The sequence below is a fragment of the Gastrolobium bilobum genome, unplaced genomic scaffold (genome assembly GCF_033153095.1).
Source record: "Gastrolobium bilobum isolate Gb01-03AN ecotype WA unplaced genomic scaffold, APGP_CSIRO_Gbil_v1 utg1570, whole genome shotgun sequence".
Taxonomy (NCBI): domain Eukaryota; kingdom Viridiplantae; phylum Streptophyta; class Magnoliopsida; order Fabales; family Fabaceae; genus Gastrolobium; species Gastrolobium bilobum.
The window spans coordinates 30,324-86,031 of record NW_026897563.1 but is presented as its reverse complement, the minus strand read 5'-3'; the positions used below and the strand labels follow the sequence as shown (position 1 = coordinate 86,031).

At 33.1% G+C, this 55,708-nt stretch overlaps 4 protein-coding genes, 1 non-coding gene and 1 pseudogene across 6 annotated transcripts; 3 read left to right on the top strand and 3 right to left on the bottom strand.

Annotated features, from left to right (window-relative positions):
* Positions 1–2,144: 2,144 nt before the first annotated feature.
* On the bottom strand, positions 2,145–8,415 carry LOC133308115 (probable protein phosphatase 2C 9). Its single transcript, XM_061508713.1, has 6 exons — positions 8,153–8,415; positions 7,841–7,950; positions 5,097–5,336; positions 4,489–4,765; positions 3,182–3,336; positions 2,145–2,575 (listed from the first exon to the last, which is right to left on the bottom strand). Exons 2-6 carry the CDS (start codon positions 7,874–7,876, stop codon positions 2,441–2,443), a joined length of 843 nt encoding a protein of 280 aa, XP_061364697.1. The 5' UTR covers positions 7,877–7,950; positions 8,153–8,415; the 3' UTR covers positions 2,145–2,440.
* A 2,172-nt stretch (positions 8,416–10,587) lies between these two features.
* LOC133308116 (tobamovirus multiplication protein 1-like) lies at positions 10,588–14,335 on the top strand. The gene is made up of 11 exons (XM_061508714.1): positions 10,588–10,752; positions 11,537–11,627; positions 11,707–11,759; positions 12,488–12,580; positions 12,678–12,749; positions 12,846–12,918; positions 13,364–13,409; positions 13,481–13,544; positions 13,706–13,759; positions 13,844–13,921; positions 14,243–14,335. The coding sequence occupies exons 1-11, from the start codon at positions 10,588–10,590 to the stop codon at positions 14,333–14,335; spliced, it is 882 nt and encodes a 293-aa protein (XP_061364698.1).
* A 3,766-nt stretch (positions 14,336–18,101) lies between these two features.
* LOC133308105 (calmodulin-binding transcription activator 2-like) lies at positions 18,102–29,634 on the bottom strand. 2 transcript variants are annotated; one of them, XM_061508698.1, is made up of 13 exons: positions 29,451–29,634; positions 27,484–27,603; positions 26,800–26,915; positions 25,947–26,035; positions 25,600–25,642; positions 24,643–24,820; positions 24,369–24,494; positions 23,917–24,224; positions 22,242–22,775; positions 20,279–20,970; positions 19,431–20,013; positions 18,570–18,893; positions 18,102–18,495 (listed from the first exon to the last, which is right to left on the bottom strand). In XM_061508698.1, the coding sequence occupies exons 1-13, from the start codon at positions 29,488–29,490 to the stop codon at positions 18,379–18,381; spliced, it is 3,270 nt and encodes a 1,089-aa protein (XP_061364682.1). In that variant the 5' UTR covers positions 29,491–29,634; the 3' UTR covers positions 18,102–18,378. The 2 variants fall into 2 exon arrangements, with proteins under 2 accessions (XP_061364682.1, XP_061364683.1); XM_061508699.1 differs by having other exon boundaries at positions 18,102–18,492.
* Positions 29,635–42,226: 12,592 nt separating this feature from the next.
* Positions 42,227–44,221, top strand: LOC133308101 (alternative oxidase 3, mitochondrial). The gene is made up of 4 exons (XM_061508693.1): positions 42,227–42,690; positions 42,794–42,922; positions 43,449–43,937; positions 44,048–44,221. The coding sequence occupies exons 1-4, from the start codon at positions 42,376–42,378 to the stop codon at positions 44,105–44,107; spliced, it is 993 nt and encodes a 330-aa protein (XP_061364677.1). The 5' UTR covers positions 42,227–42,375; the 3' UTR covers positions 44,108–44,221.
* A 1,519-nt stretch (positions 44,222–45,740) lies between these two features.
* On the top strand, positions 45,741–51,865 carry LOC133308103 (alternative oxidase 3, mitochondrial-like; annotated as a pseudogene).
* LOC133308117 (small nucleolar RNA R71) lies at positions 49,174–49,279 on the bottom strand. The gene has a single exon (XR_009751130.1). It is a non-coding gene; the product is annotated as a small nucleolar RNA R71 (small nucleolar RNA).
* Positions 51,866–55,708: the final 3,843 nt, after the last annotated feature.

Below are 55,708 nucleotides of genomic sequence, written 5' to 3'. Positions count from 1 at the left end.
TGCAATTATTAAAATTCATAAAAGGCCTTAAAACCCCTCTAAATGACAATTATGATGACTTATGGTGACTCAAGTGCATCAAGTTATATTAATAACAGGTAACAGGCTTGGTCGGGCTGATACATTTAAACACAGACTTAACATTTTAAGACCAAAGCTCGGCTCGGCCCGTTAACCTCCCTAAATATTCCTATCTTATGTTACTCTAATTTGACAATTGGAATTCTTTAGTGGAGTTTTCTAGTAATAGAATTTAATTTCAAATTGAACATGTGCATATGTCTTTTAGTATAATTTGTGTTTAAGTTATTTAGTAGTGATATTGTAGTTGACTCTGGATAACCTTATAATTTCACTCTTGTTGATAATGAATAGTTTGGATGGACTCTTAAACTAATACCGTAATTTTTACTTCTCTCGTTAAGAATGTTTTCTTGCATAATTGTTGAAAAAGTTATTGTGCTTGTGTTCAACCACTTATAACAGAAAAAAAAATTGATGTTATTTTTTTTTCCCAACACTTAGACCTAAATAGAGGTGTTTGCGAGTCGAGTTGAGCCGAACTTTGGTCTTAAAAGGTTAAGACTGTATTTAAATATGTCATGCCTAGTTTATTACCTATTATGAATATATGTGACCTGACTTATTTACAAAAAATAAAACTGTGGTTTAACCTGTTAAAAAAAATAAGACAACAAAAATTTATCCAAACAGAATATATAATAAACAGCACTAATCATTCCACAAAAATTCATAAATTCAATATATATTTAAAAAGCATAATATAGAACAAAATCATTTAAAAAATCTGTTTAACCAATGAAATGGGTTGAAAAGTGAGAGGGAGCTATTATGAGTAGTATAAAAAATATAAAATAAAAATAAAAATTAATATATTAGGCCAGCTTGAGAGACTTTAAAACCGAGCTTTTAAATTGGAGTCTGAGTTCATTTTATTAAACGAGCTTTATATAAGTCCAAATCTGATTCCAATAACCAATTTTAAACATGTAAACTCAGACCTTTATGAGCCAAGCCAAAGGCCAGTGGTTCATTTAGCACCCATAAACGTAGGTCTTGCAATCTTCATTTATTAAAAAGGGAGTATCCACATCATTGTTGATTTTATCACCTGGAATACGAAAGTAATTTAACCATTTTCTTACATAGGTTTTATAATTCTCAAGTTACATGAGAATTGAAATCTTATGTTGTAGAGACAAAAAATATGTAAGACCTATATGTTAGAAAAAATTATGTATAGGACTCACGTCAGGACAGAAACCGAATGATGTGTAGAAAAATTTCAATTCTCATGTTGAATGAGAATTATAAAACCCTTCTTACATGTGCTGAAATTAAGACGGCCTATTATAAATTCACACAACACTCAGTTTAAGTTTCTCTCTAAATACTTTCTTCCGTCGCAGTAGTCTCTGGTCAAACCTGGGGATCGTTTGAGTTAACAAACCTACTATGGTCTATTGCACGTTAATTGCCAAAGGAAAAGTAGACATGACAAGAGAAGTATCATGCGACCAAATTACTGCTTGAAACTTAGAAAAGTAATCTAATTTAGTAAAATTATAAAAAGATACATTATTAATTCAAAAAAATAAAGATGTGTTAAAAAATGACAAGCGTAACCTCGTCAGAAAGACTAGAAAAAAAGATTCAGCGAGACTCAAAAAAAGTTGTCCAATTTAATATGCAGAGGTGCATTTTATGCTTTTTTTCATTTTTTTTAAAATTAATGTGATAAGATACATTTACTTGTATATGTTTAAATCTTTAATAGGCATATTTAGGAATAAAATAAAGTAATTAAAATAGAACTAAATGAGGAAATCTCTTCAATAATTGATAGCACAGACCCACAATAGCATATAAGAAGCGCTAGTTAACTTAATCATCCCAAGTCCTCCAAGAATGTACCGTTTACCAATCATCCAGATTTAATTCAAGTAGTTGAACAAGTGAAGATTTAAATAGGATGTGAAAAAAAAAAAAAAAAAAAAAAAAAAGGAAAATGAGAACCAAAAATTCATCAAAACAATTTGCTATCCTCACTTGAATTATAGCCGGAGATTAAGCAACTCAAGCTAGTGTCTTTTAAGTATATATCATACACTGTTTAAAACAAATGCATAAATCCCATGTTCAATATATAAACTGTGGCCATCTTCACACTGCTCCATGACACACAATGCATATTACAAAGAAAAATTATGGCATGAATCTACAAAAACGAAGAAATCGAGAAATACTAAACAGCACGACCTAAATTCAAGAACTTCAAATTTTATATTTTTACACATGAAGAAGGGAAGGGGCAAAACCTATTTTCCATAAATTTCCAAATTGTGAAGGGAAGGTCTTGATATGCAGAATATATATACCATGAACTTTTAGATAGTATTTATGTTTTCCTTTTTCATCCCTAGAAACGAACTACAACGCAGGAAATATCATCCTTACTGTCTCTGTTCAATGCCTCAGTAGCTAGTTGTTTCGCTGCCCTTTCTGGATCCTTTGTCCTTCTTGCAATATCAACAGCCTCTTGATTTGCCATTACCTGGAGTAAAAAGTGATAATTGAAGTACATGAAATAGTTATTTCTTAAAGGCAACATCAGTTAACGTTATCATTTTTGTCCTCCAACTATATCTTGTGTCACTTTTGTTCTCTAAATCTTTTCTAAATCCATCAAATTCGTTCCAACCACTAACACCATTAAAAAAAATGCTAACGGACCTTATAAAGATGGCATCTCAAGTGAGGATAAGTGCACGGGTTCAACCCAGAAAACATATTCTTTGCAAATATGCAAGAGTGAGGCTGTGTATAAGGATTATCCTCCCCCTTACCCTCGCTAGTCAAGGTTTAATGGGGAGTGATGGTTTCGAATGAATGATTGTGACAAATTGGGGGGAAATATTTGGGATGATAAGAAATCCTACATGATGTAATACCAATAGCGCACTTGTCCACACATAAGATGCCACCGTTAGCATTTCGAATGAAGTTACTTGGGACAAATTTGTTGAATTATGGAAAGATTTGGAACAAAAATGAAATAAAATTTAGTTGTTGGACCAAATTATTACTACCTACGGTAAAGAAATCAAAAGCGTATTTTTGCATTTATGAAATAATAGACAAAGAGAGATTGATGGAAAACCTTCCATAGACCATCACTAGCGAGTATCAAAAGCTCAATATCTGAATTAATATCAGCATACTGAATGTCAGGATCAGATCGCAAGTGTGTTTTGAGATTTTTGTCTCCAAACGCTCGAGAAACTGCAAGCTGCCCATTCACTCTTGCAACATCTCCTGATATAACCCACAAATGAAGAAATTATTAAATGACAGAAAACACTCAAACGAGAAGGAATCAGAGTATTTTTGCATATACATATAAGGCTGGAATCAATTGACATTGGTGCAAGACTTACACACTTACACCACTCCAACTTTTTATAGCATGTAATTTTTATCGATCTAACATTTGAATTATTACTGTCGATCATCTTGATTATTTGTGTCAAATTTCAAAAAAAATTGAACATCGATAAAAATGTAACATTGGAACTAAAAAACTTGGATTTCCATTTGGTTCATCACTTATCAATACAATTCTAGAGACTACTTTGACAAATGTTTCAGCACAACCTATGTGGCACTTGAGACACTTGTTCGAGAAACAAAAACTCCACAAAAGTAAATTGATTGGTTACATAAATATATAAATTTAGACACCTATCAATGATTTGTATTATCTTCTCGTTATCACGTCATGTTTCATGTAAAGAGGGAGCCAAGCAGAGCATGATAACAAGCTCCGATAAAACACGAGATTTAAACACCAAACACCTAGAAAAAAAAAATATTTTTCTATAAAACCACCTACAAGTATTAAATACTAAACATGTCAACATGTCCTAGCATTTCAATAGTCACAAGCAAGGTTTCAAACTTAAATGGCACTAGCCAAAATAATGTTACACGCTAGCTTAGATACCATATGGCAGTATATTTTTTAGCTATCTAATATGATTCAATCATCTTTTTTATCGGAATGGTGGCACTTTATCAAACAAGATGGATAATTGCTTTCATCGAAATTCAGATTTCTTAGGGTATGTAACCAATACATTTTGGATACTAAGGGGAGGACAAGAAACATTCTTTTATTACACAAGGAGTGCAACTTATTTTACTAATATAACCATTAAAACTTGGATGACCTTTTAACATTCATTCAAGTTCAACCCATCCTTTACTTTTCTAACTAATATAAATCATGCATATAGCATAATAAAAAAACACGCACACATATTGTAATTTGAAAATGAGAATGAAAAAAAATACCAAGAATAGTAATCCCCAGCACAAGACGTTAATGATATCTCATAGTCTGAAAAGATAAATCAGCATTGAACATCTAAAGGAACAACTCATAGAGCTCAAGGTTAATTGAAGAACCTGGCATGTTTGAGACAAAGCCACCTTTACCCTCAATGCTGCCCCGTTCAGTATTGGGTTCATGATCAGTACTCATCTGTTCAGCCACCCCTCCCCTTGACAGAACTGCTCGTGAATCTCCAACATTGGCTACCCATAATTTCTGGTTATTTATGAGAATTGCAGTCACTGCAGTTGATCCTCCTCGCCCCAAATCCGGACTGTGAGAAAGAATTGCCTGATCTGTTGTCTCATAAGCTTTAGAAATGGACATGAATGGATCATTCCAGAAGTCCTCCTGGATAACCAATCATAAATGAAATTACAGCAAAAGACAATACAAAGATTTGACAAGTAAATTAGGGCAAAATAACTATTACCTATCCTTGCAAAGTTCTTTTGCAAGCACAGAGGTTTTCCAATTGCATCAAGACATTAAACTAAAATGGATTATCTTTTTATATGATTGATAACAAGATATTGTTTGCCAAAAAGTACGGGAAGTTGGGAATTTATCATACTATATGCAACATAAAATAGAAAGGAAGAAAAACCCTGTTCCAGAGAAATCAATTGCGATTAAAGTAATAACCAATACATGATATATTTAGTTTGATTCAACAACTCACTTCCTTCAAGATATTAGAAAAGAGATGCTTTTGTAAATAGGCTGGTACACTGTCTCCAAGGTGTCCGTCGTATATAGCAAAAAGTCCTAGCTCTTGCCCTTTGAACTGGACGAATTTTGCTACGTGATAGTCCTCCATCGGGTGGTTTGCTTTCCCTTTAACAAGGCTAAAGCCATACTTGACAGGGGACTCATGGCTCTTGCCCTTTCCAGAGTTACATGAAGAACGCCCTCCAACCACCTAAAAATAGAGAATTTAAAATACAATAACAGAAGAGTTTATAGGTCTTGTTTAACCTATTTCAACAATATATATTAAAGGGGAAAAATTTATACATCTGTGATTTCCAAAGGGAATACAAGTATGAAGATACCACTAAGCCACATCAGAAATAAATAAGAGAAACACACTCCATAGTCCATACTCAATAACATCGATAAACATCCCACTGCAATAAACATTATCATTAGCGTCCCATCACCGGAGTTGCAAATTTAATCAATGCCAGAGAAACTGCAATAAACCCATCATTGGCATCCCACTGCAATAAACACTATCTATTGATCAAGCTAATTCAGCCAGATCAAAATTTTCTGATTCTAACCATCTACTACTCTTCTGGATATGCATCCTTCCATCTATCTACTGCTCTTCTGACTGCACATTATTCCAGTAATCATTTTGCAGTGTCTTTCCAGTAGTGTTTGGATGCCTCAATTCACTATGTCATCGCTTCAGAAATATGGTTTATTGCATCCAATATATTTTATTTGTAACGAGCTGAAAGTTTAATAAGCTTTAGCTTGTGGAAAAGTGTTAAATCATTAGGCCTATTAGAGTCTGTCTGGTATTGAGGAAGATCTTCTATTTTTGTTTTCAATTTTAATATTCTGGGAATGATTTTCCTTTTCAAATTTTTAAATTTTTGAAAACATGTTTGGAAGATATAGTTTTTATTATAATTACAAAGATGACACTGCATTTTGAACTTCTTGTTTCTTCTTTCTAAAATTTTGAGAAGGAAAAGATGGAAACAACTATTTGTTGTTTTTAGATTTTGCTCAATTTTAAAGAACCATTCCCATGAAAACACCATAAAACATGTTTTTGACATGGTCTCTGTTATTATTAAGAATGAAAACATTTTTATTAAAAATACAAACAGAAAATAGGCAAACCAAACACCTTCTTGGTGTCTTGGGATTATTATGCTATTATTAGTTTTATTGGGCAAAGCTTGTACTAGTTTTACTACACTAGTACTTGACTAAATTATTAGATATCATAATAATAAATCAATCTCATATCAATATATCACTTGGAGTCTCTTCTCTCTTTTCCACCTGACCCTTATAATTTTAGGTTTTCAAACATGGAATCAGAGCATCTATGACTAGATTAATCCTTGCCGACCCTAATCTTTATATAACAACAAAAGTCTTTTCCCACAGGTGAGGTTGGCTACATGGATCAAACGATACCCATGTGTTATGTCAAAAACCAAGTTTTAAGAAAGGCCTTTTAGAACTTAGAATATTTTAATAGTTCCTCTTAGATTTTTCCTAGGTCTCCCTCCACCGTTATTGTTGGGCTATCCTCCGTCTAAGCAATTCTTCTTACTAGAGCTTCTATTGGTCTCCTCTTCACATAGTTAGGCTAGATTATGTCATATTCTCCTTAATAGGTAGTACCCCTACTTTCTCTCTATTATATCATTCTTAATCCAATCGTTTCTTGTAAGTTTGCTCATCTACCACAACATTCTCATCTCTACAATACTTAACTTGTGCTCTTGTTGGCACTTTACCACCCAACACTCGATATCATAAAACATCGTTGGTCTTATAGCTATTCACTAAATTTTCCATTAAGCATGATAGACAACTTCGAATCACAAATAACACTAGAATTTTTCCATTTCGTCTACCCAAACTAAATCCCATGATTTATGTTTCCCCTTATTTCTCCGTCATATTGTGTGATAGATACAAGATAGATACCTAAACTTTTAGTATGATATGATCTCCAATGTTCACAACCATGCGTCTGACTGATCTTACATTCCATCTACTCTATTTTACTTCATAATCAGAAATCACGTGATTCCAAAGCTTCTCTCCGCAACTTTTATTCCCTCTCTTGACTGTCCCACTTGGACTATATCATATTCATATAGCATTCATTGAGCCTTTGGCTCCTAGTTATACTCAATAAGTACATTCAGAACCAAGGTAAGAAGTTAAGGGCTCATAGTTGACCCTTTGGTGTAATCCTCTATTGCCCCACTTTTCTTTATAGCACATGATAAAACGCGCATGTGGATTGACCACACTTCAACTTCAAAACCTTCTTGCATAAGGAGGAATATTAGATATTAAAAAAAAAAATTAAAAAAAACCATTGCTAGGCCTCTATTTAAAAAAGCTTAAACTTTTAGAAGAGTTGGTCCTTGACAGCCATAAATAAACAAAAATTCAATTTTGTTCTCACCAAATAAGCTTAGGAAAATAAAACTTGGGAAGGTCCCGAGTCCATTCACTACACCACTCGAACTTTATTCTCAACTCTCAAAGTAGACATACGCCATATGATATCTAACCAGGTCATATGCCTCCTAGGCCCTTCTAAAATCCAAAGAAAATATCTGAAACGTTAAGTAATATAGTATATGCACGGAGATTGATTACTCCAAAGACAAAAGGAGAGGAAAAAGAAAATATTAGAAAGGGGCCAGAATTGCTCACCTGACTGAAAGAACTGAAACAACAGAGATTATCCATATTATCCACCCCACCTCAACTTTTCCTTCTATCACTCAACATCTAACTCTTCTGCTAATCTTCAAAATACAAAACTGCAAACAAAAAACTCAAAGTCAGAGAAAGTCCACAACTTTTCAAAAAAAATTCCAACAACTGTGAATTGGCAGCAAAAACCACCGATCAATCAAACAAGCAATTCCATATCATCCAGGACAACACCCTGAAAAAATTAATTAAAAAAGGGGAAATTTACAACAACCAAATAATCAACTGGGAATCCAAAAATACCCTTACCGATCAAAAAATATCAACTTTTCCAGAGAAAATGATAGGGAAGATCTGCAAAGGAACTGGGTCGACTTTGATTCTTCGAAGAGAGAGGGAATTGACACACAATCAACAAGAACGCGGAAAATATATTATACCCAACAACAACAAAAAAGACTCTCTTTTTTTCTTATATAATAAGAAGGAATACGGGATGGTTGAAAGACTAAGATAACCGTCCGGTTTTGTTTCAGAAAGTCTTTGTGTTGTTTTGTTTGGAATGGAATGGGGGCCAAAAGGCACTGGCTGCCCTTGTTGACTTTTGCAGTTTCTATGTATTGTTGTTTTATTGCTGACACTGTTTTTTGATTATTACAGCTGTTTTTGTTTTGAGGTTTCACTTCAGATAGTTCCTATATACCCAACCAACGAGGAAATGCATTGGTTAATGGTTGGGTTTCTCACCCCCGTCCGTGGGAAGGAAATGTGGGGTCCACTCTAGGGTCGGCCAAAGTTTTCCACATATGAAAATGCTGTTTCTTACAGCACTTGCAATTCCCTTATTGCCCTTACGTAAAATCTCGTGAATACTCCGACACATACCAATTAAAATTTATAAAGAAAAAAATATATATCATTTTAAAGGATATAAAGTTATGTTATTTTCAGTGAAAAAAAGAGATAAATAAAAAAAAAGTGGACACAAAAAGTAAAGGTGTGGATCTCACATCTTTAAAAGTGAAATGATATAATTTAGGTCATTTAAAAGGATAAATATTTTTCTATTTATAAAATATGAATTACCTAAAATATACTTTACCTACAGTATGAGTCTTACTTTATCAATATCTTAAAACGCGACTTCATTAATTATATGTACTCCATTCCTTTATTTACTACTAAAATCGTATTAGTCTCGCTTTATACACTGCATAAGCACGAAAATTTAATCGTGACCCTTAACTCTTGTCCCAAAAGGGTAAAAAAGAAAATTTTGCATAGGCCTTTGTTTTTTTTTAAAGTGCAGTGAAAGATTGTGCTTAAGCAAGCAGTAAAAATAAAGATTAATGTTTAGCTGGCAAAGACTTCAGTTCGAATTTTTTAAGATTGGAGCATGATAAAATGATGACATTATGACAACATTAGGAAAAATTCTAAGAAACTTCAAGCAAAATTCGGCTTTTTTTTTTAATTTGAAATCTTACATCAGGTTCACCACAAGAGCCAATGGTGAAAATTGAATGGCCAAATTACATTAATAGAAGCCATTAAAATTACTCCATAGTTTGAATAATCTGCATGAAATTATAGCTTTGATTTATTATTTGAAAAAGTATCTATCATTTTAAAACACATAAAGTTGTGTCATTTTAAGTGAGAAAAAGAGATAAATCACGGGAGAAAAAATAGGTGGGAAAAATTTTAAAAATGTGAATCCCACTTTTTTATGAGTGTGAAAGAATATAAGGTGTGTCATTTAAAATGACACATCTTTTTTTCTTATTATTTATATAAAAATATTACGTTAGTATAGTAATTTGATAAAGATCGCTCACGTGACCCCAGAAGCGCACTCCCTACTCCCTAGGTCCCCAACACGCATTTCATCCAAAGCTGTTGAATTTCATATATATTTTTGGTACAAGTTTGAATTTCATATTTAAGTTCAAAATAAAAAAACAAAAAGGACAGCTCAACCAGATTGGTTTTTTGGTCGTTCTTTTATACCATCACTTAATACTTGATTGATTTACTAAGCTTCTTTTATAGATTTTCTTTCCATTTTTTTTTTCAAATTATACTTTGATATAAGTTCTTATAAGAAGTATTTTTTTTTTTGGTAGTTTATAATAAGTAAGTTTAAATAGTACTATTGGACTTTTATAATATTCAAGATGAACTTAAAAAATAATAAATGTACGTAGGGTTATTTTCAGTATTCAAATAAAGATTATTTTCACGCGATGTAAGAAACCTTATAAGAAGAAATTATTTATTAGTTAATCTCCCCGCATGATGAATATCAAAATTAAAATTTATGAGATGGAAAGGGTCAACTTATTAGCAAGTAGGTGTGCACTGATTGATCGGAGGAATATGATAAAGTCAAGTCAAAACACAAAAACCCATTAAGGACACAAACCAAAAGTTGTTGATGGCATCAATCATCGTCATCGTCATCATCGTTGTAATAATCCCTTCAATGTTCAAACAAAGCAAAGCATGTCCACTGCGAAATAAACGAATATGCCACGATGTCACACGTGTATAACAAGACAATTACGTGTACGAGGTGGGTTAACGCCACGTGTCCACCCACAAACTTCCAATGTTTCCCCTCTGTCTGTTCTTTGCTGTGTTTCTGATGAACACAGAGGAAATTACCTTGTTGCTGTTGCTGCTTTTTCTTCTTCCTTTTCCTCAATATTCTTCATCGTTGTTCCTTTGCATTTCTAGCTCGAATGGAGTTTGCACTCAGGACAAAGAGATTTGGGTTTGGAGAAGGAGGGGTTGAGGTTGGGGCTGCAAATCATTGGTGGGACGAGATTGATGAATCAGATCAATGGCAGAGAGGCATTTACTATGCCCTATGTGCTGCTTATGCCTTGGTTTCCTTTGTTGCCCTGGTAGGATTTTCTTTCATTTTCCGGGAAAATTTTGGCTTTCTTGTAGAGCTTTCTCTGAAAGCTGGGAGTGGAAAACTGGACAAGTTTTTTCAAAATGGCCTTGGATAGGCATTGTTTTGCAATCCCTTTTTCTTTTTGGTTTTGGACTGACCTTATACTATACAATGGGTATCCCATCACGTCAAATCTCAATGAGGTTTAAACTTGTAACCACTGACAGCTTTTGATGATCAAACAATGATGTTTCTCCATGAAAATCATTATTTTGCAATCCTATGAACCAGTTTAGCGGAGAAAACATAGGCTTTTCTTGTAAACCATGATCCTTAGCAGCATTAGGGGCATTTAGGACATGGATTATTTTTGGATTCTCGGGAAAGTGGTATTGGGAATTCTATTTATCCACGTTTGTCATAAGGTTTTTGAAAAAAATTATGAGAATCTGAATTTATGGAGATTCTGATTTGTGGACGAACTGTATAGTAAAATGACATCCAAGAATACCACCAACAGGAGGGTGTGTGGTATTCTTAGAGTCCGGGTGTTGGAAAAATTTGACATTCTCAATAATATTTAACAATTAACCAAACATAAAATTAGTAAACTTGAGTTAATATTTTCAGTAATATTTGCCGGACAAAAAAAAAAGTTTTCCTCTACCAAATGTCCCCTAACAAGGCGTTTGGATGTGAATTTATTGAACATAGTAGAATGTGTTCTTTGTGTGTGTTTCCATGCCAAATAATCTCAAAGGAATCAATAATCATAATCTGTATGTTCTCAGGTGCAATTGGTGCGCATTCAAATGAGGGTACCTGAATATGGGTGGACAACGCAGAAGGTTTTCCACTTGATGAATTTTCTTGTCAATGGATGTAAGAGTTGTGAATTATCTATAAACAGCTCTGTTAGCCTTTTTTTTTTTTTTTTGCTGAACCCATATTACATTTGCAGTGAGGGCTGTCCTTTTCGGTTTATACCATAGTGTTTTCACAATTAAACCAAAGGTATTTTCCTATTCTTAAATCTCATCTTCTGGAATTCAGGCATTAGTTACTGCTTCTTCTTTTCTTGCATTGGTAGCTGAGGGAAGTATGATGAAAATACAGCATATCAAGTCTCTTCCTAAGCTAGGATATTGGGTCTTGTAAATATTGGAGTGGATTATGGATTATGAAAAATAGTTTACCTTCATCATGTTAAGATTTTCTTAATCTGTTTGTAAAACTCATGACTCTAGAGTTGTTGGTCAACTTCATTTTGTTACCCTAGTTTATGAGTTGTCCACTTTCCACTATGATTTATAAAATTAAGCATTCCAAAAAAACAAAAGTTCTAATGGCGCAAATTCCATAACCTGAGTAATAAAAAAATAAGTGCCCTTTTATATAACCTTCATTTTTCGGTCATTTGTTTCCGGGGCAGGATATACTTATCATCAATTAAGTTTACCACTTCTTATCACCAAAGCTTAACAGTTGATTTCGGTCAATCTGATGGTTTTAATTTATTGAAAATTAATAATTAAATAATAAATGTCATCCGATAAATTATAACGGTGAGATTGACAGAAATCAACGATTAAGATTTAATGGTAAGAAATAGTAAACTTAATTAGTAGTAAGTGGATCTCTCCCCTTTGTTTTCAACCTTTTTCTTTTTTCCCTTTGTTAATTCAGCTTACAACTACCTTATTTCCAATCATGTTCTGACCTATTATCATATCATGTTACAGGCACTGGAGCAAGTGCTAATGGAGGTTCCTAGTCTTCTGTTTTTCTCTACGTATGCATTACTTGTCTTGTTCTGGGCTGAGATATATCACCAGGTATATTTACTTTCTTTCGGGAGAACTACAATATCAGTCATTTTTTATTAATTTTCTGTAAACTATATTTTGTTCTTGTGCCTCAAATGAATTTTAGGCAAGAAGTGAGCCCATACAGAAACTTAGGCCTGCATATTTTATTGCCAATGGATTTATTTACTTCATACAGGTTTGATCTCCTTGTCCACCATTCTAGTCCTTAAAATAACAAGTTTTCTTAATTTGATGTTTTTTTTTTTAATCTTCTCACCCCTGATAATATTAGGTCTGCCTCTGGATTTACATGAGTGTAAGCAGAACAACCACTGGCATGGAAGCTGCTAAACTCTTCCTTGCAGGTTATTTCTCTCATCAAAAATCATATTTCATCTTGCCCTCGTACATTTCATGTGACTCTGTACTGTTTAAAAGATTAAGTGCCTATTCGAATTCTCTCTTTTGTAAGCTAGAAGCTATTTATAAACATAAGCTAAATCAAACAGGTTTTGAGAAAAGCTCTTTTTTTTATAATGAAGAAAAAAGTTAAAAACTCCTAGGAGGAGCTAAATTTTATATAATTTCCATTCAGCTTTTAGCTTTTTTTTAAGAGCTTTTTTTTAGCTTTAGCTTATAAGTATCTTTTAGCTTAAAAAAAGAAAGAATCCAAACAGAGTCTAAAACATCTATAAATGATCTTAAAATTAAAATCTAGAGTGAATGTGTACAATGAAGTATTTACTACTCGGAAACTTACCATATGTAGCTGTTTAGTATTCTGAACTTTGTTTTAATGTTCGTTTGCAGTTATATCATTCTGTGCTGCTCTTGGATTTTTGCTGTATGGTGGAAGGTAAGCTATCATCTTTCGGATGGCAACATTCTTTTATGTCATTGAACACTAACCTGCTTATAAAAACATAGGTTGTTTTTCCTGTTGAGGCGCTTCCCCATTGAATCCAGAGGTCGTCAAAAGAAGCTTTATGAGGTTTGTATATAAGTATGAGTTGCTTTCTGTCTTACAACCTCAGAAAAGAAATATATCCTTATAATGTCAAATTCAGACCATGCTCCAAGTATCACCAAAAAAAAAATGTCTGAGGACTTTGTTGATAAAAACAGTGCTAAAAGTTGTTGGTGTCTTGGCAGGTTGGCTCAGTTACAAGTATTTGTTGCACTTGTTTCCTGATAAGATGTGCTTTGGTGAGTTCCTTCCTGTTTAAAACTATTGTATATATTTGAAATCATTGTTCTCTGACAATATATTCGTTGTCAACTTCAATGTAGCTTGCAATTTCTGCATTTGATGAGGAGGCAGATCTTGATGTCTTGGACCATCCCATTCTTAACCTAGTATATTTTTTGGTAAGTTTTCAACATCTTACTTTCCTTTTGTAAGCCTCGGGTGGAAAAGCGGATAATGTTTGGTTATATCATGTGACAGCACAATAAAATGCTCCCCTAAGACAATGACTACTTTATTTGGTTTAAGAAAATATGAATTGGTTTACTAAATAGAAAGCAATTGCCAGCTATTTAGTTTCAGAAAACAGGAGATTGTGCCATCTTGAATTTCATGTGGGAAGCAAATAAAAAGATCAACATTTTTCATATTGCTATTGCTTGAAAATCAATTGCCTTCTAGTCTTTAATGGTTCTCTTTTTCTTGATTATTCTGCACTGCAGTTGGTAGAGATTGTTCCATCCGCGTTGGTGCTTTTCATTCTGCGAAAGCTGCCCCCAAGACGAGTTTCTGATCAGTATCACCCCATTAGATGAGCTGTGTATTCGAAATTCTATCAGCATCCAACAATATGTTTCTTTTTCTTTTTTTTCATAGATCTTTTCCACTTGTCTGGGCTGGTCCTTAATCGTTTAATTACTTTTCTGTATATTCATAATTTTATTTATTGAATTAATACCAATTGTTCTCTAGAAGAATATTGATTTTCTCTTCTTGTTTGCAAGAAAAAAAAATATGTTCTTGTGAAGAAGAAAATTAGACGGGAAAAAAAAAAGTCGAACCAAATCTTGTGCTTAGCCTAGCAACACTATTCTATTTTTAAAATAAATAAAAAAAAAAAAAAAAAAAAAAAAAACCTTTTAAACAAGAAATATTTCGGGTATATTAACACTACTCTTTTGGTTCCGATCCCTAAAGTCTCTCTTCCTTCAATTATTACTCAATTTAGACCAATTTCTCTATGTTGGTAGTTTATAAAATTATTAGCAAGATAATTGTGGCTCACCTTCAATGTCTTATGAAGCGGATCATCTCTCATTTCCAAGCTAGCTTTGTGCATGGACGTCAAATTTATGATAACATTATTATTGCTTAGGAGCTCATCTACCGTATGCACAAGATGAAATACAAATGCCGCTTCTTTGTTATAAAGGTTGATCTTGAAAAGACATATGATCGTCTTAGTTGGGCCTTCCTTAGACTTGTTCTTGATGAGATTGGTTTGCCTGCTTAATTTTGCTCTAATACTATGGAAGCAATAACCTCTACTTTGATTAATATCCTGTGGAATGGTGGTTTTACAATAGATTTTAATCCCTCACTGGGACTTCGCTATGGTGATCTATTGTCCCTTTATCTTTTCGTTTTGGCCATGGAGAAATTGACATATATAATCACTACAGCAGTTTCGAGTAACTTGTGGAAGCCTATTTTTGCAGGTAGCAATGGTCCTGATAATTCCCATTTATTGTTTGTGGACGACCTTCTCTTAGCCGCAGTTCTTAAATCCATTGGTCTCTTTGATGAGATTTCTGGTCTCAAGCTTAGTGTCCAAAAAATTTCTATTTTTCAAAAAATACTCCTGATCCTATAGCTGAAGCTCTGACCTCTGTGTTAATTTAAGCGTGCTAGAAATATTGGTCGTTATCTTGGGGCTTGGATGATTCATGGTAGAGCTACGAAGCATCATTTTGTTCATATTATTAATAAAATTTCTTCCAAACTTGGAAGTTGTAATGGCTCACGTTATCTCAAGTTGGAAAAATTACTCTTGCGAGGTCGGTAATTGCTTCCATTCCTTATTTTCATATGTCGTATGAGAAGTTACCGATTGGTATTTGCCAGGAGATTGAAGAATTATCTAGATTCTTCATTTGGGGTGACTCTCATTTGCATCGCAATCCCATACTTGGTTGGGATATTCTTCAACGTCCAAAAGAAAAAGGTGGCCTAGGATTAAGAAAATTGGCCTTGATGATGATTTGGCGTCTCTACTTTGAGGATCAATCTCTTTGGCGTCGGGTACTTCGTGCCCTCTATTGTGATAATGGTGCTATTTCCTTCATGTCTACTTCCAGGTGCTCGCGCCTATGGAATAATTTTTGTCATCTGTGGGAGAAAATTAATTTCCATATTACATGGACAAATGGTAATTGGAGAACTATTCATTTTTGGTCTGATCACTGGCTGTTCAAGGATGTTTCGCTTAGTGATCTCACCTTGTATGTCCTTGTAATTAATCAGTCCAAGTTGATTATTGATTACGTTTCTAAGTCTGGGATTGGCGGGTTGATATTCTGAAGAATAGGTTATCCCAGAACATGATTCCTCACCTTCGAAGTATTCTTCCCCCCACTACATTGGACCCTCCTGACCAAAAACATTGGTCCTTACCTACAGGGGAGTTGATTTCTGTTAAAGCATTGTATTCGCTGCTTATTGGGGCTCATGCCTTAGATCATCTTGGTTGGGATGATTGGTGTTGGTCTAAGATCTGAAAATGGTGTGGCTCTCACTGCATGAAACTCCTGCCGTGGAAGTTAGTTCATGGTAAATTTTTGGCTAATTTTTGAATAGTTTCTTGGTCCCACAATAATAGCCTATGTCATGTCTGTAACCATGAGGATGAATCGATTTTGCATGCTTTTTGGAACTGTGTAGTGGTTCGTGAGCTTTGGTGCGAATTTATTCTATTGGACAAACAAGATGAAATTTTTTCGGGAGACTTGTATTCTTGGTTGAGTGACTTCTGATTTTTGGATAAGTTGCAGGTTCAGAATTTGGGAAATATTTATGATACTACTACTGTATCATTCACTAAGTGCATCTATCCAATAAAAAATGAGGAATGACTATCATGTTTGTACGGAAAGAAGAGAAAAATATTTTTTTTATCCAAGTGTCACTTGTTGAATGACAGATGTACAGAAGATTTGACTATATTATTTGTTGTTATTTATCATGTTTGCCTTTGGAGAAACGTCATTGCTCATTCTCATGCGGTTGCACCTTCTTTACCGCATTCTTCAGCTAGCATTATTAGTTAGTGTGCGGTCAATTTGAACAGTTTTGAGTCTGAATTTTCTCGTCCTTTGGATATCTTTGTTCGTTGAGAGTCTCCTTCCTTTGGTTTTCTTCACTGTCGGATGAGTCTATTTTTGCATATCCTCCTCATTCTTTGAAGCTTCTTCTCCAGATGGACATTGCTGGCGTTTATCATCCTACGCGAAGAAAGGACTAGCCTGTGCTTTTTCTTTTGTCTTTCTTTCTATTCATGTATCAAAAAAAGAAATTTTCTTTTCGCAGGTTATGTTACTAATTTCGGCTCAAGGAATTATATCATGCTAACGGAATTTAGTTGAACTTTCGCTCTTGTAAATTATAGAATTTCTCATTAATAAGAATATGTTATTCACAAACTAGTGCGTTTGTTTTTTTTTTTTTGTAAACTTTGTTTTTTATTTTTAAGAAACAATGCGAAAACAATAATATTTTATAACTATAAATAAAAACATATAACTAAATAATATAGATTTAAGTATTTAACCAATGTTATTAAACCTGTCTTGAATTAGCTAGTATGAATCGGAACCTGGTAAATCCGTGATTTAATCAGTTCGATTCAAGTAATAAACTGATCATGTGAGGGACTCGATTAAAACTCATGCTCTTACAATATTAAAGTATAAAAACCTGTGACCCAAGTTAAAAAAAAAAAAAAAAATCAATGGTCATGGTTTTTTTTAAAATAAAAAAAAAACGATATGGTGCAACTAGTTTGTCTAATCGGTTTGATGGTTTCGCACTACATCGGTTCTGCGTATTTCCTCAATAGGAAGTGCAAAAGGGGTTCCTAGGCATTGATAGTTCAATAATGAAGGCTGTGGTGCAACTACGGAGGGAGAGACGTGTTGGGATGTTAGACGATGGAGGTGCCGTTGCCATGTGGCAAAAAATAGGCAAAGGTGTTGTGTGTGAATTGAGTTATGTTTTTGGCGCTTTCTTCTACGTTCTGCTGGATGATAGAGATTTTGAGGTTTGAAAATAGAGGAATTACAGGGGTTCGGGGTGGAACATGGCAAACGGTGCAGTAATGCCACATGGATATATATGACATGCCACATGGATAAGCAGTAACATGTAGCAAGTGTGAGCTGAGTTCACCTAATCACTTAATAGGGCTTTTATAACGATAGGGACTAAAATAGACACATTTTATAAAAAGTTAGACCAAAACTAAAATAAAAAAGGAACTAAAACCACAAGGACTAAAAGCGTAATTAAGCCAAATAAAAGCATATATACTGTCATGTAAAAATCACCGTATATAAAATCAAACCATGCTAGACTGCAATATTTGCATTGTCAAACCTGAATACGTTCTAGCTTTTGTAATCTATGTATACCCAGCCTAGGATCCAAACTAGTTTTTGGTATAAAACAGGACCACCTAGGATCCAAGTAGTCCAGATTAGGCATATATACAGCGATACATGATGTTAGGACCTTTCCAACGCCGAATAAAACCGACTGGCCATCTATTTACAGGGGGGAGAATAGGAGTAGCCACCGCAGAGGATCAATCGAATGCAATAGGTGCGAAATTTTCATCATCTAAAAGCATGTCAATATCAATCAAATCCTCTACACCATCAACTGTCTCTTCCGAATTTATCAAATTCAAATTGGATCCCTGCTAGATATCAGAAGAACATATCATTAAGCCAAATATTCATGAGTTTAGACATCAGCCATTATGTTAGAAAATACCTTGGTTTGACGGAAGTCCTCTACTACATTTAGCACCCGCCGGTATTGAGCCCGTGCCTCTGGATATTGAACCATGGACTTCACCCTTGAAAGGGCCTTTTGGAACTTTTCTTCACTTTGTTTCCTTCCTTCCTTGAGAAAATCATAATCATCCTCTTTCAAAGGATCGCTTGCTTGCATGGGGACCTTATCAAGCGCATCTGGTCGAAATCCACGTAAACCCCTGCCCTTACGTCTCCAGCGTAATATCACCTTCTCCAGGATTCCCACAGACCAAATGACTGATTTATACTTCTTCCTTACCTGGTGACCTCTTACATGGGCCTTAACACAATGGAATTCAAGTCAGTGGAAGCATCTTTTAAATGTACAGGGGCACACAAAAAAAGAAAGATACACACGTGGAGAAAGAGAGAAAAAAGAGAGCTCAGTCTCCAGCCTTCTACAGCAACCATACTGTAAATACTTTAGAAAGAGACGGAAAAAACATCACCAAGAAAATGAATGGAAGGGTGATCCCAATACGAAGAAATTTTTAACCCCAGATTTCCTTACAACTAGAATGGAATGCGTTGTTAATGTTAACACTCAACGTTATCGACATGTAGGTGCAAGTTATATAAAGGGCAAAAAGAGATTGAAAAGTATTTAACGAAAAAGCATTTTAGCATTCCTCCCTCAGTTTTCATCAATTGAACACTCCAATGCAATATCATCAGTTTGCACATAACAACTCCCAAATAGGAGAATAGTTGATGGGATGATTCAATGAGAAATTAGCGTCTAAGTAATTATCCAGTTTACTGAAAAGAATCATAATATCAAAAATGAAACCACAAGTTAAGAAGCAGAACAATGAACCTGGATTTTAACAATTTTTTGACGAATGATCAAGAATTCTTTTCTCTTCTTCCAACCACGAAACTTTTTCTGTATTTCTATTGCAGCAGAATTCACTAAACCCGCTCCTTGTCCAGAGTTGCATGTCTTAAAAGCTAGAAGGGAAAGAGCTTGCTGATCTGACAACCCAAACTCATTATGTTCACACTGAGCTAATTGCTTCCTCTGAAATGACTGCATTCTGAATACTTGATGTATACGATCAGCAGCTTGTGTAGCATTACGGACAGCATTCAGAGAATCCTTAAGGCAGATAGCATCTGGTATATCACCAAAATGAACAGGTGTCACAAATCGCTCTGAAACTGTCTGCACTGCCTTCATTCCTGAAGTTTCTTTCCCACTGTCTTTACTCAGATCATCCATTGTGAGTGATTCAAGGTGACTAGTTAATAATGACTCCGCAAGAAAACCAGAAATTCCTTTGTGGCCATTGCTAGAAGCAAGATCTGCCGGTGTTCTACCTGAAAGAAATGCTGGACATGGATCTGTCAATGCTCCAGTAGCTGCACCCATGGAGACAAGGACAGCAACTGTTCGCTCTCTGAGCAGGGGACAAATAAGAACACAAGGAACGTGTCACATTGAATGAACATGATATATCTGAGTGCAGTTTTGAAAAGGAATACTCTTGACTAATTCTGAAAGCTAGCACCTAATGGCTACATATGTAATCAAATCCGAAATTCCAAAACTTAGGAAAAGAGGAGATAATTAGGGTGGCGAAGAAAGTTTCAACCAGATTGTTGTTGCATCATATGAAAAATCAACTCAAAAATAAAAAAAATATATATGAAATGCGTCCTCACCTGCCACAGGATGCAGCCCAGTGTAGAGCCGTCCATCCATTCACATCACGGAAGTTGATATTAACACCAGCAGATATAATTGGTGTTATGGCCCAATCATAACCAAGAGCAGCAACTAAATGTAACACACCTTGCCCATCCTTACCTAATACATTTGGCCCTTTACCGCTTTCAGTTACTTTGTGAAGAAGCCATGAGAACAGCTTCTCTTTAACCTGCCTGTGAAACATTTGCGCCTTCAACTTATGTTTTGATATATTCATCGCTACAGTTGGCTCTTCCTTACTCGAATACTCCTCTTCCTCTTTCAGTGAAATAAGCTTAAAAATTAAGTTTCTTTTCTCCGTATCCTCCTCAAACACTTGATCTGAAGGGTGCGCCGAGTTTAAAGAAAGTAACTCCTCCAGTCCCAAATGCAGCAGCATTTCAGTTGAACTGTCAAAAAAATCTGCAATATCTACATTTCTAGCAAAACCCTCTCTGTACTCAAATTCCCGAACTTCACTACAAGCAAACCTATTGGAACATGTTACATAGAAAGGGACCCGTCCAATCTGATGAGGTGGAGCTTTACAGCACAGAATTCCATTAGCTAAAACCTCAGCAGGAACTTCCACTTCCCCAAACATACAGGACCAGTTACATGTTACCACCTCCAGTTTACTCTTCAAAAATGTTCCAATAATCAGCACCTACATGATTTTGAATCGGATAAAATGTCAGTCAAATTACAGCTGGCTTCTCTTCATTTCATGTTGGAGCAGAGATCCATAAAAAAAGGAGTAAAACGATTAATCACGTATAAAATACTAAAGCAAAAAAGCACATCATGAATACTGTAACAGCCTTACTAGGAGAGTGTACACTTGCAGTAAAATCTGGAGAATTTAAGAAAGAATATAACAAGATATTATAGATTTCATACAACCATGCCTAGATATAAGTCCTTGGTCTGCAGTCATCATCAAATAAAACCTCGTTTACATTCACTGATGAAGGACAGTAGAGCCTTTTTCCCCAAGTATGTTCAGTAAAGATTTGCTGCAGAAATTTATTACTAATCTATATACAAAAGTGATTTGTGAGGTCTTACTCTTTCGGACACTAAGATTTTTAATCCAATTTACCTAACTTTAGCTGAAAAATAATGACTTGATATAAAAATAACAATTATTTTACGACCTAAAAAATTTAGTATGGACGATATAATTCCATTATCTTCCTCTACTTCCTTCTCACTTGAACACCAAAAAAATAAAAATGACAAAGAAAATATTGTTATTTTATTTAAGAGATAATAAAATCAACATCAACAATACTTTTATCCCAAACTAGTTGAGGTCTACCGTAAATAAACCCAAATAAAAGTAAGAAAAAATCGAGGGAAAATAAATAAATAAATCAACATCAACATCAACAAATTAAAAATTAAAAATTAAAAAATACAAAAAAAAATAGAATAAAAATAAAGATAAATAAGAGAGAAAAGTAAATAAGATGAAAAGAATTAAATAAAGAAAGAAATGAAAGGAAATACAGAGATAAAAAGTACTAAAAAGGGACCACTGTGAGCCTAGGAAGAAATGTGGGTCTACCCCTCCACAGTGCTAATACTTTTCCTCCAATTAGCACAACAAATAACTTTTAATATAAAATTTATTTTTAATGTTACAAAAGATATATAAATGAAAAAAAAAGCTTAAATTTATGGAAACCATCTTTTTAAATAGATGGCAAAAGAAAAAAAATACTAATCTAAGTGAAAACTCCATGTACCATACATATTTAATTACTTATTCCCAGCACATAGGAGGTAAAAAAAACTACAAAACCATAAATGTTTGGCTAAAAAATATAGCATAATTTTGTGAATCTCAAATCAAAGTATAAGTTGATAGTTTATCTTAATTCTGTTTTCACTTTTCTCACTTTTTTATGTACGTATTATCTACAAGATAAGTACCTCAATTTCTGATTCAGCATAAGCCCATTTAGGTGAAAAATCATTTATGCTAAAGAGCTGGTCTTGAGATAGGGACAGGTTCAAAGAGGTATCATCTATTACATGCCCAGATTCATCTGTGCTCCATGAAATACCCGGAGAAGACTGCATATGCAGGTCATCCACCCCGACAAGTTCTTTAGTAATCCACCTAGAGAAGCTATCAACCTTCTTCAGGCTCTCCTCTCCATCCAATAATGCACGCTTCACGATCAAGGTATTGTTGATACTTTCTTCACCAGGATCTTCATACTCAGAATTGAATTTCAGTGCATGTTGAGATTGTGCATCTGTATGCTTCTTTGAGAAGATCTGCTGCAGAGGCTGCTCTTTTGGCTCATCATCAAAAGCGAACATGTCAGGAGCAAGTTCTGGACTTGTATTATTAGTTTCATCCCCCAGTAAACCAGTGCAATAATCAGATCCAAATTCCAAACTCAATGAATGGGTTAAGCTCCATTTAGGTGAGTCTCCTGTATTGTCTTCAAAAGGAATCTGGATCAACAATTCAAATAAAATGAAAATAGTTATATATTATGTTACAGCCCTGGATTGTTATTCAAACAGTTGCAAAAAAGGAAGCACGACACAAGATAAATGAATACAACACACTGATTATTTAATTTTATAATACACAATACAAGAGCTATTCCTCCCATGGAGCATTCTCCTCCTCTGAGAATTTCTCTCAGCCTTCATTTCTAACATAAACCATCTTTAACCTCCCCTAATTGAGGATTTGTAAGTTAAAGCATTCCCATAAGAGAAACCACTACAGGTTAAAATAGCAAGGCTGAAGAACATATATAAAAATAGACCAAGCTAATACATAGTCTCTGCCCCCCACCAAGGTATTTAGCAATAGTTCAAGCTACTAAACCACTACATAATTTTTTTTTAAACAATTTCTACAATGTATTCTAGCATTTGTAATAAAAAGAGAAGATAAACCCTACTATGTGGTCTAGCATTTCTACAATTTCAGAAACAACTCGAAACCATTTAGTACTAACATGCAGATCAGTAACAAGAAGTAATGAATATGCTTCACCTCGATTCATCATTCTATCATATTAAAAATAACTACTACGCATGGACCAATGACTAACTGCCATGGAAAGGAAATAACTGTACTGCCAGGTCACTTCAACAACGCAATAAATCACAAGAGCCTTCAGAACCCCTAAATGATGGCTCTTACATTCCAGAGTTCATTCCTTGTAGTTGTACTTTATAAATTCAACATCTTGAATCTCTCAATATTCTTTAATATCAAGCAATAACTCCCACAAATTCCCACCTAGCTAGTTTCCCCATCCTTCAGCAACTATTCCTTTTTTCAAAGATAAAAGATTAGGTGAACCATACACTTCATCAAGCATCAATCCCATTAACAATGATGCGTTGATCTTCAAGGATAGAACATTACAAAACAACCAAACAGCATGCACTTAAACTTTAACAATTTAATGTTCCAGGGGCAGCAAATTCCATTTCTCCCCCATCCTACAAGATGGCACAATTGCTCCTAATAGAACCTCACAAATGCTACTCACCTATGTCCTGAGAACTGGGCTGTAAGCAAGCAAGCAAGACGATGCTAGTGGATGATATAGTAAGCAGTAAAAGCAAGTACCTGCCAATTTGACAGGAGAGACTGAGAACCCTCTGCCTCCTCGACAAGGGTATTTTTACTCCCTAAAATGTTTCCCATAACTGTATGTTCCTGCTCAAGGATATTTCCCATTGAACTGGATGGAATGGAAGGAGATGATACAAGAGGAGGATCAGTTTGCAATCCTGCAGATTGCTCCATGACATCCCAGGATGCCATGCCATGTGCTCTCTGATGCTCAAAGTATGTAGTAGCGCTTGCTCTAGATTTATCCCCCTGAACAAGAGGAATATAATCTGTTCCAGAAATTGAGAACTGTCCATGACCACCTGAAAATATGTTCAAATACAACAAAATTCAAATGTTAAATCCCACAAATAGCTTATGAACTGAGATTTAGCTTAATATTAGATGTTAAATAGAAGTCACAAAATAATCATCTAAGAAGGAAAAAAAAAAAAAGATGAGGTAACCTGAAAAGGGATGCATAAGATATGAACTATTTGAAGGAGCGTCAATCTTATCCATTGGACGACCATTCCCCATATTTTGTGACTCACGGAACGAATATAATCCTGAACTTGCTTGGTGAATATCCTCTGGGAAAAAAAATTGATCAAACAATTTAGGGGTGACCAAATGGGCAAACTCTTGTGTAACATGTTGATTCAGAGCCTTGGCATATTGATTCAGATCACAAGGAGTAAGCAAAATTTAACATCCATGAAATAAATATATCAGAATTACCTGAATCAGCATCTTCACATAAAGAAGTCAAAGTGCTAGTTGGGCTCATGGAATCTGTACTTCCTGAAGGCACATTCCTATAATTTGTGGGAAAGCCAGATGATGAAGAACTGCCCTCTTGGGAATCTGATCTAATGTCATCAATATCTGTACCTCCACCAATATTTGTCTTGTTAATCTGAAAGATAAAGAACCCACAAAACATCTATTAATATGTCATCAAACAAGCGAGTCAATACTAGCTTCACAAGCTTTCTGCCTTATTTTGAGAATAATATTATAGAAATGGACTTCAGGAACTTTTCAAAATATTGTGCAACTTATTCAGTATCATCAATTGGGATTTTTAAATGATCAAAAATCAAGGAACTTTCCTTGGCAGAAAGAGAATAACATAATTTAGCAGCAGAAGAGAAATATTGTATGTCAGCATATCATGGATGCTATAACGCTAAAAAAGAAAGCTTATTCCTCAATCCTCAGAGCAAGAAATTGAGAAGGAAACCAGATGGAAGATAAATTATCCTTCACATTACAGTTGATGGTTTACGGGGAGGAAAATAGTACGCGTACTCTATTCCCTCCCACCAATTTAGAGGGAAGCTTTAAGGATGAAAAAGCTCAGAATAGACTTGACTTGAGCCACTAGATGCCATACTTTCTCCGGTTGATAGTACACCAGCAACAAACCAAGCAACGACAGCTCTAGTAAGGTGTAACAAATGAGATTCGCGATTCTATTTAGCAATACTTATCTTTTAACTTTCCAGCACTCTATACATCAAGCAAGCCCAAAAAAGAAATAAAATTTCTTTTGGAAAAGATAAATTAACACGCTATTAACAATATTTTTCTGAATTCTATTTCTAAACTGACACATGGAAAACCAAAAACTGATAAAAAAAAAATACCACCAGCAAGAACAACAGTCTAAAATAAAGAAAACAACCAAAATACCTTAACATTCAAGTAGTGGACAAATACTATATGCATCATATCCCTGCAGAAAAAAATAATAATAAGAAAATCATATTCTGATTAATTTTAAGAAAAAAATTATTTCAGTAGAACTTTATTCAAAACTAAAATTATGCTAAGAAACAGAAAAATAGTTAAAACTCCAACAATATATAGTTACTAAAAATAGCTACAAATTGACTCCAAATGTGATTACAAATGCACAAACAAAGAACTTACTTAGAAACTCAGATAGCAACTGCCATGTGAAATATTGATGCACTTTAAAATTAAAGACATTAATTATTAACAAAATATTAAAAAGTAAATTAGTTCATTATACTCACTGTTCAAGCATCCAATAGCTTCGCCTCTGAAAATTCTCGTTTTCTTCTCCATGGGCATAGTAGCAGTGTAACACATCAACACTTCCCACCTAAATTGCTTGAAGGATGTCACAACATCAGCAAATAATTATTTAAGAGTTATAAAGACTTATCTTCCAATTAGAGAAAACTAACTGAAATCAATTGAGCTATCTTATATATATATATATATATATATATATATAGACACACACACACACACACACACACATTAGAATAACAAGATTCGCAACAATTCAAATCGCACGATTTGGCAAGCCAACAATTTGTATAATGTGATGAATCAAAGATGGCTTTGAATTGTGCAATATATATATATGAATCGATTCGATTCCGTATCACTAACACGAATTGCACAATTCAATGATTCTCAAAAAGAAATTAAAAAGCCACATAAGTTTAAATTGTTAAAAGAAAAGGAACTAAAGGAGCACTACTGAATGCAGCCTATTCGATTATTCTATTGCCTTATTTTACTCACTCATCCTATATATCATCACTATGTTTTTGTTCTTCTAAAACATTGGTTTCATGTGGTTATTAATTATGACTTAATGACTTATAATTTTGCTTTCTAAGCCTTAGGGTTAAATAGTTTTGTCAATTCCTATTTCCTAGTTTGAAGTTATTGCATTGAGCATTATAGATCATTAATATGATACATTTCAAGCCATTTTTCATTGTGTCTCTAAATCTTATGATTCAATACGATTTACGATTACAATTCAAAAATTAACTTGGCTATTCATAATTTGAATTGTGAGTTGATAACTATTAACCATAAACTCAAAGCAAAAGTAAAGTTCAAGCTTACCTTCAACTTTTCATGAGCTTCCTTCACAGTCTTTCCATCCTTTTTCTTTCTCCAATTATGTCCATCCTTTCTAAAGTACCTCAAAACCTTCCGATCAAAAAGAAAAAGTGAACCACCTGCAATCGTCAAATACATGTCAAGAAGCAAAGCCTTTATGAAAATGAAGTAATAATGAAAGCCAAAAGATGTATTCAAGTTAAACTATGAAGCAAGGTTTTAGCATGAACGACAACAGAACAACTAATAGTACCCTAGAAACTACTGAAAAGGTTAAGCAATAAGAATATATAAGGTGCACTTTTGTTGCTAAATTTCATGAAAAAAATTATTTATGGAATAACCCAAACGTACTCATATTCTTTGAAGAGAACTGAAATATATACGATCTGTTGAGTGGGAACATGTTAAGTTCAGATAATGAACAATTAAAAAACTCTAAGCAGAATTAAAATGAACTATTATATGAATTCAGCTGAATTTCAGGAAGGCAAGACAGCCATCTCCAACCTCCACAATTGGCATATAAAAGGTTGCCAAACAACTTCACAAAAATCAATTGCTACAAACAATTCATGGAGGATAAGTGATTTTAAGCTTCCCAAGCAATTCAGTCTAACCATATATGTACAAGACTCAAATAGGTGGTAATAATAAATCAATAAGTAACATATGCAGAAACCATACTCGGTGGCCTGTTCGGCGGTTCCGATGTGATTTGAAACTTCTGATAATTACGAAGAATTTCACATATTTCTGCAGGGCGCAACCATCTATGCTGGGCTTCAAATTGTAATTGCTGAATATCTGCACATTGATAAAAAAAAATAACATGGCGTTCAGTTAAATATTTTATTACTGTATCATCAGTGCAATGATCCAAGCAAACTTCAAGAATTGAACTACAGCCATACAAATAAATGTATCAATAAGAAAAAATTTAGTTATTACTACCACACATGCAAAAGAAATTTGATTTATCCATGTAACTATGGTTTATTGGCTTTAGGAGATGTGATATACAGAAATGCTGCTAACTAACATTTTGATGATTGTTATGTTACCATATTCTTTTGCATAGATGGCATACTTTTTGAAGGATCTAGCATCCACAAGATCAACGCTAAACAACAACTACCAAAATAATTTGCAATGAAGAATTTGGTAACTTCAAAGAAAATTCTTGGGATGAGAACTGTTCAGAATAAAGTGGCTAGTAATTGAAGCTTTTAAAAGCTGGCAACATTGAAAAAGTGTTGAGAAAATTTAGAATGTACGATTCAAAACTGATTAGCACTCCTTTGGCTAGCCACTTCAGGCTATCTAAGGAACCAACCACTCCCCGTTAAACCCGACTAGCGAGTGTGGGGTGGAGGTAATCCTTGTACGCAGCCTTAACCTTACATAATTGCAAAGAGGTTGTTTCCTAGATTCGAACTCATGACCTTGTTTCCTGATGCAGCTAATTAGAAATGCAACATCGGGAGAAGAGCATGATTTTGTGTCTCAAGTTTCCTGATGCTTCAGCAGTTGGTAGCCTAAAGCATGCAATGGTTTCTACCAGACCTAACATAGCTTATGGAGTAGTGAGCAGGTTCACAGCTAATTAGAAATGCAACATCGGGAGACTGTCAAATGGATCCTTGGTATCTGAGAAGTAACAACTAACACGTCATTGTCACTTTGTTTAAAAAAGGGTACTCTGCAAGGTTTTATTGAACCCTACTTAAAATTTGGAAATATTGATAATAGAAGAAGCACTACTGGCTATCATTACACCTTGGATGGAAGTCCTGTTAGTTGAGCATCGCAACTACAAAAAATTGTAGCTCTTTCAATCACAAAAGCAGAGGGTGTTGCTATCAGTAAAGCAAGCAGAGATATGCGCTACCTAAAAAAAAATTCCTTGAGGAAATGTGTAAAAAGCAATTAAGTGGCATTCTTTTCTGAAATAGTCAAAGGGAATTCATCTGTCAAGGCAATTTATTTCTCGCTGTGCATAACTCTCATTGCATAGTGAAAATGCAGTGAGACCATAGACGTAGGAGAATTTCTTTGAACTACATAAATTTGTTACTACAGAGAAAGTAGAGCCGTATGTAGTTTGTTTTATCATTTGGAATCCAGCCAGCTAGAAAACTGCTACAAGTCCACTTAATGCGGCTCAACTTTCTAAGAGGCCATAGATTTTAAATTTGCAACAGACACATATTAGTTTTTTCGCCCATTACCATATAGTATCATATTTCTTGATAGCAATAATTAATATCTTTATTCATCAGAGGAACACATTCTATTCAAAGCGAACCAATACCAATAGTCCGAACCGTTCACACTTCCTAGACAGATTCAACTAAAATCATCAAACACTCTTCTTCACTTTCACCCAATAAACCTAATTGAGCTAACAAGGTCATTCAAATCCTATTCTCATAAAAACAAAAAAAAAAAACAAAAAAACAAAAAAACAAAAAAACAAAATTCCAAACTTCTAGAAACAATAATAGAAATTTCACGAAGTTCCGTAACGCGAAATCTTCCCGAAAAGGATCTAAACATTCTATAAGTCTAAAATTAAATATTAATTTAATTCCTATAAAAAAATAAAAGAAGGAAGAAGAATATCAATGAATGAATCGTTAGAAAAATCTGACCTAATCGAGGACCTAATCCGTAAGAAGCACGCTCCGCCATGGCGAAGACTGAAGAATCAGAGAGAGATCCACGCGGAGAGGGGGAAACGAGTGTATGAATATGTCAATGACATACAGATTTTTCTTTCTTGCTGTCTCTCTTCGCTTTTCGCTCTTTCCAGTCAGCTTCTTTGCTTTCACACAGTGACGTGACAAAATGAATTACCCAACTAGCTACCACCTACATATATATATATAAGTACAATTTTTATTTTTATTTTTATTTTCATTGTCATTTTCATTTTCATTCATATGCAATAAAGTTTTCTTTTAGAAAATTGAATTATTGATATTCCCTAAATGCCTTTAGAGCCAATCGTGTTTGGACACGTGGTGGGTAGTTGGATACCCGGATCCACGAACCATCATTTTTTCGGACCACGTGCATCTATTCAGCCTTGTTGAAAAATATTATAGAAAGTGTCCAATTCGTACCGCCTCCACCTCTACCAGACCCTGAACAGATTCTGACAAGGTAATGTCTGCTATGCGTGAACCTTATAAACAAAGGAAACACTCATTAAAATGTCACTATTTACTGTATCTATTGTGTCATCTCGTTAGACAGCGAACTTGATTGCAATATATAAAATTATGCATTTGATTTCCGAAAAAAATAAAAAAAATTATGCATTTCAATCAAGTTCATTATCTCAAATAGCAAATTTGATACTTAATGTCCATTAGAAACATGACACATTAGCAAACTGAGTTTGTTACAATGTCCAATAAACTTATCCACATATTAAGAAATAATGATATTTGGATAAAAAAATTGATAAACAACGATATTTTGGTATGTGTTCCATAATAAAGGTTACGAATCACAATTTTTTAATATAATAATAACATTTCTTATATATATATGGTAGGGGAAAGTGAGAGGAAAACACTATCTAAGACAATATCAGGGGAAGGTTATTCCCATCAAGTCATAATTCAGTCTCTCCTCAAAGACAATATACTAATCATGTGTTTGATTTTATTTTTATTTTTTTCAAATTTGAAATTATGGTTTAGGCAAAAATTATAAGAGATGGTTTTTTCTGGCTCACGTTAAAATTAAGGCTTTTTAAAAAAAAATATATATGCTATAAATCTCTTATAGTATGTTATTTTGTACAACCTCTTATTGCATGTGTAAGTAAAGAAAAAAGGTGATTGCAAAAAATAGGGAAATGTAATGAAAGAAATAAATAATGAATAAAATGTGATGGATATTATTACATAATTTTCAATAATTTCATTTTTTGTCAATAAGTATTAATCTAATAATAAAATAATATTTTCTTACTTTTTTAGATTTTTCAATTCAAACATGCTTTCTATGGCTACCCAACGGAGGGACAAAGGTCCCGGTCGGACCTCCCTAATGGTAATTACACTGATTTTAAGAAAATTATTAAATAGTCATGATTATTTAAAATGTACAATTATATGTGATTAATCATTATTTTTTTAAATATTAATTCTTACTGACTTTGATTAGTGAAAAATTAATAAATAAGGACAAAATTTAAAAGCAACAATTAGATGACAAAAAAAATCTAAACAACAAATAAAAAGAGACCAACAGTAATATTTGATTAGAAATTAAGTACCTACTATAAGATGCTATTTCTACATTTTAGCGTTCATTCTTTCATCTAGGTCCAATGATAGATTGATGAAATCAAAAAGGAAAAAAGAAATAATAGATTAAATTCAAATTGCATAAAATGATTTTTCAATATATATTTTCCGTACAATTGCATAAAATTAATTAGGCTTGAGAGGTAACTAAATAGAAAATTAATGAATGTTTTTCAATTATTCAACTGTGCTTATTCCATATTGTTACACATTGAAATCAAAACTTACAACAAATGATACTATTTAATGATGTCATAAATGCTTTAAAAAACTGTGGGCAGGGCTAAAAAAAATAGCTATATCATCATAAAATACACTCGTGAAACTTAATAAATAGAGTAATTAATAAACATGACATGTATTTAATATTTTAGAAGTATGAAATTTATTTAATACTTGTATTTAATAATTAGAGTATTATTAAGAAGATTAATTATGAGGATTTAAAATTATTTTTAAAAGGTTTCGGGACAAATTATTATTACATCTCTTTAAACATCCAACAAATATTTCTTCTTGTTTTTAAATATCTTCAAGGTTTTTATTAGTAAAAATTATCCGAATTATCTATAGGGCTTGTTTGGATAGATTTTAAAAAAAAGGTATGTTTTACTTTTCTTTAGAATATTTTTCAAAAAGCTGAAGCAATTTTATATTTGTAATACTTAAAAAACACTTCTAACTAAAAAAATTATTAGAGATTGAGATTGAAATTAAAAAATATTTTTTAAGTATAAAATACTAAAAAGAATATGAAAACAAATCATTGAAGCAAAATTTGATGGTGACGCTAGAGGTGGTTTTGATAGCGATGATGATGATGATAATCGTGGCAACAACGATAATGATAATAATGATGAAGGTAATGGCGGTGGTGGTGGCAATTGTAACGACTTGAACTTAGAACAAAAAAATTATTCTTTGACTTATGTTTTTTAAGAAAATAAGAATTTTTAGCTTAAAAAATAATATATATATATATATATATATATATATATAATTTTAATTTTTTATTACTTTTATAATAAAAAAAGTAACCTTCAAATACTCAGTACTTATGATCATAATAATTTTTGGAGAAAAAAATCTATCCAAATAAACTTGTGATAAAAAAAACGGCTATATGAGAGACACTTGAACGGAGTGCATTTTTATTTTTATTTTTATTTTGGGGTAAATAAACCGAGTGCATTACATAAGTGCCAAAGGTTTTTAGTAGAGAGTTACACCCGGTTGTAAAATTTTAGATGTTATTCATTTAATTTTTGTTAGAGACTTGCTTAAAGAATTGTATATAATATATAAAGGAATTGTTTTCCTTTTTTAGACAACAGGAACCCATGGCACCCTCACTCGTCATCACTATGGATGTGCATGGGTCGAACTGAACTGAATTTTTGAAAATCGAATCGAATTAATTTAAATGGTTCAGTTCGAAAGTGGTTCGGTTCTGTTGGAAACGGTTCGGTTCGGTTCAGAACTGGTTTGGGTTGACCCTATTTTGAAAGAAAAAAAAATTAAAAAAAATTAAAAGTAAAGTTATAAAAATCAATTTGGTTCGGTTTGAAAATTGTTCGGTTCGGAAACGATTCGGTTCGGTTCTTAAACTGGTTCGGTTCATAAACTCGTTCGTTAAAAACCGATTCGGTTCATGAACTGATTTTTAAAAATCAGTTATTTTAAGGGGCGATTCGGTTCAGTTATTTTGCTATTTTGCACACTCGTGTTCACCAGAGGATGTATTATCTACCAAAGGGGCGATTCGGTTCACTACCAAAGGGGAAACTTCTTCGTCTTCGTCTTCGTGTTCATCTGAAGCTCCCAAATCAACATTGATGTGCATGCATCGTCTTCATCTCTAGAGGATGTATTTTGCTAGGGATTTGGTAGAGGATCAAAATGTCGAAAAATGAGATCCAATAACTCATTCGTAATAACGGATTACCAAGATACCTGTAGAGGCAATGCCAACATACAATTCAAGTATTGTCATTATAGATTGTTGTTAAAACGCATTGAAAATCATCATCAACAACAATTTCCAACATAACAAAATTTGTCATTGTATGAAACTAACAGGTCAAATGAAAGACAAACTAATTGCCTTCAAGCTTCAATTTCTCATCAGTTTTTGTCTTTAGATTGTCCAATGTGGTTCTGCATCGTATTTGTATTCCTTTGGTCTGATTCTCAAATGTTCATCCTGCAATGCCTTTATATATTTTACAATTATAATATATGATTGTGAAAATTGAACTCGTTATGAAAAAGAGAATTGAATATAATATGGGGAAAATTTGAGACAAAATGTGAGGGTGATTGATAGAACGAGGGTATTGAGAAATGTGTAGGGGTATTTATAGATGGGGGAAGTGAAAATAGTTGTTAGATAGTTAATGAGTGTCGTAGGGGATTCATGATATTCATTTGAGTTAAAAAAAAATATATTCAATGAGTTACTTAAGAGAGTTCATGAAACACACGTGGATCATAAACAAAAAATTAATGAGTGTCACGAATTTCCCTACAACACTCATTTGATCCAAAAGAAAAACAAAAATTTAATGAGTGTCGTGGGTGGTCTTCACAGTTATTTGAAAAGAAAAGAAAAAATAAGTTGCATAAGGGTCGGTTTGCAGAACCCCATTGGAAAATATTTTTGAGACATATCAAATGTGCAAAATGAGTATTGAAGAGTCTAATGAGGTGAAATAGTCATCTTCATCATATTCTTCTAATTGAAAAATAAATAAATAGTCAATTAAAAATGAATTGGTTATTATTACCAAAAAAAAATGAATTGGTTATAGTAAATTAAGTTTGATGTAAGTAGACTTTAACAAAACTACTACGACATCAACTCATTAAAAATACGACTATGATCAAGAGTCAAATAAAAAAAGTAGTCTTATCACTCTTGTGCTTACAAATTGTGAGAATATCTCGTGTTCTTTTAATTACCAAAACGAAGAGATTGTTAATTAAGAGTAAATATGTCTACCAATTGTGGGGTTGGACATGTGTTCGATTCCCGCTGAATGCATTCTTGGGGAGGGGCTGAACCTTTAGCCATCACTGACCCCCGCACTCCGGATTAGTCCCATAGCCGGCTCAAAGAGTTGAAGCTTGTGGGGACACCGGAGGGAGCCAACTCGCCTCAAAGAGGTAATTAGGGTTGGGTAACTCCAAAAAAAATATGTCTACCAACCAGAATTCACACCGGTCAATTTAAATTTAAAATTTGAAAAATGTGTATGTCATTTTAAATGAAACAAGTTGTGTTATTTTATAGACATAATTACACAAAGATATGGGACCGACACCTTTATTTTTTTGTCTTTTTCAATAGAATCCACATCTCTTTGTGTCTATAAAATAGCACAACTTGTATTATTTAAAATGACACACCTTGTATTATTTAAAATGACACATAATCACACCATACTTGCCCTGACTAAACAACCACCCAATCACCTAGGTTAAGCCAAATTCCAATGAAGCCTCCAAAATCATTTCAAGCGAGATGTGGTGGCTTGATGCTAAGGTTGATGATGATGATAGCTAAATTAAATAGAGGCTATGACTGCCTATTGATATCTCATTTATCTCATGTATTTTCGAGATTAATATTTTTTATATTATATGAGATAATTTTATCTTTTATACATGAAAAAACTATTCTTATGTCACATGACATAAATTTTTTTTCTATACACCCTTCGATAACTGTGTTACTTTTTTATTTTTTATTTTTCAGGTGGTGGAGCCCACTAGTTTATCTCTATGACATGAGATAACTATTTTCTTTAACATGAGATTAATAAAAACCTTTATACATATATAAAAGTATATAAAATTCATATGTGGTCAAATGAAAAAAAGAGAAAGAGAAAAAAATGTAAGCCCCATATATTTTTATGTATATATACAATATCGAAAATATTAATATCATCTTTAATTTGGTGCATTTTTCTTGATAGTTGATATCGTTTTTGCATGAGATATGAGATATAAATAGGATTTTTTTTATTGAAGTGGTTTATCATTAACCATAAAAAAATAAATAAAATAAATACTTAAAATATTTTCATATTGGTGGGTCCTTAATCAGTAAGATGACAAGTTGGATTGAAAATATTTTCGATGTTCGAGGATCACAGATTACTTGGTGCTTTTTTTTACCAAATATAAAAAAGAAAATTTAAATTGCCTTTATTTTTATATTTATTTTCACCCTATCCCATTTTTATTTTTTATTTTTGAGTAATGAAAAAGTGCTCTGGAGTAGGGGTGTTCATCAATCGATCCAAACCAATTCAAACTGCGAAAACCGAACCGAAAAACCGATAACCGAATAAACCGAAAATCAAAAAATCGGAAACCGAAAAAAAACCGCAAATTTTAATTGGATTGGATCGATTTTCGGATGGGTTGATGAAAACCGATCCAATCCAAACCGATCCAATATATTAATTATCCTCTATCTACTTGTTATTTTTTCAATTATAGCTCAAAAATTTCTAAACTCGACTCACTAACTCATCAACTAAACCTAAGAAAAAACTTAGTCACGTCTCATCAACTATAGTATTGTTTACTGATAGTTTTGTATTTCAAAAAAAAAAATTACAAAGCCAATATATACAAAAGATATTTTTTGTACAATAATCATGAAACTAATTTTAGGATATTCAAAAAACCAAAAATCGATCCAATCTAAACCGAAAAAAATTGAATCGGATCGGATCGGATTTGAAAAAAATCTAAACCGAATGGATGATTACATGATCAAACCGAAGAGATTGGATCGGATGAGTTTTGCTTCCAAAACTGATCCAATCCAGACCGCGAACACCCCTATTCTGGAGTACCAAAAATGAACTTGTTGGGTTGGCAAAGAACTGTTATATAATAGCTTCTTTTTATTATATATAAATAAAAATTAAACACACAACATCCAAGTCGCTCACTACGCTTGTTATATAATAGATTTAGGCACACCTTCCAAGAGAGCAACAAACTAAGTGTCTGTTTGGATTCTCTTATTTTTAAGTTAAAAGTTACTTATAAGCATAAGTTAGGTCAAACAGATTTTGGAAAAAGATCTTATAACGAAAAGCTCCTAGGAGGAGCTTTTTTTAGCTCTTATCTGTTTTTCTTGAATTGTGTGCTTTTTTTTAAATGAAGAGTGATAAAGATAGAGAAATATGTGCTTTTAAGTAATTTTTAAGCTAAAATTTTTATGTAATTTTCAAACAGCTTTTAACTTATTTTTTTAATCTCTTTTTTTAACTTTAGCTTATAAACTTAAAAATAAAAGGATCTAAACAGGCTCTAAATGTGTGCGGATTGAGGTGCGAAAGTTAAAGAGCGGGTTTTTTTGAATTTGAGTTAGGCTAAGAGATGGAGATTTAATGATAACTGGTCTGTTTGATTTTTATTTTCAAAAAATAGTTTTTGAAATAAAAAATAAAAAATAATTTAGAAATAATTGCTTTGAAAAATGATTCTGAAAATAATAATTACTTTTTTAAAAAAACTAAAAAAGCAGAACAATTTAAGAATGTTCTCAAGAGTTATTTTTGAATTTTTTATATTTGCGGTGGCAATTTCATAAATATATGAATTTATTAATGTTATTTTTGTAAAACAAATTATTTTTAATCTTAAATTACTCAAAATGGTAATTTTATAATTACGATATATTATTAATGATGTTTTTATAAATAATTATAATTTTTTATAACTTTAAATCTAACTATATTCAATCAAGTTTTATTGTTTTTTTACTTTTAAAATTAGTTTTCAAAATTTATATTTAAATTTTTTAAAATATATATTCAAGCAGATTGAAATATTTTTTTTAAAAATTTAATACTATTTAGTATTTACATAATATTGTATAAAATAATATATAATATAAGATAATATATGGTATATGAGCCGTATATATTTTTACGTGTATATACAATGTGTGTAGAGCTAAGCTCGTTGGGTTGGCAAAGAACTGTTATATAATAGCTTAGGCACACCTTCCAAGAGGGTAACAAACTAAACGTGTGCAGATTGAGGTGCGAAAGTTAAAGAGCGGACTTTTTTGAATTTGACTTCGGGTAAGAGATGGAGATTTAATGATAACTGGTCTATTTGATTTTCATTTTCAAAAAATAGTTTTTGAAATAAAAAAATTTGATTTAGAAATAATTGCTTTGAAAAATGATTCTGAAAATAATAATTACTTTTTCGAAAAAACTAAAAACGCAGAACAATTTAAGAATGTTCTCAATTTTTTTTAATATTTGCAGTGGCAATTTTATAAATATATGAATTTATTAATGTTATTTTTGTAAATAAATTTTTTTTATTTTAAATTACTTTACTAATGATATTTTTATGAATAATTATAATTTTTTTATAACTTTAAATCTGACTATATTTAAACAAGTTTTATTATTTTTATTTTTAAATTCAGTTTTTTAAAATTTATATTCAAAATATTTTTTTAAAATATATAATCAAGCAGATTGAGAAATATATAGTTTTATATTTTTTAAGAAATTGTCAAAAAAGCACGGAATGGATTTGACATTACGCTGCCAAAAGCAAAAAGGATTTTAACTTTGGGAAAAGTGTGTATAATTTTAAAGGATGTAAAGTTGTGTCATTTTAAGAGAGAGAAAGAGATAGATTAAGGAGGAGAGAGAGTTGACAAAAAAAATAAAGGTGTAGGTCCCACATCTTTATGAGAATGAAAGGATGTAAGTTGTATAATTTTAAATGATAGACACTTTTCCCTTTAACTTTTAAGGCCACGTGAGTTTTATGGGCTTGTCCAAAAATTGCTAAGACAGAATGGATTTGACATTATGCTCCCAAAAGCACGGCGTCGGTGAATAAAAAATTTAAAAGTAGTTCATGTATTTAGTTATTTTTATTTTTAAATGTTTATGTTGTAAAAGTAATTTTGAGATAAACAAATTATTGTTTTACTTTTTCGAAAATAATTAAATATAGACATGAAATTCCTAAAATTTCAAAAGTATATTTATAACTATCATTTAAATAAAATTAATTTTTAAATGATATTGATTCTAAAAACAATTAATTCTTTTGTATTTTTGTGCCTTGGAACAGTTTCTGAGAAAAAAACGTGTTTGATAATATATTCTATTTATTTTTGTTTTGAGAATGAGAATTGTGTTTGATAACACAACAACTAATAAAATAAAAAATCATTTGTATTAAGCATAATTTATTTTGGATCATCACTTTCCTTTTCATATGGTGTGGTGGTGGTGGCGGTGACGTCGTATTAGTGGTGATGGTAGTAGTGGCGGCGGTGACGTGGTGATAATAACGGTGGTGGTGGTGGTGACGACAATGGCTGCGATGATGGTGGTGGTGGTTGCTGACAGTGGTGGTGATGTTAGTGACGATGATGGTAGTGGTGGTGGTTGGTGACGATGGTGGTGGTGATAGTGATGATGGTGGCGGTAGGTGGAGGCGAAGGTGGTGGCGGCATCGTAGTAGTAGTGATACGACAATGGTGGTAGGATGATGGTGACGGTGGTCGTGTCGGGATGGTGGTGGTGGTGATGTTGGTAGTAATGGAGAATGATTGAGAGAGACAAACATTTCTCATTTTGTGCCCGGGAATAAAGAAGCAGAATTTTTTTTGATTCTTTTTTTTGTTCTCCAACGTAAAAATTAAACCAGTTCATTCCTGGAACAAAAAAATAAATCAGTTTTACCAAACGAGATTTCTCTCTATTTATGTTACTGAGAACAGAAATTAAAAAAAAAAAATTCGGGAAGGTTGTCATGCACACCTTAAATATGTTTTTTTTAAAGCCTGAATCTGTTTAATCTGACTATATGTTATAGGCTGAGCCTGGCCTAATGTACGCGAGGCCACCTAGCTCATTTACAATCCTACTTGTTACTTACCTTTTTTTTATTTCCTTTTGGTTTTGGCACTACACTCCTACATCTCAAATCAATAGGCATTGATCTATGATAGCATCAACTTTAATCAAGTTATTAAATTTATAAGAGCCATATGTTGGAAATCGATAATCGCGCAAAACACACAAATCGGAAAACGAAAAGAGAAAGGGAAGAGAAATTCACACAGAGGTTTATCTTGGTTCACCCAATATAGGCTACGTCCAGCTCGTCTGTATTATATTCACTTCACCACCACTCGTTACAAGTCACTCAGTTTACAAGGAAGTATAAATATGATTTAGAAAATCTTAACAATACCTATTCATCGGCCTAAGCCCAAATTATTAAGAAAAAATAAACGCAATGACTCAGCAATGAGTAATCAACGAGTCAGGAATCCCGATCACAGAACCAAAGATCTTGATACTAATGTTGGAAATCGATAATTGCACAACACACACAAATCGAAAAATGAAAAGAGAAAGGGAAGAGAAATTCACACAGAGGTTTATCCTGGTTCACCCAATGTAGGTTACGTCTAGCTTGTCTGTACTATATTCATCTCACATCCACTCGTTATAAGTCACTTGGTTTACAAAGGAATATAAATAGGATTTAGAAAGCCCTAACAACAACTATTCATGGGCCCAAGTCCAAACTACTAAGAAAAAATAAATAACGACTCAGCAATGAGTTAGAGGCTCATATTGTACCAGGTCTCTACGAGACCACAATTGGCTTTTTGCTGATCCCGCCAACAAGAGTCCTCATTTGAATGCGAAGTATGCGGCATACCCAATACAATTAACTTAGCCAAGGCATTAGATTAATGAATTATTGATTCAATTAGTGAAGTATTCTCATAAAATAGGTGGACCAATTAGGGACATTGACCATACTACCCATTTTTTGAATATAATATACCAGAATGTCACAGAGTCAGAATTTTTTTCTAAACTGCCACGACACTATAATCGTTGAGGTAGTTAGTTACTATGGATGGGACACGTGTCATGTCCCCAGCGGCTTGCAGGTTTGGTTGCACCAAAATAGCTACCTTAGATAGCGACTTTGGGTTGAATGAGTTGCTTGTCCAGTCGTTGTGGACGTGACACGTGTCAAGTCCATAGTAACTGACTATCTCAGCGACTATAATATTATGGCAGTTTGGAAAAAAATTCGACTCTATAACATTCAGGTATATTATATCTAAAAAGAGATCAGTACGGTCAATTTCCCGACCAATTATTAACAACCATCACCTTTTCTCAAGATTATTGATTGTTGCTGCTTTCTCCTATCCCCCTCAACAAATGGGTGGATGAATCTCTCAATACAAACATCAAACAAGTAAGGGGACAAGGGGTCACATTGCCCGATACCTCTAGTCGTTTGAAAGATTCTTGTTGGACAACCATTCCATACGACATTTAGTGTAGCATATAAGACACACTCTATGATTAATTGCACCACTTTAGGCAGTAATCTAGCTTCATTTAGGGGACATTTGGTAGAAGATAAATTTTTTTTATCCGAGAATCTCAATTCTCAAAAATATAATTTTTACATTCAGTTTACAATAATATTTTTAAATTAAAAATTTAAAAAAATTCAGTTTCTAAAAAATTTCCGAGAATCCCGCATACCAAATGGGCAAATGGGCCCTTAAAGTCTGTTCAAGAAAAGCCCAATCCATCCCATGGTACGCTATCTCAAGTCCACCTTGAAGGCCATCTAAATCTTCTTGCATTTCTTAATCCTCATTGAGTGTATAATTTCCTGACTAATCACTATATTATGTGTATAATTTCCTGGGTAATCACTATATTATTTGAGCTACGCCTACCTCTAATGAAGCTTGCTCACGATGGGTTCAAACATACTAGGAAAAAATGTATTACTTGAAAAGCGCAATTGGCTGGTAGTACCGAGCTCGCAATGAAAAAATAAGTCATAAAAAGAAAGGGCCATATATTTCCAGAATGCTATCATATATTGCTTTCACCAAGTAAGTTCGTAACTAACGAGAGTTGGTAGTTATTAATTTTGTTATCATTTTTAATTGCTTTTGTGGGTTATATTATTGAATTAGGTGCTCTGTTTTGTATTACGAATCTAAGAAGATTCATATCTGATATGCAAATTATTACTTATCGCACTAATCAGTTGTACTTTTGTAATCAATATCTCAATATATAATATCATATGGTTGCAATTACTTAATTATAATACGCCAATTTGAGTTTGAATGGTTTCCACATAAACTACCAATATTTATACAATAGGTTATACTTATAAGTTATCACCAATATTAGATCAAAATTAAATCATTAGCCCTTACTTATGTCATTCGGTAACTATTGATTTAATTTTGATCCAATCATAATAAGATTAGTGGTAAGGGATGGTAAGAAAAAAAGTGATAAATATAATTTTTTCCAATAATATAATATCATTTAAATCTTAAAACCAAAAACAAAATTATACATTTGTTACTTTTTTTTACAGGTATTCCTTGTTTAATTAAAACAAATTCTCTTACCTTTTAAAAGTAAAATTAAAAAAATAAATATAGTCTTATTAGGCTGCTTATTAGCACACAACATAATATTCACAATTTTTTGGAAATCTTTATGTCTGATTTGGCTTCTCCTTACTTAGATCCTCTCACCTGAGGATATTTTGGGTCAGCTGTAGAGTTGATCACGCAAGATAAAGTCACCATTTTTTTTAGAGATTAAAATAAATTGTGTATTTTTATGAAGGGTTCATTTTTTTTTTTGTAGTTACTGCAAATAAATTATCTGCAATAAATTTAATACAATGTTACTTTGGAGAAAAAATTATGATTTTTTATAATTTTAATTTATTTTAAAATTATAATAAATTTTATATTTATAATTTTGTAAGATTTTAATACTAAAATAATATCATTTTGGATGAATAAACATTTTTCACTCTTATGAAAGACGCAAAATAAAATTCAACAGAAGAGAAAAGTCACCAAGCTCGAATGATTGCCGCCACGTCAACAACATACAAGGTCAGTTATGTTCTAAGCGTTGATCAACGTTTCCAACAATGTCGCAAGTTAATCATCGCCGTCAAATTAATCAATCAAACAGCTCATAATCAAAGTCATAAGCGTCTGAGTCTTTTCCCTGTGACCTTCCCTTCTCTTTCTTTTTCTTCTCCCTTCACTTCATCATGTTCCAAATTCAAAATTGAATACGAAAGTAAAATACACACTTTATATTTAAATATTCAATTGTGAATTACTTTCTTCACCCATAGATCAAGATTCAGCATGAAGCATACTCTAGTAAGGTCAGCAGCACGAGCTCTGCTTGGCGGTGGCCGGAACTACCACCGCCACTTCTCAACGGCGGCGATCGTAGAGCCGAGACACCAGCATGGTGGCGGCGCGTTTGGAAGCTTCTACTGGAGGAGGATGTCGACCCTGCCAGAGATAAAGGATCAGCAGTCAGAGGAGGAGGAGAAAAAGAACAAGGTCAACGACAACAGCAGCAACAGCAACGCTGTCGTTTCGAGTTACTGGGGGATCTCGAGGTCCAAGGTTCAGAGGGAGGATGGTACTGCGTGGCCATGGAACTGTTTCATGGTAAGGATCGGTCTTTGAATGGAACAAAACAACGGTATATATATGATGAGCATGTTATATATTTTGATGATGTCTGAATATATTTCTATGATGTCTCTCGCAGCCATGGGACAGTTATCGTGCAGATATGTCAATAGACGTGACCAAGCATCACGCACCAAAGTCGTTTACGGACAAGGTTGCTTTCAGGGCTGTTAAGTTTCTTAGGGTTCTCTCAGATTTGTACTTCCAGGTGTGTATTATGATAAGAATTGTACTACAATCAATAAATGTATAAAAGTGACTAATTGAATTCTATTGCTGTTTTCGTTAGTTGTATTTGTACTTGATCATGCTAAATTTAATGTGTAATCACTAGTATCCCAAATTTTAGATTATTATTTAAGTAAAGAAATAATTCAACCAAAAATATTTAAACTTATAAGAAATGAGTTTTCAATGTTTTATATTATATTTAAACTTATAAGCTTGAAACATGAATATTGTACATATTTATTTTTTGATTCTACTTTGTACTGATATAAATTCTATTATAAAGTAAGGTGATGATGATTGAACTCGTGATCCTGTGTTTGATTTGGTTGTTATAGATGACAACTAACTAATTCAACTCAACAGGAATTTAACAAATTTCAATGGTATAGAATTTAAAACACCGACTCACTAGTTCAACATGTTGCACTAAAATGTAAACCTTTCCATGAAGTATGTAAGAAATTTTGATATTCATATGGGTTTGATATGAATTGTACTTTCAGGAGCGGTATGGGTGCCATGCGATAATGCTGGAAACGATTGCAGGTGTTCCTGGAATGGTGGGAGGGATGCTGCTGCACTTAAAGTCTCTAAGAAAGTTTCAGCATAGTGGGGGGTGGGTCAAAGCATTGCTTGAGGAAGCAGAGAATGAGAGGATGCACCTGATGACCTTTGCGGAGCTTGTGAAACCAAGCTGGCATGAGAGGTTGTTGGTTGTTGCTGCACAGGGAGTTTTCTTCAATGCTTTCTTTGTGTTTTATCTCATCTCTCCAAAAGCGGCACATCGGTTTGTTGGGTATTTGGAGGAAGAGGCTGTGATTTCATATACACATCATTTGAATGCAATTGAGAGTGGTAAAGTAGAAAATGTCCCTGCTCCTGCCATTGCAATTGATTACTGGAGGCTTCCCAAGGATGCAACTCTCAAGGATGTTATCACTGTGATTCGCGCTGATGAGGCTCACCATAGGGATGTTAACCACTTTGCTTCTGTGAGTGTCAATTTTGTCTCTTAATAGACATGTTCATCAAACACTCTTTCTATTGTTTCCTCTTAATTTGGTTTAACTTTGTTCTGAATGCTCTGTTTTTCTTCGTGCAGGATATTCACCATCAAGGAAAGGAATTAAAAGAGGCTCCAGCTCCTATTGGTTATCATTGAGTCATTGTTATTGTTTTTAAACAAAAAAAAAAAAAAAAAGTTCTAGCTATTGTTGTCTAAACTTTTAAATTGTGCCTGAAGGTTGAATAAAATGTGTTTTCAGTGTGCATTTTAGAATCAGAAATTTTATTGATATCAAATGCAAAGTATTGATTATTATTATTTTTATTTAGCAAATCGAAGGGACCATTAGGTAACACTAAAAAACCGAACGCGATGTAAAGAGTCATGATTGACTACAAGATAAGTCTCAATTTAACCTGATACTATATATAGTAAACAAATTCATCACTAAACATACTAAATGATTACCTGTCATTTTCTAACATAATTAGGATCTAGGTGCCTTTCGAGAAAGTCATCACTAGACATAAAAATTGTTGCTCCACCGCACAATTGAGCACATATGTACATTGCCCTTACCCCAAAAGAAAGTGAAAATAGGTGCAATTACTTAAAAACTTGTATTTCAAATTGGTATAAAAAAACAATGAGAGAATACAAGTTTGACTACTTATATACAGAGAAGTATGTAATTATGATAAATACACAAAATTATAAGACTAAATACTTTTTTTAGTCCCTAACAAAAAACACGGTCTCCACTTTAGTCCTTTACAAAAATAAATTAGTCAGTTAGTCCCTAACAAATTCAAAGTGGACCTATTTACTTGAAATCATAGTCCCTCACAAATTAAAAAAGACCCATATTTATTACAAAAAAAAGGACCCATATTAGTCTCTCAAAAGGACTAAAATAGGTCAACCTTGAATTTGTTAGGGACTAACTGACTAATTTACTTTTGTAAAGGACTAAAGTGGGGACCGTATTTTTTTGTTAGGGATCAAAAAAAATCTTTACTCAAATTATAATTTGGAATATAAAATTATTTTTTATGCCATTTGTGCAATACGAGAAAAGCGAAAGATGGCCGCCACATTATCTCCAAAAAAGAAGAGATGGTCACATCATTGGTAATAATTTTTTTATGGAAAAAGTGTATATCATTTTAAAGGACGTAAAATTTTGTCATTTTAAGTGAGAAAAAGAGATAGATAAAGTAGGAGAGAGATTTGACAAAAAATATAAAGGTATAAGTCCCACCTATTTGTAAGAGTAAAATGACACAAATTATGTCATTTAAAAGGACAAATATTTTTCCTTTTTTTATATAGGCCATAATTAAGTAACTTTTAAGTTTTACTCCGATACGAAACTGAAATTTACACATTGTTTGTCTTTTTATTATTATAATCTCTTTTATTATATTAATTTTTATTTAGATTTAATATTAGAAATGATCAATGCTAAATAGTAATTTAAACAAATTAATAATAAATTATAATAAATATATTTTATATAACATAAATAAATTTTAAAATTAGAAAAACATCTTTAATTTATATTTTTAAAATTTTATGAATAAACAATAAATAATGTCTAACTTTATATACTTTATTATTTAAATTGGATTAACTCGCTACTAATGGGTAATTGTCCTTCAAGAGTCACCGAGCGATATATTATGGGCCAAGATAAAATGGTGAAAGTGAAAAAAAAAATCACACAGGCCCACCCCGCCCTTTCGTAAATTTATAGCTGTCTTTACCTTTCTACACATAGAACTGTTTAGGGTTTCAGAAAGTTGCACAAAGGGGGGCGTTTCAGTTATCTACCTCTCATTTAGATAAATACTTGTAAGGTGACGATGTTAGGGAAAATGGCATCTACAATATCTGTTGCTATTTCATTCTACTCAGATGGGTACTATATATACTGCTAATTGCATATAACTCGTTTTGCCTTTCTCCGTTGATTGCATCTCTTTTTTTGGCATCGTTTATGTTGTTTAAGTTTACTGTGTTGTTTTGTCTTCAGATGGAAATCGATGATGTCTTATATTTCCTCGCCATCTCTGTTATGCTTTGCTCTATTGTTTGAGCTGATGTGAATTTTCAACGGCTGTGATTTCTTTGATTAAACGGGGTAAGTGTTTGCATCCAACTTATCTTATACGCTAGCATGGTAAATTTATTTATTTATTAATTTAATTTAATTTCATGATTAACATACATTCTAGTTTAGCTTTACGAGTATAATATATGTTAAATGTGTATCTTTTATTTGGACAATGATGTCATTTGCTTAATACTAACTGATAAGTCTCTTAATTGAGACTTAGAACATATGGATTATATTGCAAATGAAGGGAAATGAATTGATTTTGTGAATAAAATATCCCAACTTTGTGTGAATTGTCTTTTGTTGGTTAAAAATATCAATGGGCTGATTTCTTTTGTGTTTTAGGCCCAATTGGTTATGATTCTCTATGCAAAAAGACTAAAGCAAAATTGAGCCATTATTTTGCTGATCAGAAGCCCGAAAATGAGGAAAGAAAGAAAAGACAAATCAGAATTGGAAGAAAAGAAAAGAAGACAAGAAGAGAATGGGCCAGGAAATTTAATCCATCAGCGGCCCAAAGAAGGAAAGAAAAGAAAAATTGAAAAGAAGAAAAGAAAGAGGAGCAAAAGGGACAGATCAGAATCGTAAGAGATAGATCAGAAACAAAGAAAGAAGAAAAAAAACCCTAGCTCTCAAACCGTCCAAAAAAACCCCTTTCCATCTAGACCTTCATCTCAACCGTTCCTTCCAGATTCCCCTCACCAAAACACCCTCTGATTTTCACTCAAGACACAGAACCCTAACCCTCGATCACGGTTCAATTCTTAATCGAACCAACCCACACAAGACCTAATCGATTTTTGGATCAATACAGAAAAATCCAAAAGAGTTGATGAGCTGGATATCGTTAGTGGCTGGAGCTACTTTTAAAGTGTGTTGCTGAATCGTGCAAGGGACACCCACGATCGATGGAAGCAAGGAGCGTACATTTGGGAGAGCTGATTTTGGAGCAGCTATAAGAAAGGGACAAAGGGCATTTTGTAGGACATTCTCTCCCTACCTCTCTTCTCTTCGCTGATTTTATTTTTCTGCTCTTTGAGAATATTTTTAGTTTTTCTGTCTTTATTTGTAGTATTTTTATTTTGTAAATTTTATGAGCACTGTGGTCAGGACTATCGGCTGTTGATAGTTCGTGAGTTTTTTTATTTCCAGTACCTTTTAAAGTTTCTATTTCCATTATGAACACTTGTTGTATTTTAGCTCATCAACCTGTGGTGATGAGCTAATTTTTCTGAGAGTTGGGTTGGACAAAGTACCCAGAACTCACTGCTAGTAGATGATGGTTTAATGTTTACAGGGTTGTTTTTTTCAGCTTGTTTACTGCGCATGTTTATTTCTGAGTTTGTTATGTGATGATCACACATAGTCAGGTCTTAGTGGTGTGAGAGTATTGGGAAATAACTCACACTAGACCCCACTGTGAGCACATGGAAGGTTGAGAGAAAAATCTCTCTCAATGGGTATGGCTTCAGGGATGGAGTTACCCCCATGTAACTTGTGAAAATGGTGTCTCAAAGTCGTAAGACAACAGTAACATAGGGATATGCCAACTGTTGTCGGTGGAAGAAAATTGATGTTGGGAAACAACAATTACTCTAGTATTTTCGTTAAGCTGAAAACATTTTCTGTTTTCTATTAAAGCATCCTAATGACATTTGAGTGAAGGGGAAATTGAAAACCCAACTCATTTCCAAATACTGATTTTAAAACCAATCTTTGTCACTTGTTGAATTTGTTTAACTTCGAAATTATTTTTCTCTTTTAAATCTTAAAAGAAAATCATTAAAAATAAATATTTTACAAGTCTTTTAGTTTAGTCATTTTTCTAGGCAACAGTTCAAAAGATCCTTTCATCAACTAAGATCACTGTTTTAAGAAGAGAAAATTTCCACAAAAACATTTTCAGTACACTAGTTGAGATCAGTAGTAGCATTTAATTTTATTTGTTTTTATTTTTAGTTCTTTTAGCAATCACCAATTTATTTCAAGTTAGAACGCAAAGATCCTTGTGGGAACGATAACTGGGACTCACAAAAGCCCTATATTATTTGTTGTCGCGTATACTTGCACAACTGTTAGCAAGGCAACAAGTTTTTGGCGCCGTTGCCGGGGATCGAGGCGTATATTATTTGTTGTCGCGTATATTTGCTATTTCTGAATTGCTTATTTTTGCTGTTTTTAGTTTAACTTAATTTGAATTCTGTTTTAGGTGTGTTACTGTAGTTCGTGAATATTAATAGCTTAAAACTTTGTGCTGTTCATATTCTGTTTTTTTTTATGTCATTTAAATTTTTTTTTGAGTCTAATAGTTCATAGTTGTTATTTTATTTCATAATTTTGTAGTTAGAGTTTTATTTTAATTATCAGTCTCACTCTGTTAGTGAGTATGCCTTATAAAGCTGCAAAGCTGTGAACTGTCTTGGGACTTTTCTTTTTGCAGGTTCTTGTTTGTTTATTTTTTGCTTGTTTTGCATAAAAATTGGTTAGTAATCTAGGTGTTTTAGCTAAGTCAGGTTTACCTGTTTTAGTTAAAAAGGGTGCATGAGTGCAACTCCACACCCGTTCATAGAATCATTTGACCCAGAACCTTAGAGGACCTTTAGAGTTAGGAGAAGAGCCCAAAGGCAAATCCCAATCCCAAATTTCGAAGAGATGGAGAATGTAGGAAATGGAGATGGAAATGGGAATGAGGACGAAATACAAAGGATACAAAACCCACATGTCATAAATGACAATGATAGGTCCATGATGGACTTCATCATACTTGTGTTGGATGAGTTAGATCCAAGCATAGCTCAACCTGTGAATGGAGTGCCCTTTAAGCTAGAACCGGTGATGTTCACCATGCTCTAAAACATGGGGCAGTTCCATGGGTTGTTGATGGAAGACCCACACAAGCACCTTAGAAATTTCATAGAAGTGGCCAACACTTTTAGGAATCCCAACATCTCGGATGATGTGCTAAGATTGAAGCTTTTCCCTCATTCACTGGCTGACAAAGCCAAAGAGTGGTTGAACTCCTTTCCATCCAACTCCATAACCAATTGGCACACCCTTGCTGAGAAATTCATCATGAAATTTTCCCCCTCCAATAAGATATTGCAAACTAGAGGTGATATTGCTAACTTCATGCAGAGGGATGGTGAGACATTAGTGGATGTGTGGGAGAGGTACAAGAACCTTCTTAAGCAATGCCCCAACCATGGTTTGCCCTCTTGGGCAGTGTTACAAACCCTTTACAATGGCCTGAATACTCAAAACAGGGCCTTGGCAGATTCTGCTGCTAATGGCGTGTTTATGACTATGTCCTTTAACCAAGCCCATGAGTTGTTAGAACAAATGACTCAAAATTATGCCCAATGGCCTGAAGAGAGAAATCAGCCAAGGACTCGGCTGGTTTACATGAGATAGACCCTGTAACAGCCCTTTCAGCCAAGTTTGATGCATTGTCCAATTTAGTGAGAACCCAAGGACAAACCATTGAGGCAAGATTGTCCCAAACCCAAGTTCCTGTACCTACACCTCAAATACCTGTGACCCAACCTCAAGTTAACGCAATAAACACAAGTGTAACTTGTGTTTGCTGTGGTGGGCCCCATTTGTATGATAGCTGCCCATCCAACCCAGAATCTGTGTTTTATGTGGGAAACCAAAATAGAAACCAAAATAATTTTTCCACTAATTTTAATCGAGGATGGAGGCAGGTATCTCTCTCGACCATTGCCTCTGGTGCATGTAATTTATATTGTGTGTGGTTTTATTTTTAAGGGTTCGATAAGGGGGGTAAATTTGGGGGCTTTTGTTTATTTTAATGTTATATTTGTTTAATTTTTTTTTAAATATATATTTATTTAATTTTTTTATAATTTAATAAAATTGATAAAAACTTCTCTCAGTAGTCTGCCAGCAAGAACAGTAGATGAAGTACTATTGTTGGAAATCTTTGAGATGAAGATGTCGGCTTGCGAAGGTGTTGACTGGGACATGCCTACATGGAATTTAATGACCAAGATGTATAATGATTCAATTACCGGCATGCATGTTGGTGCGGAGTTTATTAGAGATATTTTTTTCAGCTATGTTGCTGAATACGATGTGATAATGATGTTACTTCATTTTGGAATATCTATTGATTATGAATTTGGTTTTCTTTTTGGCCCTTCTGCTTGGGATAGAGCTGAATCTGTAAGTTAGTTTTTTGTGAGAGTTTACTTTATGCATTTCAGGCATAAAATATAATTTTTGTTTGTTTTTGTTTTCAGCAAATGCCTTCCCGAAGCAGAATAAGAGATTTGAAAAACCGTAAGTTTCCGAACGTTACTTTATTTCTAAATGTTTTTTCTTTGTATAAACAACTAAATAAATTCGGTAGTGCTGCATCCATGTGTTACGAACCATCGCCGTCTATAGTTCCCGAAACCCCCCTTGAAGATAATGATTATGTGCAAGCAACTCAAGTTGTCAAAACCTTCCCTGAAGATAATAATCTGAAAAATCAACCCCACGCTCAATGTCGGGCAGAAATGGCTGAGATTGAAAATCGTTTGAATTCGAGAATGGGTAAGATTGAAGATAAATTTGATTTTAATGAGAAGATATGGGATGATCAATTTGATTTGAATCAAAAGGCATTGGATTCAATCAAAGTTAGTATGGGGCATGTACTTGAATCTTTAGAAAACAGAAAAATGTCCCAGGGAAAGAGGAAGCTCAATGACGATGGTGGTTGGCAATGATGAGGTAGGTCTAGGATCTTTTTTAGTTTTAAATTTTACATTGTTTAACACCAATATTTTGAGTTTTGTTGTGCTGTTAATGACTCAATTTGCAAGTGAAATAGCCCCAAATTATAAAGAATTGGCCCAATTAAGTATTTGCAATTTTGTGAATATTACTAATGTTCTGATTTGTTATTTCAGAAACATTGAAGCCACGGGAACAAAAAGTGTGGGGGGTTTCGGGTCACTCTGTCTTGCCACGGGACTTGGGGAGGAGATGATTGTTAGCATGAGTTTGAGGACCCGAATACATTGGGGTGTTCCTGGAATGGTGGGAGGGATGCTGCTGCACTTAAAGTCTCTAAGAAAGTTTCAGCATAGTGGGGGTGGATCAAAGCATTGCTTGAGGAAGCAGAGAATGAGAGGATGCACCTGATGACCTTTGCGGAGGCTTGTGAATATGAGAGGTTGTTGGTTCTTGCAGCACAGGGAGTTTTCTTCAATTCCTTCTCTGTGTTTTATCTCATATCTCCAAAAGCAGCACAACGGTTTGTTGGGTACTTGGAGGAAGACTGGAAGAGGCTGTGATTTCATATACGCAGCATTTGAATGCAATTGAGAGTGGTAAAGTAGAAAATGTCCCTGCTCCTGCCATTGCAATTGACTATGGAGACTTCCCAAGGATGCAACTGTCAAGGATTTTATCACAGTGATTCACGCTGACGAGGCTCACCATAGGGATGTTAACCACTTTGCTTCTGTGAGTGTTGATTTCGTCTCTTAATAGACATGTTCATCAAACACTCTTAATTGATTCCTCTTATTTTGGTTTGACTTCGTTCTGAATGCTGTGTTTTTCTTCGTGCAGGATATGCACCATGAAGGAAAGAAATTAAAAGAGGCTCCAGCCCCTATTGGCTATCATTGAGTCATTGTTATTGTTTTTAAACAAAAGAAAAAGTTCGAGCTTTTGTTGTCTAAACTTTTTATTTGTGCCTGAAGGTTCTATATTTTAAAATCCGAAATTTTATTGATATCACATGCAAAGTATAGATTTTTTTGTTTTTAGCAAATAAAGGGACCATTATGTATCTTTATATAAATTTTATTGATATAAAGTGTGATGATTGACTACTAGATAAGTATCAATGTAATCTGATGCTGCATAAAATAATTTTTTTTTTATTATTATAAATCACAGGTATATTTTATTGAAGTGAGTTCATGATTAAGACTTTTAAATTTTTCGTAAAGATGGTACTAGAGAGGAGTAAAGATGATACTAGAGAGGAGCGAACATATGCATCATTTGATAAAATAAACAAATCCATTACTAAACATATTAAGTGATTACTCGTCATTTTCTAACATAATTACGATCTAGCTGACTTTCTATAACTGCACATAAAAATGCACATATATACATTGCCCTGCCCTCAAAAGAAAGTGAAAGTAGGTGGGATTACTTCAAAACTTGTATTTCAATTTGGTATAAAAAAACAATGAAAAAACACGAGTTTGACTACTTACTTATATACAAAGAAGTGCATAATTATGATAAATAAATATAAAAATATTTTTTATGCCATATGTGCAATACGATAAAAGCGAAAGATGGCCACATCATTGGCAATAATTTTTTTATATAGAACATAATTAAGTAATTTTCAAATTTTACTCCGATATGAAAGCTGAAATTTACACACTGTTTGCTTTTCTATTATTATAATCTCTCTTTTTATATTACTTTTTATTTTGATTTAATATTAGAAACGATAAATGCTAAATAATAATTTAAAAAATTAATAATAAATTATAACTAATATATTTTATATAACAAATAAATTTTTAAATGATATAATTTGTTTTAAAATGTATACATTAAAAACATCTTTAATTCGTATTTTTAAAATTTTATGAATAAACAATAAATAATTTCTAACTTTATATACTTTATTATTTAAATATTGTACTAAATGTTTGAATTTTTTTTTAAAAAAACTAAAAGTTACTTTTAAGTTAAAACTAAGAAAAGTGCTTAAAAAAAGATAAAAACTTTTTGGTGATTAGATAAAATTTTTAATTTAAAAATTATTTAAAATCATATATTTCAAGAAAAACCTTTCTCTCATCTATCTCTATGTATTTTCATTTAAAAAAAAATTTATTCAAAAAAAGTTGATAAGAAATTAAAAAAAAGTTCATAGCAGGAATTTTTGACTTTTGAATTTTTTTATTATAAAACAAAGAATTTTTTATTATAAGAGTTTTTTTTATCAAAATTTACTTCCTCTAACTTCTGCTTATAAACAAAAAAAAATCTAAAAATAAAAGGATACAAACAGTAACTCAGGTGCTCTTTGTCCTGAGAACATTTATAGTAGACTGGGAACACATAGACCTCCCATTCAACTCATGACACATGGATCAAAAGTTTGACTTTCTCTTTCATCCGTACAACTTTTGAGAGAATGCATGCTTTTCATTGGCTTGTCCCATTGTATTTTTTGTGCACCGGGTGCATATCAAATATTTCCCTTTGTCCTAACTCCTAAGGATGTGTTTGGTTGGGGGATTTTGATGAAAAAGATAGGGAAGTGTGAAGTGGGATTATAAGATGACTAGGTTTGGTTGAAGGATTTTCAAAATTTGGCTATGTAAATGATATTGCTATGAAACTGATTTGGCTATATATCTGTGTCAAATAGCAGGCGAAGGTTTCCCTTTTTATAGGTGGTATTGTGCTTTTGCTACCTATTTACTCACAATGTTTAATAACCAATTGACTAGTGTACCCTTTGATAAGCGGTATTAGGTAGGGCAAAAGATACTTTTGCTTCATCATTGCCACCATCTCCTCTTGGCACATTAAATCCTTTTCCTCGTTTTCTATGCAGTAACAGTCCAAAATTCAATTGCAATTCACCAACACTTCATCGTCAAGTTCTGATTAGTTGAAAATGCCTCTTTCAGTTAATTGCAATACACCATCTGGCCTGAAATCAATTGAACCCTTTTATGTTAAAGATGCATCTTTCTCAGAAGGTTCCTCTTTAGTTGAAAAAGAAGTTGTCTCTTCACCTTCATAGGCATTTTCAGTTAATCACACCTTGGATTTGGATATATATATATATGTTGCTTTCTGGATTCCTATGCTGTCTAAATAAAGACAAACCTTAACAAGCCGCACAACAATTAAATAAAAATATGACCATTGATCGAGATTATTATATCATTCACGAAGTTTTGACTCAAATAGTAAGCAAGTTAGAGTTAAGCGGTTGAACAGTTTTTGCAATGTCAAGAGTTTTTAACATGTTTAAATCCAGTGATCCAAATTATAATGTAAACCAGAAACAAAACTACAAGAGTTTTTGCCGCATGACTGATTGAAATTTTTTTAAAAACAAGGTTATTTTTGTAAATATCAATTATTTTCCCATCTATATTTTACTGAAAGCCAAACATAGACTTTACAAAAGTTACCTAATTTCCCCAGTAAAATTTTTCCCAACCAAACAACTTTTTTTACATTTTCCTACCAAACTCACTTTTCAACCATTTCCCTAGTAATCACATTTTTCTATTATTCATAAAAATTTCTCCTCAACCAAACACCCCCCTAAGAGAGTCGTTTAAGGGGGTGTTTGACAGAGAATTTTTTTTTTGGATTCCCATGATGTCCATGTTTGGTAATGTTTATAAAAAAATTTACCCAATAAAGTGAAATATTTTATGTGTAAAACTTGGATAAAAATTACTGGTGGTATTATTGAATTGCTGGGAAAGTGGTTGAAGAAAAAGGTGATGACATTGTATGTTTGAAAAATATGACAAAAATAATCTTACTAATGGTTGAAGAAAATACCAAAGTGAGAGGTATATTTATAATATCACACCAAATTTTCAGTAATTTTTTATAATCAACTAAATATAGACTCAGTAAATTTCATCAAATATTTTTTGTAAAATTCTAATCTACCAAATAATTTTTTTATCATATTTTTAAAAATCTTATTTTTCTATCATATTTTTAGTAATCATAATTTCTAGATAAAATTCATCCTTTTCCAAATTCCAAACGCCGCTTACCTATATATTCTGCGATAAAATGGTTGAAGTTAAAAAATCACACAGCCCACGCCGCCCCTTAGTAAATTTATAGCTGCCTTCACCCTTCTACACATAGAACTGTTTAGGGTTTCAGAAAGTTGCAAAAAGGGGGTCATTTCAATTGTATACCTCTCATTTCGATAAATACTTGTAAGCTGATAATGTTAGAGAGAATGGCATCTGCAACGTCTGTTGCTTTTTCATTCTACTCAGATCGGCAATATATATGCTCCTAATTGCAGATCACTCATTTCGCCTTTTTCCGTTGATTTCATCTTTTATGTTGTTTAAGTTTACTTTTCTGTTTTGTCTTCAACAGATCCACGAGCGAGGCAACAGTACTCAGTTCAGGGATTGTTGTTGCAGGTTTCGTCATACGGAAATTGCTGATGATGTCTTATATTTCCTCGCCTTCTCTGTTATGCTTTGCTCTATTGTTAGTGCTGATGTAAATTTTCAACGGCTGTGATTTCCTTGATTAAACACGGGGTAAGTGTTTGCATCCAACTTATCTTATCCTCTAGCATGGTAAATTTATTTATTAATTTAATTTCATAATTAACATACATTCTAATTTAGATTTACGAATATAATATATGTTAAATGTGTAGATTTTATTTGGACAATGATGACATTTGCTTAATACTAACCATTATCCTTGCAATTGATATATGTTATAATTTAATTCTGGCTTCATTTCTCTCATATAAAAGATAATCGCATATTCTTTAATTGTAGCGTCGAAAGACCTGTGGAAGTCGATCCATATCATAATTTTATATCGCAATGAGAAAATATTAATCATGG

Coding starts and splice junctions, on each gene's coding strand:
- LOC133308101 (XM_061508693.1), top strand. CDS start 42,376: ATGAAGCATACTCTAGTAAGGTCAGCAGCACGAGCTCTGCTTGGCGGT. Junction 42,691..42,793: donor GGCCATGGAACTGTTTCATG/GTAAGGATCGGT, acceptor TGTCTCTCGCAG/CCATGGGACAGTTATCGTGC. Junction 42,923..43,448: donor TCTCAGATTTGTACTTCCAG/GTGTGTATTATG, acceptor TTGTACTTTCAG/GAGCGGTATGGGTGCCATGC.
- LOC133308116 (XM_061508714.1), top strand. CDS start 10,588: ATGGAGTTTGCACTCAGGACAAAGAGATTTGGGTTTGGAGAAGGAGGG. Junction 11,760..12,487: donor TTTTCACAATTAAACCAAAG/GTATTTTCCTAT, acceptor ATCATGTTACAG/GCACTGGAGCAAGTGCTAAT. Junction 13,410..13,480: donor TTTTTGCTGTATGGTGGAAG/GTAAGCTATCAT, acceptor ATAAAAACATAG/GTTGTTTTTCCTGTTGAGGC.
- LOC133308115 (XM_061508713.1), bottom strand. CDS start 7,876: ATGGATAATCTCTGTTGTTTCAGTTCTTTCAGTCAG. Junction 5,337..7,840: donor GTTTCAGTTCTTTCAGTCAG/GTGAGCAATTCT, acceptor CTCTATTTTTAG/GTGGTTGGAGGGCGTTCTTC. Junction 4,766..5,096: donor TTTCTAATATCTTGAAGGAA/GTGAGTTGTTGA, acceptor TTGGTTATCCAG/GAGGACTTCTGGAATGATCC.
- LOC133308105 (XM_061508698.1), bottom strand. CDS start 29,490: ATGGCGGAGCGTGCTTCTTACGGATTAGGTCCTCGATTAG. Junction 24,495..24,642: donor ATGTGAAGATGCTGATTCAG/GTAATTCTGATA, acceptor TTTTTTTCCCAG/AGGATATTCACCAAGCAAGT. Junction 22,776..23,916: donor CTCTCCTGTCAAATTGGCAG/GTACTTGCTTTT, acceptor TTGTTGATCCAG/ATTCCTTTTGAAGACAATAC.